Raw genomic sequence first — 70,078 nt, forward strand, 5'->3', positions numbered from 1 at the left:
CACTGCAATCTCCATCTCCGGGTTCAAGCGATTTTCCTGCCTCAGCCTCCCGAGTAGCTGGTACTACAGGTGCATGCCACCATGCCCAGCTAATTTTTTCGTATTTTTGAGACGGAGTCTTGCTCTGTCACCCAGGTTGGAGTGCAGTGGCGAGATCTTGGCTCACTGCAAGCTCCGCCTCCCGGGTTCACGCCATTCTCCTGCCTCAGCCTCCTGAGTAGCTGGGACTACAGGCTCCCACCATCACGCCCGGCTAATTTTTTGTATTTTTAATAGAGATGGGGTTTCATCATGTTAGCCAGGATGGTCTCGATCTCCTGACCTTGTGAACTGCCCGCCTCAGCCTCCCAAAGTGCTGGGATTACAGGCGTGAGCCACTGTACCCCGCCAATTTTTTGTATTTTCAGTAGAGATGGGGTTTCACCATATTGGTCAGGCTGGTCTTGAACTCCTGACTTCTGGGGAGGTGGCCATCCACATGCTGAAAAATGGCTTCTTCTTTTTAATCCTAACCAACTGTCCAAGTCAGATACACACAAATTCACGCTGTAAAGTTTTGGCCTAGCAGGAGAATGGCGTAAACCCGGGAGGCGGAGCTTGCAGTGAGCTGAGATCCGGCCACAGCACTCCAGCCTCCAGCCCGGGCGACAGAGCAAGACTCCGTCTCAAAAAAAAAAAAAAAAAAAAAAAAGTTTTGGCCTAGAAGTTACTTTCCCTGTGGAAGCTGATAGCCCCCCTATCTTGTCAATGCCCTTCCTATCAACCCCTCAATAAGCTCTCCTAAAAGAAAAGACTGTGAGTCCAATTATGTGGACTCACAGTCAATATAACTGTGGGAGAGAAAAACTCTTGGTCCCCTGGGTGGTAGAAATGGAGGACACTTAAAGGCTGGCAGTTGGTGTCTGGGGAACAGTCTGGATCTCCCGTGCTCCACCACCTACAGATTGCAGACAGCTGGTCAGGTGGAGTCAGGCTGTCAGTTCTCCCATCCCCCGTCCCCACCCCCGACATCATGGGACAGAAAAAGCTGGCACCCGTGGGTGGGAAGAATTTCAGAGAGAAAGAGAGAGATTGAGCAGGAGAGGAAGGCTGCTTGCAGCCCTGAATAACATCTTTCTTTGCATATTTTCTTCCTCCAGAACAGTTTGGAGGCACAGCCCGGCTGCTGCCTTGGCTGTTGATCAGCAGGATTACCCACGGGCCCATCCTTTCTTAGCACTGTTGGAGAACACAGAGCCAGCACTGGCTTCCAGAGTGTTCTGGGGGTGTCTTTTCTGCCTTTTTCTATCCTTCCATCCATTCCTGTGGGTTCTAGGGCAGCTGCTCGTTTGAAAGAGAGCAGAGAGACTTTTGTTTGTTTGTTTTGAGACGGAGTCTCGCTCTGTTGCCAGGCTGGAGTGCAGTGACATGATCTCGGCTCACTGTAACCTCCGCCTCCCGGGTTCAAGCGATTCTCCTGCCTCAGCCTCCCGAGTAGCTGGGACTACAGGCACCTGCTACCACCACGCCGGGCTCATTTTTGTATTTTTAGTAGAGACAGGGTTTCACCATGTTGGCCAGGCTGGTCTTGATCTCCTGGCCTTGTGATCTGCCTTCCTTGGCCTCCTAGAGTGCTGCGATTACAGGCATAAGCCACCGCGCCCGGCCGAGAGACATTTTTTAAGAGCAAAATCCATGCATGGCCAGGCCTTGGAATCTTTCTAAGGCTTCCTAGACTCTCAGGAGACCCACCATGGCAGTGGCACTGACATGCAGCCCAGTGTTGTGGTCCGAGGACGGCTTATGAGCTGACTCAGAGGAAGGAAGCTTGTTCTTGGCTGCAGGGCAAGGCTAGCCATGGGGGTGGGCTCTGGCCAGCTGGTGTGATATTCTTGCTGGTCCTGACTTTCATTTCCTCTGGAAATCCCACACACTTGACCGCAGAGGCTTTTGCAATATGTGTGTATCCTAATTCCCCTGGGGTTTTTCTCTTTTTGTTTTCTGAGCAGTGGGTCAACTTAAGTAAGATTACACACAAAGTTGGAGCTTTCTGTTCCAGGAAGGCAAAGGTTACAATCCTAGCAAGCCTAACACCCAAAAACACAAACACTGAAACCAGGAGAATGGGTTAGAAAATATGTACCCTGGTTAGGTGCGGTGGCTCACATCTGTAATCCCAGCACTTTGGGAGGCTGAGGAGGGTGGATCACCTGAGGTCAGGAGTTTGAGACCAGCCTGGCCAACATGGTAAAACCCCGTCTCTACGAAAAATACAAAAATTAGCTGAATATGGTGGCGGGCGCCTGTAATCCTAGCTACTTGGGAGGCTGAGGCAGGAGAATAGCTTGAACCCGGAAGGTGGAGGTTGCAGTGAGCCAAAATTGCCCCATTGCGCTCCAGCCTGGGTGACAAGAGCAAGACTGCATCTTAAAAAAAAAAAAAAAAAAAAGAAGGCTAGGCGCGGTGGCTCACGCCTGTAATCCCAGCACTTTGGGAGGCTGAGGCAGGCGGATCACCTGAGGTCAGGAGTTCAAGACCACCCCGGCCAACATGGTAAAACCCCATCTCTACTAAAAATACAAAAAATTAGCCGGGCATGGTAGTGGGCACCTGTAATCCCAGCTACTTGGGAGGCTGAGGCAGGAGAATTGCTTGATCCCAGGAGGCAGAGGTTGCAGTGGGCCGAGATCACGCCATTGCACTCCAGCCTGTATGACAAGAGTGAGACTCTGTCTCAAAAAAAAAAATAAATAAATAAGAAAGAAACCTAGCTCCTTCCACCTGTTCCCACCTGTGTCACTTACTTTTAAAGTTCTGCAAGCCATGTGGGCCCACCCACTTTTTCCAGCCTGGAGTTCCCTGGGTTCTAGCCCCACGCCCACAGAGAACTTCCGATGGATTTGTTCACAGGGGCTGGGAGTCTTCCGGTTTAAGTAAAGGACAGTGGCAGAGGTGGATCTTCTGCCCCAGAAACATCTCGGCTGAAGGAGACTCCATCTGCCTGGTCCAGTGTATGGGGAGAATGTCAGCCCCTTGTTGGTGAAGGTGCTTCCAGGGACAGGGACAGTGGGCTGCCTTTCTCCAGCGATCTGCCCCTCAGGGGCATATGTGAAGAGGAAAGCTGAAGAAAGAAAAGGCCAACTCGTCCTCTTGACTCGACTTGTCTCTCCAAGTCATCTTCCTCACTCCATCCAAAGCCAAGTACCATCCGCCCATCCAATAGATACTAACTGAACATCTCCCAGGTGCCAGACACCCTTCTAGGCACTGCGACATGGCAGTGATGATGACAGTAAGGCCCAATGACTCTCGGAAAGTTCACGCTGTAGTCAATGGAGGCTGGAAAGGGTCAGTATATTCCACAGAAATAGTGTTAACTACAAGAAAGCAAAAACAGTAATGGCACAGAGAGGGACTGAGTCTTGGGGAGATGCACTCCTTTGCAGAGGGGTCAGGGAAGGCTGCTAGGAGCTGACTCTCCAGCTGAGCCCTCTGTGCTGAGAAGAGGCCAGCCCGGGAGAGATTCAGGGAAGAGCATCCGGGCAGAGAGAACAGCGAATATGGCAGTCCTGAGGGGCATTGAATATGCCGGAATCCGGGGGTCCAGGGAGCGCTGTGGAAAATCTCTTGGATTGTTTTCCCTCTCACCTGATTACTCTCGGAGATGTTCATGGAAGCAGGAAATCTTTCCTGTCTGCATAAAGTGTATACACGTTTACATGGAGCGTTGGCTGGGCGTGGTGGCTCACGCCTGTAATCTCAACACTTTGGGAGGCTGAGGCGGGTGGATCCCTTGAGGTCAGGAGTTCAACACCAGCCTGGCCAATATGGTGAAACCCTGTCTCTACCAAAAATACAGAAATTAGCCGGGAGTGGTGGTGCGTGCCTATAATCTCAGCCTCTTGGGAGGTTGAAGCAGGAGAATTGTTTGAACCCAGGAGGCAGAGGTTGCAATGAGCCGAGATCGTGTCACTGCTCTCCAGCCTGAGCGACAGAGCGAGACCCTGTCTCAGAAAATCAAAATGAAGACATGGAGGGTCATTTTGACTAAGTGGAGCAGTAGATGGCAAGCTACACTGCCAGCAGGGATCCTTAGCTTTCACGAGGAGAGAACACAGCCTTCTGTTTTCCCTTTAGTGCCTCATGGAGTCAGACATTCCCGTCACTCGCTGTACAGACTGCCTGACTCCCATGTGCCAAGGATGAGGGTGATGAAATTTCTTCTCTTGGTGAAAAATGCTTCTGCTGACTTCTCTTTGTACCCACAAATCTACTGAACACTTACAAACGCAGTCTTTTTTGGCAAGGTAGGCTCCAAACTCCTCTTACAGCAGAGGGAACAAGGTTTTGCTCTCTTCTTCCTTCCAGGAGATGTGGAGCCAGACCAGGTACAGATTAACCTTGCAGTGGGCTCCCTGCTAAGGCTCCGTGCAGCGCCAAAGCCAGGCCCTTGAACTGCGGACTAAGAGGCCTGCTCCCACGCTGCCAGGTCACCCACTGAGCTCAGGACAGCTTCTTTTACTTAATTGACCAGAAAGCTGCTGAGGGATCTCAGGGGTAGGCCAGACAAGCTCAGGAACTTTGAGCCTCCACCCCTCCATTCACCCCTCTCATTGTTTCCTCCTCTGACCCTCCCGAGTTAACCCCCCACACCAGGACTGGGAGATCCAATCGACAGGTGTGGTTTTCTCTAGGAAAATAATCATAATGACATGCAGGGGGAGGAAAAATCATTCAAGCCCACTCCCAAATCCCAGGGTGAGGGTCTCCCTGGTTTCATCACTTCCTGGGGTTTCTTGATGGTTTCTCCTTAGGGTCTTTTTAAAGTCCCTGGGGCAGCACTTTGCCACCAGCCACCATGAGTAACAAAGCGTGCCCGAGTCCACCTCGGGGCCTGAATCTTCCCTGCACCAGGCGCCCCTTTGGCAGGCAGGAGAGCAAGGTTGGGGAGGGGAACAGGACGGAGAGGAGGTGGGAAGCATGCCACGTGGCACAAAGGCCCAAGAAGCAGACACTGGATCTGAAGACGATGAGCACAGTGGGAGCAGGCAGCGTCATAGCGGGAGCACTCGGATGCTGTGGATGTGACTCCCCAGGACGGGGAGCAGTGGGTTAAGGAACAGGCAGAAAGAAGGGTTCCATTCTGCTATGGACCAGCAGAGGAAGGGGCCACATCATGGTGAGCCCCCACCCCGCCTGGACTGAGCCTCAGGTTCTCCTGGCCCGGGTGGGCAGTCCAGGAGACCCGCTGAACATAGCCAGCCTGGTCCTGCATGTAGAGGAGGCCTGGGCTGGGGCAGCCCGGACTTGGTCAAACCGCCCAGATAATTCTTCCTTCTGTACACAGCCGAGGGTCAGGACACGCTCCCCTAAAAGCCCCGGCTTCCCATGAAAGTCTCAACAGAGGCAGAGTTGGGGCAGCTCCAGGTGCTGAGAATTGCCAGATACCATGATTTCTAAAGCCACTTTTACTCTTTCACCATGTTTGACTGTGACACTTGGGCTTCAAGGCCACCTCAGAGAGATAAGGAGGTACAAGGTCAGAGCTGCCAAGCAATAAACTGTGGTTTGGCGGTGGGGGCAGGGGTTGCAAAATCTAGGCAAACGATCAATGATATTATTGTAGGGACACTCAACAGGTTATAGGGTCTTCATGTCCGTCCATCCTCACAGCAACGCCAGGAGGTGAGCAGAGCAGGTAACCTCATGCAGATGCACATCCAGACAGGAGGCTATGGTGGGCTTCACTGCCTATGTCCCTACCCTGCTCTGGACCTTTAGGGCCTACCTTTATTTTATTCTATTTAAAAAATTTTTATTATCTATTATTTATTATTTTAATTATTATTATTATTTTTTGAGACAGAATCTTGCTCTGTTACCCAGGCTGGAGTGCAGTGGTGCGATCTCGGCTCACTGCAACCTCTGCCTCCCAGGTTCAAGCCATTCTCCTGCCTCAGCCTCCTGAGTAGCTGGGACTACAGGTGCCTGCCACCATGCCTGGCTAATTTTTTTTTTTTTTTGAGAGAGAATCTCGCTCTGTGGCTCTGGCTGGAGTGCAATGGTGTGATCTCAGTTCACTGCAACCTCTGTCTCCTGGGCTCAAGTGATTCTCCTGCCTCAGCTTCCCGACTAACTGGGATTACAGGTGCCCGCCACCACGCCCAGCTAATTTTTGTATTTTTAATAGAGATGGGGTTTCACCATGTTGGCCAGGCTGGTCTTGAACTCCTAACCTTGTGATCCACCTGCCTCGGCCTCCTAAAGTGCTGGGATTACAGACGTGAGCCACTGCACCCAGCCCATTTTTTTATTCTTTTAGAGACAGGGTCTTACTCTGTCACCCAGGCTGGAGTGCAGTGGTATGATCATGGCAACTTCAAACTCCCTGACTCCAGCAATCCTCCCGCCTCAGCCTCTTTAGTAGCTAACACTACAGGTGCACACCACTGGGCCCAACTAGTTTTTTTTTTTTTTTTTTTTTTTAATTTTTAGTACACAAGACCTCTCCCTATGTTGCCCAGCCTGGTCTCAGAACTGCTGGGCTCAAGCAATCCTCCCGCCTTGGCTTCCCAAAATGTTGGGTTTACAGACATGAGCCACCACATCCAGCTATTTATTTTATTTTATTTTTTAAATGACACATAAAAATTGTACATATTAATGGGGTACACAGTGATATTTCAATATATATAATTTCTAGTGATCGGATCAGGGTAATTAGCTTATCCGTCTTCTCCAACATTTATCCATTGTTAGAAACAAAATGCTTGTTCCTTGGTGCCACAAGGAAAAATCAGCATTCAGACAAAAAGTTTTCACAGCAAGGCAGTTTTACTTTCTGCAGAAAAGGTGCTGCTCGTCAGCAATCTTGCCACGAGAGCACACTGAATAAAGAAAGGCAGGAATATTTATCCGTTATGTATTGGGTCCTTACTGCTGTGTCCTATCTCCATTGGTTGGAGCTGGACCTCACAGTCTAAGTTAAACCCGGTTGGCTAACAACTTAAGACTTTCCTAAATAGGTAAAGGCAATGGAGAACAAAAGGAAAAGAGGAAGTTGCTTGCGAAAGGACTTAGAGAAGTAACAACATTTCCAAAGAAGGAAGAGGCAGAGGCTGCGAGCTGGGACATGCCTGAGCATGTCTAGAACAAATATCTTGGTTTAAGTACAAGGACATAGAATATATATATATATATATTTGTTTGTTTGTTTGAGACAGAGCCTCACTCTGTTGCCCAGGCTGGAGTGCAGTGGCACAATCTCAGTTCACTGCAATCTCCACCTCCTGGGTTCAAGCAGTTCTCCTGCCTCAGCCTTCTAAGTAGCTGGGATTACAGGCGTGTGCCACGATGCCCAGCTAATTTTTGTATTTTTAGTAGAGATGGGGTTTCACCATGTTGATCAGGCTGGTCTCAAACTTCTGACCTCGTGATCCACCCGCCTCAGCCTCCCAGAGTGCTGGAATTACAGGCGTGAGCCACCACGCCCAGCCGGACATAGAATATATTTATTCCCTTTTATCTAACAGTTACATAGGATAGGTCTTAACAAAGAGTTATTAGCAAAAAGCAAGAAGGCTTTGGAGGAAGTTAGTCTTTAAAAGAAACTAGGCTGGGCGCAGTGGCTCAAGCCTGTAATCCCAGCACTTTGGGAGGCCGAGACAGGCGGATCATGAGGTCAGGAGATCGAGACCATCCTGGCGAACACGGTGAAACCCTGTCTCTACTAAAAAATACAAAAAAAACTAGCCTGGCGAGGTGGTGGGCGCCTGTAGTCCCAGCTACTCAGGAGGCTGAGGCAGGAGAATGGCGTGAACCTGGGAGACGGAGCTTGCAGTGAGCTGAGATCCGGCCACTGCACTCCAGCCTGGGCGACAGAGCGAGACTCCATCTCAAAAAAAAAAAAAGAAAGAAACTATTATTTCTAACATTTATTATTTATTCTTTAACAAGAAGGGAAACTTTGAAGAGGAACTTTTTACTTTCCACATCCATTTATCATTTTTTTTTTTTTTTTGAGACAGGGTCTTTGTCATCCAGGCTGGAGTGCAATGGCGCCATCTCAGCTCACTGCAACCTCTGCCTCCTGGGTTCAAGCGATTCTCGTGCCTCAGCCTCCCGAGTAGCTGGGGTTCCAAGCGTGCTCCACCATGCCCGGCTAATTTTTTGTATCTTTAGTAGAGACAAGGTTTCACCATGGTGGCCAGGCTGGTCTCGAACTCCTGATCTCAAGTGATCCACCCACTTTGGCCTCCCAAAATGCTGGATGACAGGCGTGAGCCACCACGCCTGGCTTTCATTCACTATGTCTTTTTTTTTTTTTTGAGACAGAGTCTTGCTCTGTCGCCCAGGCTGGAGTGCAACGGCACGATCTCAGCTCACTGCAACCTCTGCCTCCCAGATTCAAGCGATTCTCCTGCCTCAGCCTCTTGAATAGCTGGGATTATAGGTGTGAGCCACTGTGTCTGGCCCACTGTGTCTTAAAAGTGCTGGAGGGAAGTGGGAGCTGCAACCCTTCCACAGGACACCTTTCATACCTAGAGCCCGTGCTGCAGGCAGACAATTTATTGAAAAGCAATCTGTCCCAAAACAACCCACCAAAAATCAATTTGACAAATTCACCCAAGAGCCCCTAGGCTGGAAATGATGTCTCTCTGTCTCCACTTCAAGCCTGTCTCCCAGAAAGTATTTTTTGTTTCTTTATAACATGACAGCTCAGCAAGTCATTAAAGATTTTTCCTAGTCATTTGATTCCCCTGGCCCTCTCTCCTCCTAGAACTTATATTTCTAGCCAGCAGAGCTGAGACACAGGACCAGTGATTTACTTAAGCAGATGTACTGGCCGGGCACGGCGGCTCACACCTGTAATCCTAGAACTTTGGAAGGCCGAGGCAGGTGGATTGCTTGAGCTCAGGAAGTTTGAGATCAACCTGGGCAACATGGTGAAACCCTGTCTCTACAAAACAAACAAAAAACCAAAAAGACAAAAAAAAATTAGCTGGGTACGGTGGTACGTACCTGTAGTCCCAGCTACTTGCGGGGCTGAGACAGGAGGATCCCTTGAGCCTAGGAAGCAGAGGTTGCAGTGAGCCAAGATCGTGCCACTGCACTTCAGCCTGGGTGACAAAGTGAGCCCCTGTCTCAAAAGAAAAGAACACGTGTTGAACATTGCTCAGAATAGAAGGCCATGCCTCTTTTTATGAATTTTTTTTTTTTTTTTTTTTTGAGACAGAGTCTCGCACTGTCACCCAGGCTGGACAGCAGTGGCACGATCTTGGCTCACAGCAAGCTCCACCTCCCGCCATTCTCCTGCCTCAGCCTCCCGAGTAGCTGGGACTACAGGTGCCCACCACTACACCTGGCTAATTTTTTTGTATTTTTAGTAGAGACGGGGTTTCACCATATTAGCCAGGATGGTCTCGATCTCCTGACCTCCTGATCCGCCTGCCTCGGCCTCCAAAAGTGCTGGGATTACAGGTGTGAGCCACTGCGCCCGGCCTTTTTATGATATTTTTGTTTTGTAGACCTGCAGAGCTTCTGCTCTCATCTCCCCAAACAAGGGGCAGGAACAGGGTGTTCGCTCTCTCTCCCACAGCACAGAACGTTGTGTTTGCTATGGAGTGAATTAAATATTCAGCAAATATTTATAAGCTGAGTGGATGGGTAGGTAGCTGCATAGATGATGGTTCTGTCTTGCTTATGAAGAAGTCATCCCTCAAGGGACATCATTAGCCAGGGTTTGATTCCCTGCAGGCCCCAGCATTGGTTCTAAATGTAGAAGGTTTGGTCCTCTCCATCCTTGCCCCAGGGACAGAATAGGGATCTCCTTCTGCCAGAGGCCCCTCCAACGCCCACTCTTCTTCTCTAAAGGTGATTCTCCAGAAATGCCTCACTACCTGCAAAGTGTGGCTTAGTAGGGATTGGCAGATCTCGCTCTCAAGACCATTTGCCTCCAAAGCTTGATCTCTGAGCCTGGAACAAAGGGCTTTGTTATCAGGTGAAAGCCTTCTGCAGCCCTAGAGCCAGCCCCACAGCGCCTCCTGCTACAGATGCTCTGCCTGACACCCTATTATCCTGGAAAGGCTGGGAGGACATTGGCAGGGAGGGACAAATAAAATGAAGCTATCCTTCTGAGAACACAGCATAAAATCCAGAAATTGCTCCCATGGCCTATGGAAAGCTGATGTCTGATAGAGGCAGCATCCTAAGTCATGGGAAAGAATGGGTGACTTTGGCAGGGCACAATGGCTCACGCCTGTAATCCCAGTACTTTGGAAGTTCGAGACCAGCCTGGCCAACATGGTAAAACCCCACCTCTACTAAAAATACAAAAATTAGCTGGGCCTGGTGGCATGCGCCTGTAACACCAGCTACTTGGGAGGCTGAGGCAGAAGAATCACCTGAACCTGAGAGGTGGAGGTTGCAGTGAGCTGAGATCACGGCATTGCACTGCAGCCTGGGCGACACAGCAAGACTCTGTCTCAAAAAAAAAGAAAACCAGAAAGAATGGGCGACTTCATAGCTGGTGTCAGGATAGCAGGAGAGCCTCGTGGACTCAGAACCAGCTGGAAGCATTCCTCATGCTGTGGACCACAGTGCATTCCAAAGGGGTTGGGGATTGACTATTTATTTATTTATTTATTTATTTATTTATTTATGAAGTCTCACTTTGTCGCCCAGGCTGGAGTGCTGTGGTGCAATCTGAGGTGGGCTCACTGCAACCTCTGCCTCCCAGGTTCAAGCAATTCTCCTACCTCAGCCTCCCAAGTAGCTGGGATTACAGGTGCCTGCCAACACACCCAGCTAATTTTTGTATTTTTAGTAAAGACAAGGTTTCACCAAGTTGCCAGGCTGATCTTGAACTGACCTCAAGTGATCTGCCCACCTTGGCCTCCCAAAGTGCTGGGATTACAAGCGTGAGCCACTGCGCCCAGTGGGGTTGGAGATTCAAATATAAAGATGAAACCATACAAGTCTAACAGAAAACATAGACCAATTCTCCTATAATTTGGGAGTGGGGAAAAATTTCCTAATTTTGACTCAACACCTGGAAACAATAACGGGAAAAGATGAACAAGTCTCAAGGAATTAAAGTTTGTATGGAAAAAAAAATTAAATGAAAATTTTAAACATACGCAAAATTAAAAAGAAAAATGATAGATTGGTTTTTTAAAAAAAACAACCTTGGCCAGGCGTGGTGGCTCAAGCCTGTAATCCCAGCACTTTGGGAGGCCGAGATGGGCGGATCACGAGGTCAGGAGATCAAGACCATCCTGGCTAACATGGTGAAACCCCGTCTCTACTAAAAAATACAAAAAACTAGCCAGGCGAGGTGGCAGGAGCCTGTAGTCCCAGCTACTCGGAAGGCTGAGGCAGGAGAATGGCGTAAACCCGAACCCGGGAGGTGGAGCTTGCAGTGAGCTGAGAGCTGGCCACTGCACTCCAGCCTGGGCGACAGAGCAAGACTCCATCTCAAAAAAAAAAAAAAAAAAAAAAAACAACCTTACAACCTATATCACAGACAAAGGGCTGATATTCTTAGTATATGACAAGCTTCCAATATAGATAAAAAAGGCCAACAACCTGAAAGAAAAATGCACTAAAAATACAAACAGTTTACAGAGAAAGGCAAATATTTCAAAACTATATAGAAAGACACTCAACCTTGCTTACAGTAAAAGAAACACAAATTGCCCCAAATAACTATTTCTTGTTGATCAGATTGGCCAAAATCCAAAAGCTTACTACTGTACACTCACTTTTCCAGGCTGTGAGAAAACCAACATTCTCACATATTCCTGGTGGGAAATGCAAAATGGTACGGTCTCTGTAGAAGAGAATTTGGTAATATCTAGCAAAATTGTGAGTGCATTTGCCCTTTGATCCTGCAATCCCACATCTAGGAATCTATACTAAAGATACATTGAAAACAATACAAAAAGGCACAGAGACATGCTGTTTATTGCAGCTCTGTTTGTAAAAGCCAAAGCATGGGAAAAAGCCAAAAATCCATCAATAAGGACTTTGAGAAATAAACAATAGCACATCTACACAATGGGGTACTTTGCAGCCACAAAAAGAACATGGAAGATCTCTACAAGCGAATACAGTGTGATCCTAAGGACACCTTAGGATCTGTTTCTCTAAGAAGGAAAGATACAAATATAAACAAAAATATGTAAATACAGGGCCAGGCACGGTGGCTCACACCTGTAATCCCTGCATTTTGGGAGGCTGAGGTGGGGAGATCACAAGGTCAGGAGATCGAGACCAGCCTGGCTAACACGGTGAAACCCCGTCTCTACCAAAAATATAAAAAATTAGCCAGGCATGGTGGTGCATATCTGTAGTCCCAGTTATTCGGGAGGCTGAGGCAGGAGAATCGCTTGAAGCTGGGAGGCGGAGGTTGCAGTGAGCCGAGATTACACCACTCACTGCACTACAGACTGGTGACACAGCAAGACTGTCTCAAAAAAAAAAAAAAAGTAAATACTTTCTTATAATTAAATACCAAACATTGATAGTTTAACAGAAAGAAAGAATAGAGTAGGGGGAGAATAGACACTAGATCCATTTATTTATTTATTTATTTATTTATTTATTTTTGAGACAGGGTCTTGCTCTGTCACTCATGCAGTAGCATGATAGCAGCTCACTGCAGCCTTGAAATCCTGGGCTTAAGCGGTCCTTCCACCTCACCCTTCCATGTAGCTAGGACTACAGGCATGCACCACCACACTTAGCTTTTTTAAATAAAAAATTTTAAATTGTTGTACAGATGGGGTCTTGCTACATTGCCCAGGCTGGTCTTGAACTCTTGAGCTCAAGTGATCCTCCCCACTTCAGCCTCCCAAAGTTCTGGGACTACAGGTATGAGCCACCATTCCCAGCCTAGATCCTTTTAAATATATCTTATTTTTATAGATTTGACTTTGACTATGCATATATTTTACATAATTATAAAACTAAAGTACTTTAAAAAGCAATTCTAAAAACTGAAAGCAAAATGAAGTAAATGCTCCTAACTGTATAATGGGTTGAATGGGTTGGCAGCACAAACACAGAGAGGAGCTCTTCCAAAGGAGCTTTAAAGTACATTCATTTGACCATATATTCCTGGTGGGATTTACTATATGAAGAAAACTACAAGATCAAAATATTAAGCTGTTTTCAATAATAATTGTATTCAATTATTCAATAATTGTAATAATAGGGATTATTACTTTAACACTGCTGTGTATGTCGTGGAGAAAAATATAAATAAATAATTCTGTAATTGTACTTGAGAATAGATATTTGGGGCATTAGAAGAAAGGCAATTCAGATGTAAAATCTTTAAGATGAAGCAAAAACCCTAGCATTCTGCATTTGAATTGAAAGTCTCAGAATGAACTCATTTTTCTTCCTAAAAAAATTTTTTTAAATGGTCCTATCTGTGTCCTCTGAAAAGGTCTAGCAATCTTGAACACAGAAACAATGAGTGCTTCTGGTACCCAGATGGTGATTTGTAAATGCTATTAAGATTGGTGCAAAAGTAATTACTTTGGCAAACCTCAATTACTTTGACACTAACCTAATATTTCCACCAAAGAAACCAGGACTCCTGGGAGAAATGGCTGATTGCAAGCCTGGGGAGTAGAAGTAAATGTACAAAGTGAGTTTAGGCCTGGAACAGCTCATCATACCAGAAAGCAAAGAACTCATCAAAGATCTCTATTATAGAGGCCATGTCAAAAGGACTCACGGTCAAGGTGAACAGGCTGCCACTGGACCCAAACTGAGATAATTTGAAAATCAATACAGACAATAATTATAGTTAATTGAATTATAGTTAATCAAATACTTTTAAATCTAGGAGTTCGTAATTTTTTAAATTTAGTGGATACTAGAAAACTAACTTATTATATGTGGGGGAAGGAGGTGGGGAAATCAAGCATTTCTGTAGCCATTTTTTTTTTTTTTTTTTTTTTTTTTGAGATGGAGTCTCGCTCTTTCTCCCAGGCTTGAGTGCAGTGGTGCAATCTCAGCTCACTGCAACCTCCACCTCCCAAGTTCAAGCCATTCTCCTACCTCAGCCTACCAAGTAGCTGAGATTACAGGCGTGCACCACCACGCCGGGCTAATTTTTGTATTTTTAGTAGAAATGGGGTTTTGCCATGTTGGCCAGGCTGGTCTCGAACTCCTGACCTCAGGCGATCTGCCCGCCTCCGCCTCCCAAAGTGCTGGGATTACAAGCGTGAGTCACTGTGCCTGGCCTCTTCAGCCTTTTTAAAAGAACTATTCTTCAGGCTAGCCAAATAGTTCATAAAGGGAAGATTCTACAGAAATATTTCACATAGTAAGGGAAGATGGAATGATAGGTTTGAATATCACCATTTTGCAAATCCTAATAAATTAAGAGAGCAACAACTGCTAACAAGCAGAAAGACGGACATGTACCTCCTGATGGAAGAACAAAACATGACCTGTAAAGTAACTGGGCCAAAAAAAATATGCCCCAAATATCTGATCAAGCCTCTAGATTTAACTACCAACTTATAGGAAATTCAGGGCACAGAGGAGCATGTTAAATACCACAAAGATAGTAAGCTCCAGATCAGGGAGTGGGGGTGGAGAAAGAAGATGGGAGGGAAGTCTGTTTTTTTGTTTTGTTTTGTTTTTTGTTTTCTGAGACGGAGTCTCACACTGTCACCCAGGCTGGAGTGCAGTGGCCCGATCTCAGCTCACTGCAAGCTCTGCCTCCCGGGTTCACACCATTCTCCTGCCTCAGCCTCCCAAGTAACTGGGACTAAAGGCGCCCGCCACCATGCCCAGCTAATTTTTTGTGGTTTTTTTTTTTTTTTTTTTTTTTTTTTTGAGACAGAGTCTCGCTATCACCCAGGCTGGAGTGCAGTGGCCGGATCTCAGCTCACCGCAAGCTCCGCCTCCCAGGTTAACGCCATTCTCCTGCCTCAGCCTCCTGAGTAGCTGGGACTACAGGAGCCCGCCACGTCGCCCGGCTAGTTTTTTATATTTTTTAGTAGGGGTTTCACCGTGTTAGCCAGGATGGTCTCGATCTCCTGACCTCGTGATCCACCCGTCTCGGCCTCCCAAAGTGCTGGGATTACAGGCTTGAGCCACCTCGCCCCGCCATTTTTTGTGTTTTTAGTAGAGATGGGGTTTCACCGTGTTAGCCAAGATGGTCTCGATCTCCTGACCTCGTGATCCGCCTGCCTCAGCCTCCCAAAGTGCTGGGATTACAGGCGTGAGCCACTGTGCCCAGTCAGGAAGTCTGTTAGGAGTCTAAAGAGACATATCAACCAGCCACAGAAATTTTTTTTCTTTTTCTTTTTGGGAGGGAGTCTTACTGTGTCTTCCAGGCTGCAGTGCAATGGCGCGATCTCAGCTCACTGCAACCTCCTCCACCTCCAGGATTCAAATGATTCTCCTGCCTCGGCCTCCTAAGTAGCTGGGATTACAGGCGCCTGCCACCACGCCCAGCTAATTTTTGTATTTTTAGTAGAAACGGGGTTTCACCATGTTGGCCAGGCTGGTCTCGAACTCCTGACCTCATGATCCGCCTGCCTCGGCCTCCCAAAATGCTGGGATTACAGGCGTGAGCTACCATGCCAGATCTACAGAACTTTTTAAATCCTGGTTCAAACAAATTAAATTTTTTAAAAGGCATTTTTTGGTTTGTTTTTGTTTTTTAAAACTATTCTTTAAGTTCAATTTAATTTTAAGTTCTGGGATACGTGTGCAGGACGTGCAGGTGTGTTACATAGGTAAATGTGTACCGTGGTGATTTGCTGCACCTATCAATCCATCACCTAGGTATTAAGCCTCACATGCATTAGCTGTTTATCCTGATGCTCTCGCTCTCCCCTGCACCCCACAGGCCCCAGTGTGTGTTGCTCCCCTCTGTGTGTCCATGTGTTCTCATTGTTTAGCTCCCACTTGTAAGTGAGAACATGCAGTGTTTGGTTTTCTGTTCCTGTGTTAGTTTGCTGAGGATAATGGCTTCGAGCTTCATCCACATATCTATCTACAACGGATATGATCTCGTTCCCTTTTATGGCTCCATAGCATTCCTTGGTGTGTATGTACCACATTTTATTTATCCAGTCTATCATTGATGGGCATTTGGACTGATTCCATGTCTTTGCTATTGTGAATAGTGCTGCAATGAACATACACATTCATGTATCTTTATAATAGAATGATTTATATTCCTTTGTGTATATAACCAGTAATGGTATTTCTGGTTCTAGGTCTTTGAGGAATCGCCACACTGTCTTCCACAATGGTTGAACTAATTTACACTCCTATCATCAGTGTACAAGCGTTCCCTCTTTCTCCACAGCCTCAACAGCATCTGTTGTTTCTTGACTTTTTAATAATCGCCATTCTGACTGGTGTGAGATGGAATCTCACTGTGGTTTTCATTTGCATATCTCTAATGATTAGTGAAGTTGAGCTTTTTTTCATACGTTTGTTGGTCACATAAATGTCTTCTTTGGAGAAGTGTCTGTTCATTCCTTTGCCCACTTTTTAATGGTTTTTTTTTTCTTGTAAATTTGTTTAGATTCTGGATATTAGACCTTTGTCAGATGGATAGATTGCAAAAATTTTCTCCCAATCTGTAGGTTGTCTGTTCACTATGATGATAGTTTCTTTTTCTGTGCAGAAGCTCTTTAGTTTAATTAGATCTCATTTGTCAATTTTTGCTTTTGTTGCAATTACTTTTAACATGTTCATCATGAAACCTTTTCCTGTGCCTATGTCATGAATGGTATTGCCTAGATTTTCTTCTAGGGTTTTTATAGTTTTGGGATTTACACTTAAGTCTTTAATCCATCTTGAGTAAATTTTTCTATAGGTGTAAGGAAGAGGTCATGTTTCAGTTTTCTGTATATGGCTATCCGGTTCTCCCAGCACCGTTTATTAAAAAGGGAATCCTTCTCCCATTGCTTGTTTTTGTTAGGTCTGTCAAAAATCAGATGGCTTTAGGTGTGCAGTCTTATTTCTGAGATCTCTATTCTGTTCCATTGGTCTATGTGTCTGTATTTGTACCAGTACCATGCTGTTTGGTTAATGTAGCCTTGCAGTATAGTTTGAAGTCAGGTAGCATGACTCCTCCAGCTTTGTTCTTTTTGCTTAGGATAATCTTGGCTATACAGGCTCTTTTTTGGTTCCACATTAATTTCAAAGTAGTTTTTTTCTAATTCTGCAAAGGATGTCAGTGGTAGTTTAATGAGAATAGCATTGAATCTATAAATTACTTTGGGCAGTATGGCCATTTTCATGATATTGATTCTTCCTATCCACGAGCATAAAATTATTTTCCATTTGTTTGTGTCCTCTCTGATTTCCTTGAGCAGTGGTTTATAGTTCTCCTTGAAGAAATCCTTCACTTCCCTTGTTAGCTGTATTCCTAGGTATTTTACTCTTTGTAGCAATTGTGAATGGGAGTTCATTTATGACTTGGCTCTCTGTCTGTTCTTGGTGTATAGCAATGCTTGTGATTTTTGCACATTGATTTTGTATCCTGAGACTCTGCTGAAGTTGCTTATCGGCTTAAGACACTTTTAGGCTGAGACGATGGGGTTTTCTAAATATAGGATCATGTCATCTGCAAACAGAGACAGTTTGACTTCTTCTCTTTCCCTATTTGAATACCCTTTATATCTTTCTCTTGCCTGATTGCCCTGGCCAGAACTTCCAATCCTATGCTGAATAAAAGTGGTGAGAGATGGCATCCTTGTCTTATGCCAGTTTTCAAGGGGAATGCTTCCAGTTTTTGCCCATTCAGTACGATATTGGTTGTGGGTTTGTCATAAATGGCTCTTATTGTCTTGAAGTATGTTCCTTCAACACTTAGTTTTACCACAAAATAATAAGAGCCACTTATGATGTTGAATTTTATCAAAGGCCTTTTCTGCATCTATTGAGATAATCATGTGTTTTTTGTCTTCAGTTCTGTTGAATTATGTTTATTGATTTGCACTTGTTGAACCAGGCTTGCATCCCAGGGATGAAGCCAACTTGATCATGGTGGATAAGCTTTTTGATGTGCTGATGGATTTGGTTTGTCAGTATTTTACTGAAGATTTTCGCATCGATGTTCATCAGGGATATTGGCCTCAAGTTTTCTTTTTTTGTTGTATCTCTGCCAGGTTTTGGTATCTGAATGATGCTGGCCTTGTAAAATGGGTTAGGGAGGAGTCCCTCCATTTCAATTGTTTGGAATAGTTTCAGAAGAAATGGTATCAGCTACTCTTGGTACCCCTGGTAGAATTTTCAGCTGTAAAGCCATCTGTCCTGGGCTTTTTTTGTAGACTATTTATTACTGCCTCAATTTCCGAACTTGTTATTAGTCTATTCAGGGATTCAACTTCTTCCTGGTTCAGTCTTTGAGGGTGTATGTGTCCAGGAATTTATCCATTTCTTCTAGATTTTCTAGTTTATTTGCATAGAGGTGGTTATAGTATTCTCTAACGGTTGTTTGTGTTTCTGTGAGGTCAGTTAATATCCCCTTTATTTTTTTTGTATTTATTAGTCTAGCTAGCGATCTATTTTCTTAATTTTTTCAAAAAGCCAGCTCCTGTATTCACTGATTTTTTTTTTGTTTTTTGTTTTTTGTTTTTTTTGAGATGGAGTCTTGCTCTGTCACCAGGCTGGAGGGCAGCGGAGTGATCTCGGCTCACTGCAACCTCCGCCTCCCGGGTTCAAGCAATTCTCCTGCCACAGCGTCCAGAGTAGCTGGGACTTCGGGTGCGCGCCACCACGCCCAGCTAATTCTTGTATTTTTAGTAGAGACAGGGTTTCACCATGTTGGCCAGGATGGTTTTGATCTCTTGACCTCATGATCTGCCCTCCTCGGCCTCCCAAAGTGCTGGGATTAGACATGAGCCACTGTGCCTGGCTGAAAGGTGCCTCTATCTCTTTCAGTTCTGCTCTGATCTTGGTTATTTTTTTTCTTCTGCTTGCTTTGGGGTTTGTTTACCTTGGGCCTCTAGTTCTTTTAGTTGTGATGGTAGGGTGTAGATTTGAGATTTTTCTAGCTTTTAGATGTGGACATTTAGTGCTATAAATTTCCCTCTTAATACTGCTTTAGCTGTGTCCCAGAGATTCTGGTACATTGTCTCTTTGTTCTCATTGGTTTCAAAGAACTTCTTGATTTCTGCCTTAATTTCATTATTTACCCAGGAATCATTCAGGAGCAGGTTGTTCAGTTTCCTTGTAGTTGTGTGGTTTTAAGTGAGTTTCTTAATCACGAGTTCTAATTTGATTACGCTGCAGTCTGAGAGAATGTTTGTTATGATTTCAGTTATTTTCCATTGCTGAGGAGTGTTTTACTTCAAATTCTGTGATCAATTTTAGAGTAAGAGCCATGTGATGCTGAGGAGAATGTATATTCTGTTGTTTTTGGGTAGAGAGTTCTGTAGATCAGGTCCACTTGATCCAGAGCTGGATTTACATTTAAAATTGTGTGAATTTGATCCTGTTGTCATGATGCTAGCTGGTTATTTTGCAGACTTGTTGATGTAGTTGCTTCATAGTTTCATTGGTCTTTGTATTTCAGCGTGTTTTTGTAGTGGTTGGTAAGTTAGTGTTTCCTTCAGGAGCTCTTGCAAGGCAGGCCTGGTGGTGATGAATTACCTCAGCACTTGCTTGTCTAAAAAGGATTTTATTTCTCCTTCGCTTATGAAGCTTAGTTTGTCAGGATATGAAATTCTGGGTTGGAAATTCTTTTCTTTAAAAATGTTGAATATTGGCCCCCAACCTCTTCTGGCTTGTAGGGTTTCCACTGTGAGGTCCACTGTTAGTCTGATGGGCTTCCCTTTGAAGTGACCTGGCCTTTCTCTCTGGCTGCCCTCAACATTTTTACCTTCATTTTGACCTTGGAGAATCCGATGATTATGTGTCTTGGGGTTGATCTTCTCATGGAGTATCTTACTGGGGTTATCTGGATTTCCTGAATTTGAATGTTGGCCTGTCTTGCTAGGGTGGGGAAGTTCTCCTGGATGATATCCTGAAGTATGTTTTCCACTTGGTTCCATTCTCCTGTCTCTTTCGGGTACCCTAATCATTTGTAAATTCAGTCTTTTTACATAATCCCATAGTTTTCAGAGGTTTTGTTTCTTTCTTTTCATTCTTTTGTTCTCTCATCTTTTCTGTCTGTCTTAGTTTAGCAAGATAGTCTTCAAGCTCTGAAATTCTTTCCTCCACTTGGCATATTCAGTTATTGATACCTGTGGTTGCACTGTGAAGTTCTCATGTTGTGGTTTTCAGCTCCATCAGGTCATTTATGTCCCTCTCTAAACTGGTTATTCTGGTTAACAGCTCCTCTAATATTTTATCATGGTTCTTATCTTCTTTGCACTGGGTTAGAACATGCTCCTTCAGTTCGGCGAAGTTGGTTCTTACTCCCCTTCTAAAGCCCACTTCTGTCAGTTCATCCATCTCAGCCTCAGCCTGGTTCTGAGCTCTTGCTGGAGAGGTGTTGCAATCATTTGTGGGAGGACAGGCACTCTGGCTCTTTGAGTTTTCAGCAATTTTTCATTTATTTTTTCTCATCTTCATGAGTTTAGCTTCAATCTTCAAGGCTGCTGACCTTTGGATGGGTTTTGTGTGGGGACTTTTTTGTTGATGCTGTTTTTGTTTTTTCTTTCTGTTTGTTTTTCTTTCAATGGTCAGACCAACAAGCATACGAAAAGATGCTCACTAATCATCAGGGAATTGTAAATCAAAACCACAATCAGCTATCACTTTATGCCCACCGGAATAGCTACTATCAAAAAAACAAAAAGTGGACCAGGTGCAGTGGCTCACGCCTGTAATCCCAGCACTTCGGGAGGCCAAGGCGGGCAGATTACCAGGTCAGCGGATCATGAGGTCAGGAGTTTGAGACCATCCTGGCCAACATAGTGAAACTCTGTCTCTACTAAAACTACAAAAAAAAAAAAAAAAAAAAATCAGGTGGGCGTGGGGGTGGGTGCCTGTAATCCCAGCTACTTGGGAGGCTGAGGCAGGAGAATCGCTTGAACCCGGGAGGGTTCTCTTGCAAACTGTTGGTGGGATTATAAAATGGTGTACTGCTATGAAAAATAATATGGAGGCTCCTCAAAAAATTAAGAATAGAACTACCATATGATACTGCAATCCCACTTCTGAGTACATATCCTAAGGAATGAAAAACAGGATCTCAAAGAGATATCTGCATTCCCATGTTCATTATGACATTATCCACAATAGCCAAGATGTGGAAGCAACCTAAATGTCTGTGGATGGATAAATGGATTAAAAAAAACACAGTAGGCCGGGCGCGGTGGCTCAAGCCTGTAATCCCAGCACTTTGGGAGGCCGAGACGGGCAGATCACGAGGTCAGGAGATCGAGACCATCCTGGCTAACACGGTGAAACCCCGTCTCTACTTAAAAAAAATACAAAAAACTAGCCGGGCGAGGTGGCAGGCGCCTGTAGTCCCAGCTACTCGGGAGACTGAGGCAGGAGAATGGCGTAAACCCGGGAGGCGGAGCTTGCAGTGAGCTGAGATCCGGCCACTGCACTCCAGCCTGGGCGACAGAGCAAGACTCCGTCTCCAAAACAAACAAACAAACAAACAAACAAACAAACAAAAACACAGTATATACACACAATGAAATGTCAGTCTTTTTTAAAAACCGGAAATCCTGTCATATACTATACCAACGATAATCCTGAAGACATCATGCTGAGTGAAATAAGCCAATCATAAAACGGGAAATATTGCATGATTCCACTTACAAGAGGTACTTACAAGACAGGAGTCTCGCTCTGTTGCCCAGGCTGGAGTGCAATGGCACGATCTCAGCTCACCACAACCTCCGCCTCCTGGGTTCAAGCGATTCTCCTGCCTCAGCCTCCCAAGTAGCTGGGATTACAGGCATGCGCTACTACGCCCGGCTAATTTTGTCTTTTTAGTAGAGAAGGGGTTTCTCCATGTTGGTCAGGCTGGTCTTGAACTCCCGACCTCAGGTGATCCACCAGCCTTGGCTTCCCAAAGTGCTGGGATTACAGGCTTGAGCCACCACGCCCAGCCCCAAGGTGGTACTCTTGAGGCAAGAAGCCTGTACCTCTTCCCCTAAGCTAGCTTTGAAATAAAAAGTCACTTTACTTATACCAGGACCTCACTCTTATTATTTGGACTCTACAAGTGGCAAGCAACTGAACCTGTGTTTCGGTTACAATGCTGCATGCGGAATGTGGGCATGTTTTAACATGTTTGCCCTGATGTGCAGTGGGGCCTCCCAAATCTGAGTGCTGGGCTCCTAGAGGTCTTCACACAGATTCACAAACAGCTCTGAACTCTGAATGGTGCAGGCCTGAGGGTCCCAGCTGAGGTCACCGTACTCTGGTAAAATCAGACACCGCAAGCGGCAGGCAAGCAAGAGCAGAAAGCAATTGGTAAAAACTCTTCCTGTCTCCAGTGAGCCCTGGGGCCCAGTGCCATTCAGAAGTGGTCATCAACTCCATTTCCTTAATTTGCTTAAACAACCATTTAGAATCAGACACTCCAAGAGGCAGTACTGGCTCAAGTGAGACCCAGTCAGAAAAAGCTCAAGACCTTTTCACAGTGCTTGTGAGATGGGGCAGGGCAGGGTGTCCTAATTTTACCCCTGGAAGAAGGAAGCCTGCAACTGTGGATGCTGCTGGAAGACAGCCGGAGGACGAAGCCCTGTGGATGGGAGCAGATCTGAGAGAATCACAGAGAAACGGGGCCCAAGCCCTAACGGAACCATGTCTGAAGTCCACCTCCTCTGGGCTTTTCAACTCCACAAGCCAATAAATCCCCCTTGTTGCTTAATCTATTGTGGGTTGAGTTTTGTTGCTTGAAACCAAAATCATCCTGACTGATGTGAGACCTCCCAGTTCTGTCCTCCATCCACCCAGGGCACCATCTCAGAAGCCATGTCTCTCCAGAGTGATTTTCCCTGGAGTATTTTCACAGGGGCTGATATGGAGGCAACTGCGCTCAGCCCTTCCATCCTAACACTGACAGTGATGAGAGCCCATCTGAAATTCAGGACCTTTTCAGAAATATATCCTCCTTCCCTGGGAATGGCAGAGAGTAAGGGCATGCAAGAAGCCTGGCTTGGGTGGGATGTCTGTGCCGAGGCCTGATCCCACAGCAAGACAGAGATGCAGCATCCAGCATTTTAATTTATTTTTTTGAGACAGAGTTTCGCTCTTTTTGCCCAGGGTGGAGTGCAATGGTGCAATCTCAGCTCACCGCAACCTCTGCCTCCTGGGTTCAAGCGATTCTCCTGCCTCAGCCTCCCGTGTAGCTGGGATTATAGGTGCATACCACCACATCTAATTTTGTATTTTTAGTAGAAACAGGGTTTCACCATGTTGGCCAGGCTGGTCTCGAACTCCTGACCTCAGGTGATCCATCCGCCTCAGCCTCCCAAAGCGCTGGGAATACAGGCGTAAGCCACCATGCATCCAGCATTTTTGTTGTTCCCTCTTATTCCCTCCATGCCTTGCTAGGGATAACCTGGTAAACAAACAGAAATCTCAAATTCAATAAGTACCCATTTGATAAGCATTTACTAAACCCCCATATGGGAGCCGCCATACTAGGTCCTGGGCAAACAGTGGAATGACAAGTGGATGACAGGATGGAGCCGAATGATCTGGACAGTGGGTGGGGACGAGGAGCGGTTGAGAGTGTGGGCTCTGGATTGGAACTGCAGGTATGTCCTTGGGCAAGTTACTTTCTAGTTCTGTGCATCAATTTCCTCATCTGTCAAATGACGTTTGGCCTATGTAGTAAGGGGTCAAGAAGTATCTGCTTTTATTAATACGTATTAGTTTTTATTCTTACTTGATTCATTTTAAGAAAAGAGTCTGAGTCTAACGCACCCAGCTGGGTGGAGCTTGGGCCTGAGGACCCCTGCCCTTGGAATACGGGAGTTTTGGGCTAAAGAGCTGACCAAGCTGGTTGGGCTTAAGGCAAACTCCAGAGACCAGTTCTAACTCCCGAGGCTCCCACTCCAGGCTCTTAAGGAGAAACTGCAGGACGGGCCCTCCCTTACCTGGAGTTAAGTGCAAAGAACCGTCTCTCAAGGAATGAAGAGGCAGTACTGGCTCAAGCAAGACCCAGTCAGACAAAGCTCAAGACCTTTTCACAATGCTTGTGAGATGGGGCAGGGCAGGGGGTCCAAACTTTACCCCCTGTTTTGCCCTGCAGCAGGGCAAGGATTCCCCTTTCTCACAATGATTCAATCACATCCAACCAGAGTCTTAGCTGAGGCTCTGCCAGGTGCCAGGGCCTGGTCCCATTCCTGGGAGCAGAGATGAAGACCAACTTCCTATGAGTCTTCTATGATGCCTTCCTATGAGCCTCCCCCGTGGTGATGCAATGGCACAGGGCCTCCTGTCAGTCAGTAAAGGAATAAACATTAGCAGGAATAAGAGTCAAGCTCTGAATCCAGGAAGACTTCTCGGCAGAGGCAGGATCTGGACTGCAGCTTGGAGAAAGGGTGGGCCTTTGATAGATAAAAGTGAACAGCGAGAGGAGGAAAGACTTCAGCAAACGACAGAGGCGGGGGACCGGGGTGCTGTGGGGCACCCCAGGGGCTGGTGTGGATGAAGCAGAGGGCCGATGGGGCCCAGAGGAGGGACACCAGAGGACAAGCCCTCAGGCAGCCCCGCGAGCCTGTTTCACCCCCTCCAGAGAGCTGAGTCTGGCACGCAGGGGTGACTGAAGCTCCTTTGTCCTTCTCCTCTCTCTCTCTCTGCAACCCTGCCCACGAAACCAATGATAGCTGCTTGGCACAGAGCTCCCTGTGTTTTTTCATAATCACATAACCGTATGTGAGCACTGCCAGAAGAATTTAATCTCAGGAAGCAGAGAAGCATGAGGAAAGAAGGCTGGTGTGGGAGTCAGAAGGCCTAGGTTTTGGTCCTTGGCTCAGCCACTGACTTTCCCTGTAACTGTGATCTGGTCCCCCAAGTCCCTGGCCCCAGATATCATTTTCTTCATCTAACCCCAGGGGCTGGCACAGAGCTGGCATTTTAAAATGTTTGAAGCCAGGTGCAGTGGCTCAGGCCTGTAATCACAAGCTTTGGGGAGGCTGAGGCAGGAGGATCTTTGGAGGTCAGGAGTTCGGGACCTGGGCAATATAGTGAGACCCCATCAAAAATTGCTTTAATTAGCCAGGTGTGGTGGCATGCTACTCAGGTGTAATCCTAGCTACTCAGGAGGCTGAGGTGGGAGGACTACTTGAGCCCAGGAGTTGGCGGCTGCAGTGAGCTACAATTGTGCTACTGCACTCCAGCCTGGGTGACAGAGTTGAGATCCTGTCTCTATTTTTAAAATAGTAATAATAAAATAAAAACATTAGTTGAGTGATTGAAGGTATTAGAGAGTCTCAAAGGCTCCTTCCTGTCTTGAAAATTCGGTGACGCATGCAAGAATCAGTTGCCATTTAGATGATGTAAAACAGTGGTCCCAACCTTTTTGGCACCAGGGACCGGTTTTGTGAAGACAATTTTTTCCACAGACAAGGGGTGGGGGAGGGAGATGGTTTCAGGACGAAACTGTTCCACCTCAGATCATCAGGCATTAGTTAGGTTCTCATAAGGAGCGCACAACCTAGATCCCTGTCATGGCAGTTCACCACAGGGTTCACACTCCTACGAGAAGCTAATGCAGCTGCTGATCTGACAGGAGGCAGAGCTCGGGTAGGCAGCAGGCAGAGCTCGGAGGTAATGCTCATTCGACCGCTGCTCACCTCCTGCTGTGCAGCCTGGTTCCTAACAGGCTACGAACCGGTACCAGTCTACGGACCCGGGGTTGGGGACCCCTGATGTAAAAGGTAAGTGGACTGAAAAATTTGTTGCAAGTAAAACAAAACATGTCTATCCCTGAATCTAGGGACGGAGGCAGTTCCCATTATAGCACATCACAGAGGTTGGAAGAAGGAAATAGATCCCCAGAGGAAAATCTGGATCTAGTGTCCAGAAGGGAGGTGGATATTGGGAAGTAGGTATGGATCTGCAGAAATCAATTCCAGTAAAAAGCAAAAAGCAAAACATCTGGATTCCTGCCACTATACATACACACCCCTGTCCACCCACATACACACCCATGATATCAAAAGGGCAGCTGGATAGGTGAGTAAATAGTAGGAAAAAAACGAGAGCCACTTGGTTCCATCTAATGCTTTCAAATTACAAAAGGCAGGGATGTTTGACAGGGGGTTAGAATATCATCCGTGCAGCTGGAAACAGATGAGAAAGGTAAGAGCATGTAAAGCCCCTTCCCATGGGAAGGCTCTCCTGGCTCTGACTCAGGCCGACTGGCTCCTGAGCATCAGAAGCTTTGTCAGAAAGGTGGGTGAGCCCTCCGCACAGAAAACCAAGGATGGGCTAAGGCCCCAGGGGAGGAGCTGGTGTTGCCACAGTTTGGAAGTGGGTCATCCTATGCTTCCCGGCATGTGAACAGCTTCAGCTCCAGAGGCCCCGAGACTCTTTCAGGCAAGTTTATATGGTTCTCAGATCCTACATAGGAATGAGGCACCATGAAACCCTCAGGAAAGCATCTCCCACCGCTCCCTAATATGGTGTGTCTTGTGGCTGAGCAGAGGCCCCCAACCCCTGGGAGGACCAGCCAAGCACAGTGGGAGTACTGAGGGTCTGAGGAGCCAGCTATGGTCCCTGGAAATCATATGCTCCAGAAATACACTTAGCTTTCCGGTGTGGGACTGCCCTGCTTGGAATGCCACTGGACAGCCACCAGTCTCCAGGCTGCCCAGGCATCTCCTGGGCCTGCCAGCCATTAGCACCAAGTCCAGATAACCCAAGACCAAGTCCAGTTCTCTAAGCCCTGCCATGAGATCCCCTGTGCCTTCCAAAGAACCACAAAACTCCCACCAAGCAAACAGGCTTCAGTCACTAATCAAATCAGCCTATTAATTTCAAAGATCACCCATGATAACTTTGCTGCTGGTAGAAACACAGCAACTACTTTGAAAGTGCCCTCCGCCAACTCTGGTGGCTTGAAGCTGGCTGAAGTTGGGTGCTGGCTCGCCTTCAGGATTCAGGACTGCGGGAAGTGCTCTCCAGCTACAGGAATATTTCAGAAGCCTAAGCAAGTAGAATCTTGGAGCTCTTCCTTCTGCATGCCTCGAGATTAAGGGTAATGTATGTGCTGAGTTTCAGAATTGCCGTCATGGCTGTGTCAGGGCATCAGATTTAGAAAACTGACCCACAATCAGAGTCCAGGTTCCGGTCAGAGCCCTGTCTCTTACCAGCTGCGCAATCTTAGGCAAGGCTGTCTCTTAACCTCTCTGACTTCCAGTTTCCTCACTGGATAAAGGGAACCTCTGCTGCCAGCACGGGCTACCTGCCCTACTTACTCAGACGGGCTGTCGGTGTCAGCGCCAAAGGTGTCAACTTACTTTATGTAAAAATCTCCGTTATGTTTATGGAATGACAACTCCAACAATGCACTGGCCCACTGCCAGGAAGGATAGGACATTGTTTTGTAGTAGCAAGCTGGTTTTATACCAACCCTTCTTGCCTTTCTTCCCCATTGGTCCCTAGTGACAGCCCACAGATTCCTGCAGTTGAGGAAACACTCTGTGGTCACAAAAGCAAGCCACGGGATTGGACCTCAGAGCCACTGAGCCTGTGACTGTGACATCGCCATCCCTGTGGCTGCGCCGGTCCCAGCCCCGACTGCCTCACAGTGTCTTCAGGTCTCTGCCTAGGAATAATCCTGAAACCCCAGAAAGACTCACTGATTCCCAGCATTTTCCATACGGGAGGCAGAAACAGCTGGTAGTCTTAATTAAGTAAACATGGAAAAACCAAACCTGGCCGGGCCCAGTGGCTCACGGAAGCATTTTGGGAGGCTGAGGTGGGCAGATTGCTTGAGGCCCGGAGTTCGAGAACAGCACGGGCAACACGGCAAAACCCTGTTCTACTGAAAATACAAAAATGAGCTGGGCATGGTGGTGTGTGCCTGTAGTCCCAGCTACTCAGGGGGCTGAGGTAGGAGAATCACTTGAACCTGGGAGGCAGAGGTTGCAGTGAGCTGAGATGGCGCCACTGCACTCCAGCCTGGGTAACAGAGCAAGACTCTGTCAAAAAAACAAAAAACCTATGAGGCACGGGGTAGTGGTGGCGCAGCCTAACACTCAGTAACAGAAAAGATGAGTAAGAGTTGGGCTAAGAGCTAAGTCCAACTTAAATCCAGCCCGTATTTGTTGGTAGTCTGGGAGCCTACGAAACTCTGAGTGCTTTGCCAGGTGCTGAGGTGGGAAAGGCAAAGGCATGGCCAAGATAAACAGGGCAGAAGTTCCCTTGCAGTGGGGGAGACGGTATGGAGCAGGTCACTGCAGTACTGCGTGGCAGTGGAGACTACGCGCTCGGAGCGCTGGAGGGCATAAAGAATGGAAATTCTCAGCTCTGCAGGGCAGTGCAGGGAGCTTCGGGAGGATATTTGAGCTGGGTCTTGAAGGCTGGGTACTTTTCATGCATAAGAATGAGGGGCAGGCCGTCTGGGCAGGTAGACCAGCTGCACCAAGTCCCAAGGTGGGAGAGGAACCCTGGAGGACTAAAGCCTGGGGGTGAGTGGCCGGGCCACACCTAGGAATTGCAATTCTATCCCAAGGGCAGTGGGGAGCACTGAAGGAGTTTTATTTTATTTTTTATTTTTTTAGAGACAAGGTTTGGCTCTGTCACCCAGGCTGGAGTGCAATGACACAATCATTGCTGACTACAGCTTCAAACTCCTGGGCTCAGGCAATCCTCCTGCCTCAGCCTCCTGAAGAGCTGGGACTATAGGCCTGTGCCATCATACCTGGCTTATTTTTGTATTTTTTTTTTTTTTTTTTTTTGTAGAGAGGGGGACTCACTATGTTACCCAGACTGGTCTCAAACTCCTGGGCAAGCAATCTACCTGCCACGGCCTCCGAAGTGCTGGGATTACAGGTGTGAGCCACTGTACCAGCCTCCTTTAAGAAGTTATAACCACAAAGTGCTTATCTTTGCATTTCATAATGCTGGGACAGATGGAAAAGAGACAAGTTAGAGAGGGTGGGACTGCAGGAGGTGGTTCAGGCAGAAAATAAGGAGCCTGGGACAGTGGGAACAGCCACAGGCTGGAGGGAGGCCTCATCCATGCTGAGGGTGAGATCTTTTGGGTCCTGACCCTCTCACAGGACACTCAGGATTTCCCTCTGCGGACCTAGGCCCCATCTGCTGGCCCAGCAAGACTCACTAGCTCTCCTGGACTGTGCCTCTTCTCTGGGGGCAGGAAAGCCCTAGCTGCTCCTTCTGCTGCCTCCCAGCTGGGTTAGTCCCTGGCTGCTGATCTCTCAGACCCTCTTGATCCCTACTCCCTCCGCCCCGGTGCCCAAGGGACTGTGCTGTGCAGCCTTCGTTCCCCTCCCATAGTGAGTGTCTACAAGGTGAAATCTCCTGAGGCACAGTATCCATTTCCACGAGGAGGCGCTCCCAGCCCCTGGCTGTCAAGGCCTCTGGCTGCTGAGGTCCCTGCCCAGACATGCAAGACATTTTTCTGTTTTTTCACCCTCCTCCCAAGGCTGCTAGCCATGGCTCCCACCTGTCACCTGCGCTGAGCTGGGCCTCCCGATTTGGCCAGGGTGAGCACAGCTGAGCCTGGATGTGGTGATGTGGGGATGCCATGTGGCTGGGTCCCAGCTGACAGGGTGCAATGGGAACTGTGGTGAAGAGGGTGCCCAAAGCGGGTGCTCAAGGTAGCACAGGAGAGGGCTGTCTTCAGATACCGTAAATAATACAGGAATCGAAGTTCAGAGAGGCCACCTGGCCTCTTCACCGTGTGCAGATCCCAGGGGCTCACTGGGAAGGATGCAGCTGGGGACTGTTAAAGGCAAGACCCTTGATCTCCAAGAGCCGCTAGTCCAAAGGTCGAGAGCAGATGTTCTGCTGGGCATGACCATTCCAGAGAAGAGGTACAGAGCTGCAAACCGCTAGAACTGGAAGGACCCCTGGGCTGTACCAGGGTTGGGGACACAGCTTAAAGTTAAGTTCAAAGTCCAGCCAGAAGAGGTAAACACATAGCTGGGGCCCCATGCGATAAAGTCTCTGGCAGAAGTCTGGAGTGCAGTGAGGCCTGAGTTAGCGTTCCAAAATGGGCCTTGCCTTCCATTCACAGTTGTCCTCAAACATCGCAGGCTGTGGCTCTCGTTAACCTTCTGGAAGCGGGGGATTCCGAATACCTAGACTCTGAGTCTGAATGGCTTCAAGGGTTTTCAAGAAATGATTTAAGGACAAGCTCTGCGAGTATGATTGCATCATCCAGAAATGTACCAGAATACTGATTTAGTATTGTTTTTCCCTGTTCGGAATTTCAAAACTTGAATTTCCTGCTTTACTTCACTTCAGGGGGAATCCCAGACATTTAAAACATGAGCTCTTCAGTTAAAATACCACGTAACCGATTCTCTCCCAATCCTCATCTATGTCTCCAGCCCTGAGGTTTTTCTTTGCTGCAATCAGTCTGTGGAATGGTTTGGGGTCTGCCTTTTCACATAGCGTTCCTGCACACACACATTAAACACTTATTAAACACACTTACCGTATTTAATGGCCACGCGGGGTTCCGTCATGTGCCCTGTCCTAGTTTTCAGCTTGTGTTTCAGCCAGTGACTCCATGGCTTTGGGCAAGCCTAACCTTCTTCTGAGGCTACAGATAAGCCTCACCTTATCTGTAAAACACAATGATTTGGAAGCTCTAACGTCCTTCCCAAGCCTTAAAATTTGTGGGGGTCTATGATTTCCTAGCTGTAGATCCTAAATTGTGACCACACAATAACAATTCCTAGAAGGGAAAGAGACTCAATATCTGTTGAAAATTCCCCATACAGCGGGAAGGCACTGAGCAGGAGATAGGTAGGAAAAGTGACACCACGGCTTGCCAGCAAAAACACCATCAGAGGCCCCCTAGGTGATCTCAGACCCCTTTGCTCCCAGTCTGGCCTCTGGTCTTTGTCCCATTAGGAAATGAGGGGAGGGGGACACTCTTCCTCCCTCCCTCCACAGTGAAGCCATAGCCTTCTAGGTCTTATGACTGCTCCTCTCCTCCATGACAAAGCACTTTTTGAGCCCAAGCCCAGCCTAGCAGAATGCTGAGTCACGGTGGGACAGCAACTCTCCACCGCAACCCCCACTGCCGCCCCCTCCAGCTCCAGGATGTGCTGAACCTCCAGAAACCACCGGCTTGGCTCTTCTCTCATCCGAGGTCCCTCCCGCCACTCCTGGCCCTGGGAGGCGGCTGTCCTGGGAGACCAGCCAAACTCTCCAGCGCCTCCAAGTCACGAGGAGCAGGGTTGAACGAGGGTGGGGGAGGTAGAACCCTGGTCAACAAAGGTCCAAAGACCAGGCCACAGCTTTGGAAGAATCGAAAGGCTTGGAGATTGCAGTTCTGACACCTCAAGTTACCAGAAAGTAGGGGAAACAAGCAATCATATAAACACACATACACACTCACACTCCCCCAATAGATGCCCCTTCCATTGTTCCTAGCCAGCCTCCTCCCAGTGACCTTCTACAGCACAAGCTGTCCCTCAGTCTTGCTGCGATGTTCACTGCAGCTACATGCGTGTTTAGCCAAGCATGGAGCCAACACTGACTCAGGAAACCTACTCCCTGCAGTAGACCGACTTCCCTCCGGTGGGTCCAAAACTTCACGCTGGCTTTGTCCCTCTGAACATCCCAGACATCTAGTCCAAAACCAAGCTGGCCTTCCCCCAAACCTGCATTTCCTCCTGCACTCCTTGGCTAAGTGAATGGCAGCAGCAGCCAGGACTACCAAATCAGAAAGGTGGGTGATCTCTTACCCACTGCCCACCCCTGGCCCCCCACTTTCGCCAATCAGTCTGTTCATTTGATCTTCTCCAGATCTGTCAAATCTGTGTTCTGTCGCCTCTGTTCACTAAGAACTAAGGCTGCTGCCTCCCGACTGGTGCCCAGCCCTCTAGCCTCACTCTCATCCATCCTCCACATTCAATCATGAATCCATCTGTTCATGGAACAGATACTGGGCACCAAGTAACAAGCACCTTGCAAAAAGCTGGGAGTGCAGAGACAAGACAAACAATTGCCTGCCTTTCAGGAGCTTACCATCTACAGCACCAGCGCAGGCAATCGAAAGGGTCTCATAAGGCCAGGTGGGGTGGGTCATGCCTGTTATCCTAGCACTTTGGGAGGTCGAGGCAGGTGGATCACTTGAGGTCAGGAGTTCGAGACCAGCCTGGCCAACATGGTGAAACCCTGTCGCTATTAAAAACACAAAAATCAGCCAGGCGTGGTGGCAGGTGCCTGTAGTCCCAGCTACTTGGGATGCTGTGGCAGAAGGATCGCTTGAACCCGGGAGGTGGAGGGTGCAGTGAGCCGAGATCAAGCCACTGCACTCCAGCCTGGGCGACAAGAGCGAAATTCCGTCTCAAAAAAAAAAAAAAAGTGTGATACATATATAGTATTTCAATAAGCATACAAATATATATTACAGTTCCTAATCTTCATCACTTATATGAGTTACGAATATCAACCCAATTTGTCATCTCTGTTTTAACCTTGTTGACATCTTTTGTCTTACAGCTTTTCATTTTTAAGTAGGCAAATCTGCCAACTGTACTTTTATGGCTTCTGACAGCTTCAGAAGAACATTCCCTACCCCAAAACTATTTTAAAAAATCTTCTATACATTCTCCTCAAAACTTTATAGTTTTTTTAAGACTTGGATTTTTAATCTATCTGGAATGTATTTTTAAATACTGAGTGAGTCATTTTTCTCCACATGACTGTCAATTGTTTCAACATAATTTGTGAAACTCATTCTTTCTTCCCTAATTTGACACAACAGTTTAGCATATCCCAACTTCCCATGCATAGGTGGGCAGGACTATTTTGTCACATTAATCTAGTCATCTCTTCCTGTGCCAGTACCATACTGCTTATAGCACTTTACTGTACTTTTATGATAGCACTAAATGCAAATCTATCAACACACGGACTCCTCCAAATGAACTTTAGAGCCATTTTGTGAAGTTTCAAAAAAAAAAAACAAAAATACTGTCCCAGAGACAGTAACAGCTGAGGAAAAACAAAAACAAAAAACTGACTTTTATGGAAATTGCAGTGAATTTACGTTTATTTGGGGAAAACTGACATCTTTACAAAATGAAGACTGACCAACCATTTGGGAATATGGTACCTCTTCATTTCTGCTAGGCTTTTTGGATTTTTTTGGTCCAGCAGTAAGCATTTATAGTTTTCTCTATATATTTCTTGTTAACTTTATTCCAAGGTACTTTAAGCTTTTGTTGTCAATGTAACTGAAAAACATTGTTTTTTTCCATTTTTTCCCCCTATTTTCTAACTGGTGGTTACTGCTATCAAGGAAAGCTTTGGATCCTATATATGGTGACTTTGCTATACTCTTATTCTAAGAGATTTCCAGTGTAAGGTTTCTAAAAACAAAGCTAATGCGGTGTCTCTATGTTGTCTCCAGGATCAAGTTTAACCTCTTTTTATGGAACACAACCCTGCCCGACCTTGCCCCTATTCTCCACCCTATCCAGTATCCCCCAACATGCACTGTACTTTCCAGGCCAACATTCTTTCTTTCTTTCTTTGTTTTTTGACACGGAGTTTTGATTTGTCTTCCAGGCTGGAGTGCAAAGGCGCGATCTCGGCTCACTGCAACCCCCGCCTCCCAGGTTCAAGCGATTCTCTCGCCTCAGCCTCCAGAGTAGCTAGGATTACAGGCGCATGCCCCTACACCTGGCTAATTTTCGTATTTTTAGTAGAGAGGGGTTTCGCCATGTTAGTTAGCCAGGCCTATCTCCAACTCCTGACCTCAAGTGATCCGCCCGCCTTGGCCTCCCAAAGTGTTGGGATTACAGGCGTGAGCCAGTGCCCAGCCCCAGGCAACATACTTCCTTAAGGCAGCTTGAACAGGTCATGCATTTCCACATTGCCACACCTTTGCATATGCTGTTCACTCTGCTCCAAATTCCCTTCCCTGTTTCGCTCCTGCACTTCACCTTCCTTTTAACTTTTTCTGCAAACTTAGCTCAGGGCTCTTGCTTAGGGAGGGCTTTCCTGACCTCCTCCTATCCCAGACTGGGTAAGGTACTCCTGGTCTAGCAGCATCCTTCTGTTTACCTTATTCTTGTAGCTCTAGCAGCACTAAAACGTGTTTCCTGTAGGTAACATAGGTGCATTTTTTAATGAAACCGTGAAAAAGAATCACCCTAATTCCGTTGGCAATTTGTTTTTAATATTTCAGTAGAGTTGCTTTTTTAAAATAAGGTTTGGAAGTCTAGCTTCCAGCTGCAGGTTTGTGAGCATCCTGAAATTAATAGTTCTTCCACCGATGCGTCAAAAGATGCAACAGAACAGTGGACCTCGAAGCCAGGACCTAGGTAGGGGCAGGGCCTAGCTCCAGCTCTGCCACCCATAAATTCACATCTACCCTGTGCCTGGGACTCAACTGCATGCCACACACACTGGCCCCGCCCCTCCGGGGTCTCTTTCACCTGTCACCCGCCATCAACCCCGTCAGCTTCTCTCCAATGACACCCCAGGGTTGTCCTACGGGGCCACCGAAGCCTGAAGCTCCTGTGAGTGCGGCTGATAAGAGGCCATTTTGAAAAGGCCTCAGCATGGGCTTCGCCTTTAGATCCACGTCGCTTCTCCTTTCTAACCCGAGATGTGTCCCTTGGGTGCGAAGCGACTCCAGCGATTCTCTCGGAGGCCCCGGTGGCTCACTCCCAAGACCCTCGGGGGAGGCGGTCCCCATCCCTACGGAAACCCGGCCCACCCAGCCTTTGTTGTAGAAACTGCACTCGGAGCCATATTTGCTTTCAGCCAAAGGCAGACGTGGTCGCCGGATCAGAAGGGCAGGGGCGGACCCGAAACCCGCCGTGAGCCCCACTTCTCCACCGCGCTCCTTCCTGGACTCTAGAGGAAGAGAAAGTGCGCTCGACCACCTAAGGCCTGCGTCTCCACCTTCCACCTTCTCAATCTGCAGCAAGATGTCACAAGGGCTTCCCCGCAGCTATGATTTTTAACACCATGCCCCGGGCCAGGAGCCTCAGGGTGCTCGTTCGGGAAAATGGGAGCCAAATCAGGATCACCCCATGCGCCCCCGCACCCCGCCCCCGCTGGTTCCAACGCCCGGGCACACCTAGAGCGGGGGGGGGGGGCCCTGAGGTGGACTTCCCGCGCCTCCTCGCAGCTTCCCTCCAACTCCACTAAACGGGCCCCAGGGGCACAGAGACGACACCACTGTCCCCGAGGCAGTCCGGTACCGGTCCCCGCTCCCGAGCTCCGCCAGAGCGCGCGAGGGCTTCTAGCGGCCGCCCCTCCCCCACCGCAGGGGCGGGGCCCCGCGCCCACCGGAAGGAGCGGGCGCGGGGCGGGCGGTGCTGATTGGCCGGGGCGGGCCTGACGCCGCCGCCGCTATAAGAGACCGCAAGCTACCCGCTGCGCCAGACGTTCTTCGCCGAGAGTCGTCGGGGTTTCCTGCTTCAACAGTGCTTGGACGGAACCCGGCGCTCGTCCCCAATCCCGGCCGGCCGCCCATAGCCAGCCCTCCGTCACCTCTTCACCGCGTCCTCGGACCGCCCCAAGGCCCCCGCCGCCGCTCCAGCGCCGCGCAGCCACCGCCGCCGCCGCCTGTCCTTAGCCTCCGCCATGACGACCGCGTCCACCTCGCAGGTGCGCCAGAACTACCACCAGGACTCAGAGGCCGCCATCAACCGCCAGATCAACCTGGAGCTCTACGCTTCCTACGTTTACCTGTCCATGGTGAGCGCGGGCGGCTCGGGGCGGTGGGGGGGGCCAGGCGCGGTTCCCGGGGCGCGCGCTGGGGCGGGCCGGGGGTGTGGCCACCCGCGGGATCCCCCGCCTCCCTGCGCCCTTCTGGAAAATGGAGGCTGCTCGAGGTTTCTGAGGACTTTTCTGGCGCAGAAAGTCGGGGCAGCTGGTTCTTCTCGGCTGTACGTTGGGAAGGCTCCCTCCTAGGCCAGGGCCGCTTCTGCACACCCTTCTTTTTTTAAGGAGAGTTGGGTGTCCTGAAATCCTGGGGTTGCAAAACTGTCCGCCCGTGCGATCAATCCTGCGGTTAGGAAGGTGGAGTTTTGCACTCCCATCTTTTCCTCTGCCGCCGGCAGTTGGCTCTGAAGCCCAACGTTTTTTGCTTAGGTATCCAGCTCCAGCCCCCTAGGTATGGCGGGCGTGCTGGGTAACGGTGTCGAACAGCAAACCCTGGGGGCTGGCGCGAAGTGGCTTATCTTGTGGGCAGATCCCTCTGAAGCAGCCCTATCCACCTCTCGGCTCTGCTTATCTCTAAGTTCCACTTGCATTGAAGCATATCTCTAGAAATCGCCCCTTCTGCAGTCACCGAAGTGTCACCTGACCTTGCGTCTGGGGAACTTAATTTTTATATTTTATGTATCTATTGTAAGAGGTATGGCCTACTAAGTAAACCTCCAGTTCTTGGATAAAGTCCACCAACAGTTACTGGGCAATACATTTTTCAGTGATCAGTGGAATCAGTTTTCCCAAATCTTGGTCTTAGGCAGTGTCGCGGGAGTCTTCCTTAGAATTGCCTTGTGATTGTCCAAACTATCCCAAGAATGTGTTCCAAATGGATTTGAAAACAGGCCTGTATTTCTGTGACTGTCACTGCCTTTCAGAAGTACTTGACTACATCAAATGTCTAAAACTGAAAATCAAATTTTTATGATATAAGTATTATAAAAGTATATTTGCATCAACATACTGCCCACATTTGTCACCTTGCATGGGCGTTTTTAATTTTTTTTTTTTTTTTTTTTGAGACAGAGTCTCGCTCTGTCGCCCAGGCTGGAGTGCAGTGGCACTATCTCGGCTCACTGCATCCTCCGCCTCCCGGGTTCAAGCGATTCTCTTACCTCAGCCTCCTGAGTAACTGAAATTACAGGCGCAGGCCACCACGCCCGGCTAATTTTTTGTATTTTTAGTAGAGACTGGGTTTCACCGTGTTGGCCAGGATGGTCTCCTGACCTCGTGATCCAACCGTCTCGGCCTCCCAAACTACTGGGATTACAGGAGTGAGCCACCGCGCCCAGTAGGGGTTTTTAATTTTATAAATAAATTCGCGGTACAGCTGGCAGGCTCCTGAGCTCTTTGTTTTAACCATGCTTTAACATGGTTAATCCAGGAACAGGGAGGAGAAAAAGACTAAGTGCAGGGTCAGTACCCCAGCACCCTCTCATCAGACAATGAAAGAAAGTTTTCTGTGCACTAATACAGATCCTTAAGACATCACCCCAGGCAATGCCCATAATCTAAAGGTTCTTTGAAGTAAACTTTGAAGGATCAAGTTTCAGTTTTCTATTAGAAAGATTACTGTTAGGTTCAATCCAGTAGCTCATCTGCCCCTAGTTTCCTTGGGCACTGACCCCTTCGTGCTGCGCCTTGAGAAAGGAAGCCTAGTCTGACCATCTAGACCATCTTGCTTCAGTGTAGACCGTCATAGCTACCTGTCTTTGGGGATCCCTAATATAACACATTCAGTGTTCTCCTTTCAGTCTTACTACTTTGACCGCGATGATGTGGCTTTGAAGAACTTTGCCAAATACTTTCTTCACCAATCTCATGAGGAAAGGGAACATGCCGAGAAACTGATGAAGCTGCAGAACCAACGAGGTGGCCGAATCTTCCTTCAGGATATTAAGGTGAACAAAAGATCCTAGGGGTGTCATACTTCATCATCTAGCAGTGTTTGGGTATCAGAAATCACTTAAACTAGCAGTTGCCCTGATAAAGTGATGATACACTGGGCTTTTGCCTTTTGTGGTTTTTTTAGGCTTACCATCTAAACTAAATTAGGCAAATAGTAATGTCCCTTTTGCCAAAGCGTGGTGGTTAGAGATGACGGGCTTGCTGACTTGTAGGTTAGTTGGTAGAGATGCATTAACCTATCCTCCTCGTTCAGAAACCAGACTATGACGACTGGGAGAGCGGGCTGAATGCGATGGAGTGTGCTTTACATTTGGAAAAAAATGTGAATCAGTCACTACTGGAACTGCACAAACTGGCCACTGACAAAAATGACCCCCATGTAAGTACTGGAAACCCAGGAAATAAATGGAGGAAATCATTTGCCTTAGGGATTGGGAAAGCTGCCCACTAACTGTCTTCCCCATTGTTTTGTAGTTGTGTGACTTCATTGAGACACATTACCTGAATGAGCAGGTGAAAGCCATCAAAGAATTGGGTGACCACGTGACCAACTTGCGCAAGATGGGAGCACCCGAATCTGGCTTGGCAGAGTATCTCTTTGACAAGCACACCCTGGGAGACAGTGATAATGAAAGCTAAGCCTCAGGCTAATTTCCCCATAGCCATGGGGTGACTTCCCTGGTCACCAAGGCAGTGCATGCATGCTGGGGTTTCCTTTACCTTTTCTATAAGTTGTACCAAAACATCCACTTAAGTTCTTTTGATTTGTACCATTCCTTCAAATAAAGAAATTTGGTACCCAGGTGTTGTCTTTGAGGTCTTGGGATGAATCAGAAATCTATCCAGTCTATCTTCCAGATTCCTTAAGTGCCGTTGTTCATTTCTAATCACACTAATCAAAAAGAAACAGAGTAGTTGTATTTATTAAACGCCTTAGTTTGGGCAGTATACTAAGGTATGCCTGTCTTGGATTTCAGACAGGACTAAGGAAGGGTTCCTGACTCTGAATCCAGTGTCTGAGCTACATGTTTCCGATGGTTCAGTCTAGCTTTCACAATTTTTATGAATGAAAGGCATTAGAGGCTGAAGTAGTCCTGGACTACTGATTTTTATCTATTAAGCTAACCATTTGATTCAGGCTGTTATAGGACATGTTCTTCAGTGTGGACAGCTGTATGGCTCTGACTGGATCAGTGTCCTGCTGGTGTACACACCGGAGAGGACCTGGCTGGCGAAGCATCCCCATTGGGAAGCAGGTTAGGAATGTGCTTCGTCCCTAGTGAGAATGGGAGAGAATTAACAGTGTGAATATGGAAGGAACCTTCATTTCAAATACTAAAATGTTGCAGTAGGAGGGCAAAGGTTGAGAGGATCCTTTTTTTTTTTTTTTTTTTTTTGAGACAGGGTCTCACTCCGTCACCCAGGCTGGAGTGCAGTGGCTCAATCTCACTGCAACCTCCGTCTCCGGGGTTCAAGCAATTCTCCCCTCAACCTCCTGAGTTGGGACCACAGGCACGCACCACAACACCCAGCTGATTTTTGTATTATTTTGGTAGGATTGCGTGTTGGCTAGGTTGGTCTCAAACTCCTGACCTCACATGATCTGCCTGCCTCCACACCCAGCCCAAGACAAGATTCTGAAATAACATCCTTTGCTAAACAAGCCACAGATGTTTGCCAAGTTCCTGTCTAGCCCTAGAAGCAAGACTGAAACTGTTGCCCTTTTAAGTTTTCAATTATAATAGCTGGGTGTTCTGACTGAAAGTAACTGCTTGAGAATCCAGAAAAGGGAAGTTACACACTTCCTCCCTACATGATTGGGGCTGAAGTGGGGTGTTTCCAATTGGGTGAAAGTGCCCAGGAAATCTGGAAAAAAGGGAAACATCTGATTTTGTGACAGCTTTGGGCTGACCCCAAGGAAGCATGAAGTATTTTGGTGAGGTCCCCCAGGCAGTGAGAAAATGACCTAAGGGCCCTGGACACCCTCAATGTCACCATCACCATCGTAGGAGTGAGGCAGTTCCGGCCACCCTTTCCTGTAGTGCTTGGGTACTACCCTAAATAGTTATGGGGAAGTGTTCATCTGTCATCCAGCTGACTGCCACCCCATGGTTTTGGGTCAGCCACCCTTGCTCAAAGTAAGTTGGAGCCAGTGATAACATCTGTTCAGCTAAGCCTGGCCTGTCAGCCCTGGGACAGTTCTCTAGCAGCACTCTGGTCAGCACAACCTCAGCTTCCTTCACCTGCTCCCAAGAAGTCTTCCTGGTGATACCAGGCTCTTGGGTGAAGTGAGAAAAGGTCCCGAACACTTCTCTAGGATCCCTGTGGAGGTGGCCAAGTATATACCCCAAGCCAGTGCTGGGCGTAGGTCCAGCATGCTCTGGCAGTGATGGAACCCTAGGAAATTGTGGAGGAAGGGTAGGTTCAGAGCAAGGGAAGCTGGGGTGGGGCACAGGGCAATACAGTGCCCCTGGTTCGGGTGGAGGACAGACCTGTTTTCTAAGGCCCAATAAGGATCCACGTGATCTTTTAGTGTAGCGTGTATGTTGGTTGTTGATAGTTCCAAAAGTTCTTTGAGATGATTTTCGGGGATCTCTGGCGTATCCGTCAGGTTAAACTCCACAGTTTTCCTCCTCACGTGAGATACTTCTGGGTGCTCCATCAAGGCCCCATCACTCCCTGAGAGCAATTCAGAACTGTTCTTGGCCCCAGAACTCACAGTCTTTAGGCTTTTGTCTTTGGTGTCTATGCCTGTGACACTGTGAAGCTTTGACGGCGCTGATGGTTCTGGGGGGAAGAACATGGGAGTGGGGCTGAGGGGCGTCTGTGGGGCACTGTAGTAGCCTGGCCTCTGATACAGTGGGGCAGACTTGAAGGCGTCCACAGCCTTAAGCTTCCAGGCCTTGTTGTCTTCCTGGCCCCTAACGTTCTGTTTGACTGCCTTGTGGTTTTTGGGCAGGCCCTCGTGGAGAAGGGATTCCCTCTTGGGCCACAGTAGTTTGGTCCTTGAGTTTGCCCTGGGAGGATGGTGATCATGGGACTGCAGCCCTAGGAAGCGGCCAATGATGCCAGTGTGAGCGTCCTCTTCATCCTCCTGATTGGGCTGAAACTCCATCTCCTCTTTGTTCAGGCTGGAAAGAAGCAGGAGATGCAGGGCTGGGCCAGTGGACAAAGGACTAACACCTGGCCTTCTCCCTTACCCCCTCCTCTCTCTCGGTTGGCCCAAGCCAAGGCCACACCATCTTCCTCACAATACCCCAGTTCTCACCTCTCTCCTGATCCGTCCTGTACCTCCCGGTGATCCCTCCAGGCCCAGCTCACCTCACTGTTCGTTGACTCCCTCTTGACCGGAGTTAATACCCAATCCCCTCAACCACCCCTGCCTGGCATGTAAAGCCCTCCTCATCATTCACTTCTCCTTTAAAACCCCCCCACTCCAGGCAGTCAGAAACACTGGTGCCCTGGCATGAGTGGTGCAGATGAGGCCCATGAGTGACTCTGGGCAATGCCAGGGATTTGTGGTTCCAACTGGGAGCGACATCCACAAAGGGAAATTTGGCTTCCTAGCAACAGGCATCCCAGGAGCCCAAGACCTTTACCCTGCAAGGGAAAGCTTATCAACCACAGAGTATGGCCTGCCCTTGCCCAAGTTCAGATTTTTCCCATGTTCCATGGCCCAGCTCCAGACCCTGCTGGAAGCCGCCTCCAGGCAGACAAAAGTGACTGTGTTCCATGCTCTGTCCCTTTCCTAGATGTCCAGTACTTTGTACCTTGTATCCAGAGTTTGAGGCTTGGGTTTGAGCTCCCTCCGTAAATTGTGCATTCCTTGGAGACAAGGTCTGTGCTTTATTGTTCTGTTTTCAGCCTTCCCCCCCACACCTTCAGCTGCTGGGGTACAGACCATGTAGGGCTCAAAGTCATCCTCCAGAAATGTTTATGACCTAAGCAAGCCTCCAGCCTTCATTTGATCACCTTCCCAACTCTTCCTCAAACTATAGACTCTAGTTAAACTCGATTGCAGTCTAGTAGGATACTTGGTTCTTAAAAGAACAAGTGGCCAGGCACGGTGGCTCACACCTGTAATCCCAGCACTTTGGGAGGCCAAGGAGGGTGGATCACCTGAGGTCAGGAGTTTGAGACCATCCTGGCCAACATGGTGAAACTCTGTCTCTACTAAAATTACAAAAATTAGCCAGGCTTGGTGGCAGGCACCCGTAATCCCAGCTACTCAGGAGGCTGAGGCAGGAGAATTGTTTGAACCTGGGAGGCAGAGGTTGCAGTGAGCTGAGACTGTGCCACTGCACTCCAGCCTGGGCAACAAAAGCAAAACTCCGTTAAAAAAAAAAAAAAAAAAAAAACGGAAAGAGAAAAGAACAAGCGAAGAACAGCACTGGTTACTGTGGAAGAAAACCTTGAGTATGAACCCTGACATGTGCCCAATACTCTCCAAGGCACTTTTAACTCTTGTCCTGAGGGGAAAGGAGCAGCTGGGATAGCCCTTCAGCCCACTGCAGCTCAAGAGGGATTCAGATGGAATCAGGGAAGTGGGACCATGTGAAGATAAGTCTGGCTGCTGTGGGTGGCCTGAGCCCTTTACTCGGTAGGACAAAGTCAATTCAGGAGGTACCTGTGATGGCCTGGCTGCCTGCTAGGACATGTTTGCTGCCCCTTCCCCATCCCAGGGAACCCCACTTCCACTTCCCATCCAAGCACCGTAGCTTATCAGAAAACATAGTTCTGACACCTATAATTCCAGCACTTTGGGAGGCCAAAGCGGGCAGATTACTGGTCAGGAGTTCGAGACCAGCCTGGCCAACATGGTGAAACCTCGTCTCTACTAAAAGTACAAAAATTATCTGGTTGTGGTGGTGGGCACCTGTAATCCCAGCTACTGGGGAGGCTGAGGCAGGAGAATCACTTGAACCCAGGAGGCGGAGGTTGCAGTGAGCCGAGATCACGACACTGCGCTCCAACCTGGGCGACAGAGCGGGACTGTGTCTCAAAAAGAAAAGAAAACATAGTTCTGGATGACAGGAGCCAGGTCCTAACGTTCCACCGCATCACTGATCACAGGCTGTCCTTCGAGTAGCAGATGCACCATTTGCTAGCTGTGTGGCCTTGGGCAACTTACTCTTTCTGAACCTGTACTTTAATCATCTGAACACTTGGGATAACAAACCAAAATTATTGGGAGGAAAAATTAGTTACTATTTATAAAGAGCATAGTACAGTGCCTGACACTTACTAAGGCACCCAGTATGTATTATCTAGTGCTATTCTAAGTTCCTAGGCAGACCCCTGCACTAGGAGGGGCTTCCCACCCAGCCCCCTGGCACTGGCCACACCTGATGTTGAAGGTGGAGCCCATAAAGGAGGCTCGACGGAACTGGGCGGAGGCAGCTGTGTAGGGGGGGTGTGGCTCAAGCTCATTCCAGTACATGTCCGGCTCCATCCGAGGCAGGTCCTGGTGCATCTCATCCACCGCCAGCAGGGACACCTGGTCACCAGGGACAGAAGAAGTCCCACAGAAAGGTCATCCCAGGCAGGACCTTGTACGTGCCTGATGACTTGGAGGAATCTTTCCCTCTCTCTGGACCTCAGTTTCCCTGTCTGTGAAATGGGGAGATGGGTGCCTGCCTGCAGCCTCAAAGACTGAGGTGAGAATCCTGTGAGTGAATGGCTGGCTGCAGGAGGGAGGAGGGAAAGGGGTGATCATTCACTGTGAGACCTCCCTACAGAACAGTGGGGTCCTCTCTTTGGGTCCACTTTGGGGAAGGTCCGTGGTATGGCCTCTCTCCCTCTCTCCATACCTGCAAATTCCTGTCGACAATCCAGTTGGTCTCAAAATCATCATCATCCTCTCCAAAGGGGTTGATGAGCTGCTCTGCCACCTTGGGGACAGGTGAGGCTCTGTAAACCCTCAGGCAGAACTCCTCAAAGCCAGCCTCCCCACTTAAACCTCAGCTGCTGCCATTTCCACACCACATGATGCCCTTCCTGCCTGACCACTGTCTTCAAAGCCAGAGTTTAGGGCTGCAGCCCCCCACACCTGTGGGCACCCACATACTTCTGGACACAGCCCCTCTAACTCTCCTGAGTCAGTCCTTCCCTGAACACCCACAGCTGTCCCTGAGTGTATCACTTGGCTGAGTCACCACCTTTATCTCACCTCATGTATCTTACCTGGAGTTGCATAATTTTATTCATTCCTGCAACAGAGATATATACTGAAGCTGGGCTGAACTAAAGGGCGGTCTAGGTGGGCAGATTCCTGGATAGCAATCTCTAAAATGCCCTAACAAAGCCCCAAAGAGGTGGCATGCCTCTGCCTTCGGGGTCCAAGGGACATCTTGCAGGCCACTGGGGCACCTTGGAGAATTTCAAGCATAAAAGTGTGGATTTGTTTTGATCTGTAGAAACCAAAGATAACTGGGGGCAGGGGGAATTTAGAGGAATAGGAATGCATGCATATGTGTGTGTGTGTCAGTCACAGCAACAGGAAAGGCAGAGACGGAGACTTACACCCCCACTACCAAAAAATGAAGGTAGGAAGGGAGAGAGAGTGGATGGGCAACTCAAGGAAGGAAAGATAAAGAGTTGGAGACAAAACTGTGATTCAGAACTCCTGTTTGGCGTACTGGCAGTGGTGGGAGGGAATACCTGGACAAGCTGCTTGAGGTGAGGAACAAGACACTCCAACAGGCATCTTGAATAAGGAGAGGTGGTGCCAATCTGCCTTGTAAAGGGCAGGGGCTAGTGAACCTTAGGGCTTTGTATTTTTTGTGGTGGTTGTTGTTGTTGTTGTTGTTGTTTGAGACGGAGTTTCATTCTTTTGCCCAGGCTGGAGTGCAGTGGTGCAATCTCAGCTCACTGCATCCTCCGACTCCCGGGTTAAAGCATCTCAGCCTCCCGAGTAGCTGGGATTACAGGCGTGCGCCACCACACCTGGCTAATTTTTGTATTTTTAGTAAAGACGGAGTTTCTCCATGTTGGTCAGGCTGGTCTCGAACTCCTGACCTCAGGTGATCCACCCGCCTCAGCCTCCTAAAGTGTTGGGATTACAGGCATGAGCCACGGCACCCGGCCTCAGGGCTTTGTTTTAAGCAGAGACGAGAAGTGTCCTCACCAGCAGGGCCTGCCACTGCCACTCCAATTCCATGAATTCCCCTATTCTCTGGACAAACGTGTGAAGAATATTCTCTTGAGGGAGCAGCAAATGGTTAGACTGACTGAGCTCTCCCTGTCCCTCAAGCTGCTAAGTCTGGGCCTTGGGTGCAGCCTTGGAAGCAGACCCAGGTCTCAAGAAGGCCCCGCTGGAGTCTCAGTTTCCTCACATGTAACAACATGGGAATGTGCAGACCAGAAGGCTGTGGTCAGGGCCCTGCTCGCTGCTTTCTACCCATGAGACCTTCCTTTCCTGACAATGCGTCCTCGTCTCAGGCAGCTGCTGGCCATGACCCCTCTGGCCATGCCTCCAGCCGAGAGGGGCCCTGGAGAGGCTCACCTTCAACCAGCCAACATAGAAGAAGAACTGCAGGAATGTGAAGACAGGCACAACGAGGTCCAGCTCATGGCCAGGGTAGGCCTTGGCCGGGTTCAGAAACTGCCGCCCAACTAGGCAAGTCAGGAAGAAGCTGTACACCGCCACAGTCACCACCTGGAAGGAGGAGGAGGAGGAGGAAGAAGAGGAGGAGGAGGAGGAGGGTGCAGCAGCAAAGGGCTAGGTGGGAACCCTAAAATCAGGATGCTCCCGGGGCTGGGAGTCTGAGACAGGAGACCGAGGCCGTGTTCTGACTTGCACACTCACGTGACTTAGAGTCTCTGTTAACCCCCCCACTTTTTTTGTTTGTTTGAGACAGAGTCTTGCTCTGTCGTCCAGCAGTGCGATCTTCACTCACTGCAACCTCCACCTCCTGGGTTCCAGCGATTCTCCTGCCTCAGCCTCCCAAGTAGCTGGGATTACAGGCATGCGCCACCATGCCCAGCTAATTTTTGTATTTTTAGTAGACATGGGGTTTTGCCATGTTGGCCAGATTGGTCTCAAACTCCTGACCTCAGGTGATCCACCTGCCTCAGCTTCCCAACATGCTGGGATTACAGGCGTGAGCCACTGCGCCTGGCCAACCTCTCTTTAAAATGGGGATAATCACACCACCTCTACTGGACTGGGTCAGGCAGGAGCCTGGTCTCTAAGAACTCGGCACTGCAAAGTCTAGACCCAACTTCAAAGTGCGGACCCAACTCCTGGGGGAGCCACTTACTCAGCCTCTAGGTGAGCCCTTCCCATCCCAGCTGCTTCCTTGGTCCTTCCAGCCTCAGTTTCCCAAAAGGGCAGCCTCGCCAGCCTAGTCCTCACCTGTGTATACACCAGTGGGATACTAATCCAGTCGTAGGCATACAGGTGTCCACACTGAGTGCGCAAGGTGTTCATCTCCTGGGGGGACAGCAGGGAGGGATGGGGTTCTGAACACCACCTGCCCCCACCCTGGGCTCGCCCCCACTCTTCTCCAAGTACCAGGGCCTGGTACTCGTGGTCCATTCCTGGCTGTGTGGTCATGGGCAGCTCACTAAACCTCTTTGTGTCTCAGCTTCCTCATCTATCAAAAAAGAACCAGGACCTCACAGACTCAGAGAGGAAGGAGGGGCATCTGAGGAGGGACCACCTCCGGCTGTGGAATGCTGTTGGAAAAGATTCTGCAACCCCACCTCAGGCTCTGGGAAGACTCTCAGGAGCTCGAGCCTTCTCTTTGCAGGAAACCTTGTTTCCTGTGGACCACAACCCTTCCCACTCTGCGGCAGCCCTGTCTGCACAGTGGGCTCACGTTCAGCAGGCTCTGGAGCAGGATAGGGTCCCGGATTCGACCTCCAAGCCACGCCTTCATTGACAGGTTGGCAAACCACACCCAGGGCACCCAGAACATGTTGTGTGGTAAGCTCAGCTTCTCCAACTGCTTGTGTTCTGCCGGGGTCATAAAGCCTGCAGAGTGGAGTGAAGAAAGCAGTCGGTGGGAGAACCTGTAGAAGGGATGGCTGGCATCCGGTGACCAGGCCAGGACCTGCTGACCTATAGGAACCTCAGCACTCCTTTGCCATCTTCTTTCTTTCAACAACAACAAAATTTCTGAGCACCTACTACGTGCTATTCTGGGCTGAGCATGTGAGCAGGGTATTTATTTATTTCCAGAGACTGGGTCTGGCTCTGTCACCTAGGTTGGAGTGCAGTGATGTTCCTAGCCTGGAACTCCTGGGCTCAAGTGATCCTCCTACCTCAGCCTCCCGATACTCAGCCTCAGACTACAGGCACAAGCCACCATGCCCTGCTAATTTTTAAATTTTTGTAGAGATGGGGGTCTCCCTACGTTGCTCAGGGGCGTCTCAAACTCCTGGGCTCAAGCGATCTTCCCACCTTCGCCTCCGAAAGCGCTGGGGTTACAGGCGAGAGCCACTACGCCTAGCCTGGGTCTGTCTTATTAACCAGGACCAGTTCAGGCAAGGGTGAGGGCGAGTCAGAGACCAATGTCCCATACCTCCAGAGTGGAAACCGGAGATCGGAAGGGGCAAGAGCAGAGGGAGGTAGACCCTAGTACCTCACCAGTTCCCAAGCCATCGCCCTTCCTTCCATTATCCCTCAAGGGTCCTTAGCCCTGCCTCAGACTCCTACTCTCGGAGGGTGGGCTCCTGGCCTCGCCCCACCTTCAGACACCTGACTCTGTCCCGCCCAATTGGACCCCCAAATCTTGACTCCACCCCACTCCTGGCTCCACCCGATCCCCGAGTCCGGGGGACTTTGGCTCCACCCATCTTCCATTGCGGCGGAGCCCATCACGGCCCCTGGCTCCGCCTCATCCGCCCAGTTGCTCCGGAGCAGCCCACCTGCTTGCACCAGGTGCTGGGCGCTGGGGAAGCGCTTGTAGACCGCGGTGCTGACGCTGCGCAAGATGAGCACGTTGCCCAGGTTGGCGTAGCGGATGAGCGTGCGCCGCAGCAGCCGGCCTTGCTCGTCCTTGCCTTCGACGAAGCCCGACACCAAGCTCATGAGGCGGTCGGGCCACGGCAGGTTCTCGTACTGGTTCCACCAGCGGGTCACGACCAGCGTCACGTAGAAGCCTGGGCAGGAGGGGCGAGGGGCGAGGGGCGAGGGGCCAGGCTGCGGCCAGAGCCCAGGGCCCAGCGCCCGGTGATGCCTCGGCTCCTCCAGCTTTCTGCTGCGAGCGGGCCTAGCCCCCAACCCTCCTGGAAGGCGCTCAGGAGCGGGAGGCAGGCAGAGCCTCTCATGGAGGCTCCAGAGCTCCAAGGGTTCTGTCTCGCGGGAGTCCCCCTGCTGGTCCCAGAAATCCGCCAGACACCCTCCCCTCCCGCGCAGGAGCTCCAGGGACCATGATGTCAGCGCTTCCCTCAGAAAACGGGGTTTTCATTGCTAACAGCAGGACGTCTTCCCTAACGTCTAACTTCAGTCTCTCTGGCTGCAGTTCGCACCTTTCCCTGAACTACAGAGAGGCGCCGACCTGCCGCTGGCGTCCCCGCTTCCCCCACGACAGCCCCTTGCCTCAGCTCCTCGTGGTCCTCCCCTGGCCTGTCTGGAGCCTGGGGGGCCACGGGGACCCAGAACAGCCAGAAGGGGGAACTCACCCAGCACGAAGGAAATGGGAATGAGCTGGATGTAGCTGTCGCAATACAGAGTCAGCTTCTCAAACATCAGCTGTTGCTTTTCTGTGAGGGCCAGCCTGGGGGTGGGTGTGGGGGTGGACATGTGTGGAGGCAGCGAGGAGATGGCTGAGACTGTCCCCAGGTCTAGCCCAGCCCTTTTTCAGTTTAAAATGCTGTCATATATTCTGTGATTATATCTGTCCTCTATTTTATTGTTCAGATAAATGTTTTTGGTTTATTGGTTTTTGTTTGTTCGTTTGTTTTCAGATAGGATCTTGCTCTGTTACCCAGGCTCGAGTGCAGTGGCACAATCATGACTTACTGCAGGAGTGGGACTGCCTCGATGCTGTCCCACATTTTCCCCAGCCCAGGTCCCCTCCTGAGGCCTGAGCCAGGTCCATGATGCTCCTCGTGCAGCCCCTAACCCGGACGGGCTAGAGGAGGCCCCCTCCAGTGGTTTCTTGTGGGGAGAATCCTCACACTGGCCACTGGGAGATGTGTAGGAAGGAAGGTCCTGCTGCAGAGGCCAGTTTCAGACACCCTGACCCTTTGAACGCAGCCAGGGGTCAGTTGTTTAAAAGCAGGTCGAAACAGAGTGTTTGGGCCGCGCACGGTGGTTCACGCCTGTAATCCCAGAGCTCTGGGAGGCTGAGGCAGGACCAGGAGTTCAAGACCAGCCTGAGCAACATAGCAAGACCCCATCTCTACAAAAAATTAGTTGGGTGTCCCAGCACTTTGGGAGGCCAAGGCGGGCAGATCACGAGGTCAGGAGATCAAGACCATTCTGGCTAACACGGTGAAATCCCGTCTCTACTAAAAATACAATTAGCTGGGCGTGGTGGTGGGCGCCTGTAGTCCCAGCCAATCGGGAGGCTGAGGCAGGAGAATGGTGTGAACCCGGGAGGCGGAGTTTGCAGTGAGCCGAGATGGCAGCACTGCACTCCAGCCTGGGCGACAGAGCGAGACTCCGTCTCAAAAAAAAAAAAAAAATTAGTTGGATGCGATGGCCATATGCCTGCAGTCCTAGCCACTGGAGGCTGAGGTAGGAGGATCACTTCAGTCCAGGAGTTGGAAGCTGCAATGGGCTGTGATTGCCATTGCACTTCAGCCTGGGTGACAGAGCAAGACCCTGTCTCTAAAAAGAAACAGAGTGTTTGGCTTTAACAAGAGGGATGAATAGGCAGACAGAGGATTTTGTTAGAGCGGTGAAACTGCTCTGCCTGATGCTGCCATGGTGGAGACATCATTACACATTTATTGAAACCCATGGAATGTACAGCCCCAAGAGTGAACCCTGCTGTACGCTATGAACTTTGGGTGATGGGGATGTGTCAACGTGGGTTCAGGGATTGTAATAAATCTGCCACTGTAGTGTGGGGGTGTTGATAGTGGGGAGGCTGGGGGCAGGGGGAGGAGCAGAGACACATGAGAACTCTACCTTCTGCTCAATTTTGCTGTGAACCTAAAACTGCTTTAAAAAATGAAGTCTGATTTTTTTCAGCATGCATTGGTGCCCAAGTAAAAACCAAAGACCAATGTGCTTTCTTATTGGTATCATAAGGAACTCAAGAATTTCGTGTATTTGATGTTTTATAATCCATTGTAGTCATTAGTGCTTTTTCAATTTAAAATGCTGTCATATATTCTGATTATATCTGTCCTCTATTTTATTGTTTAGATAAATGTTTTTGGTCTATTGGTTTTTGTTTGTTTGTTTTGAGATAGGCTCTTGCTCTGTTACCCAGGCTCGAGTACAGTGGCACAATCATGACCTACTGCAGCCTCAACCTCCTAGGCTCAAGCAATCCTCCTGCTTCAGCCTCCTGAGATGCTGGGTGGGACTACAGGCATAAGTTACCACGACCAGATCATTTTTTGATTTTTTTTTTTTTAGACGGAGTCTCACTCTGTCACCTAGGCTGGAGTACGATGGCATGGTCTCGGCTCACTGCAACCTCTGCCTCCCGGGCTCTAGCAATTCTCCTGCCTCATCCTCCCAAGTAGCTGAGACTACAGGTACGTGCCACCACACTCGGCTAATTTTTGTATTTTTAGTAGAGACAGGGTTTCACTATGTTGGCCAGGCTGGTCTTGAACTCCTGACCTCATGATCCTCCCGCCTCGGCCTCCCAAAGTGCTGGGATTACAGGCGTGAGCCACCGCGCCCAGCCAATTTTTAAATTTTTTATAGAGACAGGATCTCTCTACGTTGCTCAGGTCTTAAACTCCTCGACTCAAGTGATCCTTCTGCCTTGGCCTCCCAAAGTGCTGGGATTACAGGTGTGAGCCACTGTGGCTGGCTCTAACTTTTTTTTAAAGTACCTTGGTGCCCTAGTAAAAACCAAATGTGCTTTGTTGCTAGCATTACTAGGAACACAAGAATTTTATGTATTTGATATTTTACAATCCATGTAATCACTAATGCTTTTTCAATTTAAAATGCTATCATATATTCTGTGATTATATTTGTCCTACATTTTATTGTTTAGATAAACATTATTTTGTTTGCCTTTGAGACAGCCTGTGACTCAGGCTGGAGTGCAGTGGTACGATCACAGCTCACTGCAGCCTCACAGGCTTCAGCCATCCTCCCACCTCAGCCTCCCAAGTAGCTGGGACCACAGGCAAATGCCACCACTCCCAGCTAATTTTTTAAATTTTTGGTAGAGATGGGGTCTCACTATATTGCCCATTCTGAACTCCCAGGCTCAAGTGATTCCCCCCACTTTGGCCTCTCACAGTGCTGGGATTACAGACATGAGTCACTGCTACTGGCCTTAGATAAACATTTTAATTAAAAAATAATTTTTAAATAAATTTTAAAAGATGTATCATGTGGACTGGGCACAGTGGCTGACACCTGTAATCCCAGCACTTTGGGAGGCCGAGATCGGTGGATTACTTGAGGTCAGGGGTTCAAGACCAGCCTGGCCAACATGATGAAACCCCGTCTCTACTAAAAATACAGAAAAAAAAAAAAAAAAATTAGCCAGGCGTGGTGGTGTGTGCTTATAATTCCAGCTACTCAGGAGGCTAAGGCAGAAGAATCGCTTGAACCTGGGAGGCAGAGATTGCAGTGAGCCAGGATCACCCCCACTGCACTCCAGCCTGGAGTGCAGGCTGTAAAAATACAAAACAGCCAGAAATCACTTGAACCCAGGAGACAGAAGTTGCAGTGAGGCGACATCGTGCCACTGTACTCCAGCCTGGGCAACAGAGTGAGACTCCATCTCAAAAAAAAAAAAAAAAAAAAATCTCTTCCATGCAGGCCCCATCCCTTGGACCTCCCTTCAACTCCAAGAGAGACCACTGCCCTAGCAGGTAAGACTCTACCTCTCAGAAACTGACCTCTACTGTAGAGCTGAAAGTGAGATCCTGTCTCAAAAAAAAAAAAAAAAAGAAAAAAAAGTACCATGTGGTTGACCAGGCGCAGTAGCTCACACCTGTAATCCCGGTACCTTGGGAGGCTAAGGCAGGGGGATTGCTTGAGCCTAGGAGTTCGAGACCAGCCTGGACAACACAGTGAGAGTCTCTCTCTCTCTCTCTCTCTCAATGTACCATGTGGGCCTATGAGTCTGTGTGGGATTCAATAAAACAGGCCAGTTGAGTGGCACCAGACAAATTCTGGGCTCCAGGGCTCCTCCTGGGGTTGGAGGAAGGGTGGCTAAAACCCTGCTGGTCTGGGTTGAGCAGCCTCTCAGTCTGACTTCTTTTCTCTCCCCAGCCCCCAGCCCCAGCCTCAGCTCCAGTGCCCAGGACCTGGTCAGGAGCTCAGCTTAGTCTTGTAGTGAACTGGTACATTGGCCCCTGAGCAGGCTGGGAGGCCTCCAGAGTTCCCAGCCCCCGCCCCAGCCCTGCCAGCTTTACCTATAAATAAAGCGGATGATGTAGTAGCAGAGCAGGAAGATGAAGAACTCGCCATACAGCAGCTTGTAGATGCTGCCCCGCCAGCACAGCAGCAGGCGGGAGAAGGAGCCTAAGCGGGCATTAGCCACTTGGCTTGTGTAGGTGATGGTCATGGCCAGGCACTTGGCTGCAGCAGGTGGGCTTGGGTCCTAGTAGAGAGGGACACGGATTGGGGGTTGGTAGGGATCAGAGACCCTGGTCAGAGCCTGCCAGGACCCTTCCCTGCTCTGGGCCTCAACTCTCCCATAGGGACCCTGGGAGGTGGATGAAGTGGTCTCCAAGGCCCTGCCAGCTCTGACTGCCTGTTGGAGGTGGAAACCCAAGAAAGTGAGCCCAGAGGCTGCCCATTGCTTTGGCAGGGGAAGATGCAGATAGGCGTGTGCATTGCCATGTGCCTTTAACTTTCTGTAATCACTGGGCGCGGTGGCTCATGCGTATAATCCCAGCACTTTGGGAAGCTGCGGCGGGTGGATCACCTGAGGTCAGGAGTTTGAGACCAGCCTGGGTAACATGGTGAAACCCCGTCTCTACTAAAAATACAAAAAATTATCCAGGTGTGGTGCGGGTGCCTGTAATCCCAGCTACTCAGGGAGGCTGAGGCAGGAGAATCGCTTGAACCAGGAGGTGGAGGTTGCAGTGAGCTGAGATCACGCCATTGCACTCCAGCCTGGGCAACAAGAGCAAAAGCTCTGTCTAAAAATAAATAAATAAATAATTTGTACAATGACAAAGGCAGTAACAGCAGCATTGTCTATACACTAAGCTCAGGTCCTCTGGGCTAGGCAGTGTTCTCAGCCCATCTTGTTCATTAACTCCCAAGCTCTCTCAACCACTCTAGTGTGAGAAGTATGGAAGGCACCAGGCAGCCCTGTCCACCACCATATTCCCATTCCCATAACGGAACCTAGCTGGTAGAGACGCTCAAACGATGTTTACTGAATGGTGACTCCAGGGCCTTTCCACCCGCTGATCTTCCTGCCTGGAGGAAGGTCTCCCTGAGATACCTGCATGGCTCCTTCCCACTCCAGGTTCCCTTTAGAAAGGATGTTCCCAACCATCCTACCTGGAAATAGAGCCCCACTGCCACCGGTGCTCTCTGTCTCCTCACCTTGCTTGATATTTCTAGACAGCACTTCTCACTACTTGAAATTATACAGGATATCTGCCTGTTTACTGCCTGTTTCCTCCTCAGAATGGAAGCTCCTCTTGTGTTCTCATAGAAGGCGCTTGATGAAAATTTACTGAAGCAGTGATTGATGTCCCCTCCATTCTTTCCCTATGTGTTTTGCTGCAGCTGCACTGGCCGGCTGTGCCTGATGCATACCAAGCTCATTCCCACCTCAGGGCCTTTGCACAGACACACAGGTGCCCACACACGCACGCATGTGCTGCCTGTGTGTGCACATCCCACACACACATGCAAGACGGCCATCCAACCCTGAAGGCCTCAACACCCCAGCCCTGTCCACCTGGGGCACCTTGTACTCACAGGTGGGGTTCCAGGTGGATCCGGTGATCCCACAGAAGGTCTGGCCACTAGGCTGGTGGGACTCCCTGGGACTCTGTGGCCAATGCCTCTGCCCACTTTTAGAGGCTGGCACTGCCCACGTGAGTGCTGAGCCGTCACTTGACTCCCTAAGCCAGGGCCTCCACAAAGGCGTCCTTGTCTTGGTCCCTCCTTGTAATCTGCTCAGAAGCAACGGCCAGCACAGCCTGGCCACGGCCCCTCTAATTTCTTCTTGGAGGGCGTTGGACTGAGACCAGGGCTGGAATTTAGGGCAACACCCCCTCTACCATGGCCCTAAAATCCAGAGGCCAAAGCATCTGCTCCACCAGTGTTCTGACCCCTGAGGCCTTGCAGAGAGAGTTGGGGGTTAGGGGGCTGTGCTGAGCCTCAACTCCTGTGCCAGGAACTCTCCAGGAAGGAGGTGCCTCTGACCAGGCCCTGGGGTCTTTGACAGCTCTCTGGGCTGTGGAAAGAATGAATACCAGGCTGCAGTCACCAGTCCTGGTTTCTGGTCCCAGCCTTGCCACCTGTGTGTGGTGACCCTGGGTGGGTTTCAGTTCCTCTCTCGGCCTCAGTGCCCTGATCTGAAAAGGATGGTGTTGCTTGGGAATTTCATCACCCTAGTAAAATGACAGAATTCTGCATGTACTGGTGAGGAGCTCTGATTGGCTGCTGGTGACATCATATGTTATTCTGGCTGTGATTGGCTGGCAGGGCCCATTAGTAGGTTGCTTCAGAGAGATGGAAGGAGAAGCCTGCCCGGGCTGGTGTAGGGGGTGAGAACTTGCCGGGGCTGGTGGGGGTTGACAGAACAGCCCTGAAGTTTATGCTGCTGGCTTCCAGCCAGTGCAAGATGGGAATAAGTGCCCAGATCCCCACGGGCAGCTGGTGAAAATCTCAGCATGTGATTCAATAAATTTTAATACATCAATCCATACTCAAGCGCTCTCCTAAGCTGTTGGAAGTGATGGGTGTCTACCTACACGCTCCTCTTGTATTGTTCAGTGAAGAGAGCAGAGCTCCAGGCAGCAGTGGTTCTTGGTCTTTAGAGGCCATAAGAATCGTCCAAATGTTTATTAAACGTGCAGTTTTCTGGATCTTTCTCCGGAGTCTGAGTCTGTGGCCTTAGAGATGTTGCATTTTAATCAAGCACTGCAGGGGATTATAATGTGTGTGGTCTTGGGACTACACTTCCAGAAGCCCTGATTTATAATATGACCTTGTGCCTTAAAGTAAACCCACTCGCATCCTTCCTTTCCTGTCACCCTCTCTCTGAAATGTACTAAGAGTTAACTCTGCTGAGATTGCAGGTGATTTTTCTACACACCACTTTTTTTTTTCACTTTAAGTTCTGGGATACACGTGCAGAATGTACAGGTTTGTTCCATGGGTATACATGGTGTGCAGGTTTGTTCCATGGGTATACATGGTGTGCGGGTTTGTTCCATGGGTATACATGGTGTGCGGGTTTGTTCCATGGGTATACATGGTGTGCGGGTTTGTTCCATGGGTATACATGGTGTGCAGGTTTGTTCCATGGGTATACGTGGTGTGCACGTTTGTTCCATGGGTATACATGGTGTGCGGGTTTGTTCCATGGGTATACATGGTGTGCGGGTTTGTTCCATGGGTATACATGGTGTGCGGGTTTGTTCCATGGGTATACGTGGTGTGCACGTTTGTTCCATGGGTATACATGGTGTGCGGGTTTGTTCCATGGGTATACATGGTGTGCGGGTTTGTTCCATGGGTATACCTGGTGTGCAGGTTTGTTCCATGGGTATACGTGGTGTGCAGGTTTGTTCCATGGGTATACGTGGTGTGCAGGTTTGTTCCATGGGTATACGTGGTGTGCAGGTTTGTTCCATGGGTATACATGGTGTGCGGGTTTGTTACACAGGTATACATGTGCCATGGTGGTTTCCTGCACCTGTCAACCTGTCATCTAGGTTTTAAGCCCCATGTGCATTAGGTATTTGTCCTAATGCTGTCCCTCCCCTTGTCCCCCACCCCTACACACCACTTTTGCCTTTATATAATTATCTGCCTAGAAAAAAAAAACACTTTTGCAATGACCTTGAATACTTTTCTAATCATGGCAAACAATAAAGCTGTTGTTATTATAAGAATCTCTGTAGGGGCAGCCTTGTAGGAGTATTTACTGCCTCCCCACTGCCCCATCGCTGTCCTCAACTGAAACGGGGAAAGAAACGGGTTCACTTCAGCCTCAGTCTCCTCGTGTGCAAAATAGGACAACGATGCCCACCTTGGCAGCTGAGTGAGAATGATGGATGCGACATGTGTTCGTCAACTCTCCCAACCACTGGTGCCTGTGCCTGACCCCTATGAATTCTGATTTGATTGGTCTGGATGGATCCAAGGTGTTGGGATTGTTCAAGTTCTCCAGGTGATTCTAATTTTACAGCCTGTGCTGAGTCACTGCTTAAGGGCTTATTTCCCTATCCTGTATTCCCTTCCCCACCAACACATCCTGAAACTCAAGAGAGAGATTTCCATTTAGAAGATGATTAATAAATATATATTATATATTTATATATTAACATATACAAATAAGTATTAATATATGTCTATAAAATTACAAATATATTTATTTATATGTATACATCTATTTACACATATAAATATATATTAATAAATATATAAAAATATATGTATCTTTTTTTGAGACAAGGTCACCCAGGCTGGAGTGCAATGGTGTGATTTTGGCTCATTGCAACCTCCACTTCCCAGGCTCAAGCAATCCTCCCATCTCAGCCTCCCAAGTCACTGGGACTATAGGCACATGCCACCACACCCAGCTAATTTTTTTTTTTTTTTTTAATAGAGATAGGGTCTCACTACATTACCCAGGCTGGTCTTGAACTCTAGGTTCAAGCAGTCCTCCCACCTAGGCCTCCCAAAGTGCTGGGATTACGGGAGTGAGCCACCACACTCGGCCAATAAGTATGTTTTAACTAAAGTTAACACACATGCCTGGCACCATGCCTGGAACACTGATGCTCATTCCGTACTCTCTGAAGGGGTAAAGGAAAACCCTGCCTTTGTGGAGACAAGTTCTTGTCCTCCCTGTGATAGCCACTAGAGGGCGTGCTTGACTAGCTGGCTCTGGCTGGGGCAGCCGGGTTCACTGGTCAGGATCAGTGTAGACCACGGAGCTGGCACTCCTTCATCTCCCTGATCCCGACCGGCAGCCATAGAGCCATAAGAGGGAGTTGGAGACACTGGAGTCCTTCCTCCCTGTTCCCTGAACCGCAGGTTCCTTGGCAATATCCCAGAAGTACCACCAGGACCATCACCAGTGCACGCCCAGTCTCCCTTCCCCTCCCAGTGGCCCCAGCATGTCCCCAGAGACATTCCATGAGCAGCTGCTCCTGGCCCTGCCCCAGAGCTGAGACAGGCACACCCTGGCACAAGTCATGGTCTCTCCTACTGGGTCTCAGCTATGAAAATGTCCCCAGCTAGCCAGGCATGGCTCAGGCACACAGCAAAGTCATGAATGCTGATTGACCCAAGCCGTGCCTGGAACAAGAGTCCCAGGATTGACCCCCGCAGAGATGGCACCCAACCCAGTCAAGGTCGCCCTCTTCTGCTTTCTGTTCCGCAAAGAAAATATTCACCAAACCATTTCTCCTTCTAGAACTGAGCCTAATCTGATTCCTGCCTGTACGTATCCATAGCCAAAAATTATGGAAACACTTAAATAACTCTAACACAGAATGGCAAGGCCTAAGATCTGTGCCAAGTGCACAGAGGGCAGGAAAATTGTTACAGACAAGGGGGCATTTGGGTTGGGTCTTGAAGCATGAGTAGGAGTTCACAGAGCTGAGAAGAATGGAAGAGCATTACACATCAGGGGAACAACCCACAGAAAGTCATAGAGGTATTACTGAAGGATGGTTCAGTATGGCATGTTTATCCACATTTTACAGAGGAGGACGCTAAAGCTCAAGGCCTGCCTTGTCCAGGGTCACACAGCTATAAATGGCTTGATTCTAGGAACTAGGTCTTTTGATTTTGGATCCTGAGCCCTTTCCCACTATCAGCTCTACAGTAGAGGTCAGTTTCTGAGAGGTGGAGTCTTACCTGCTAGGGCAGTGGTCTCTCTTGGGGTTGAAGGGAGGTCCAAAGGATGGGGCCTGCGTGGAAGAGACTTTTTTTTTTTTTTGAGACAGTGTCTTGCTCTGTTGCCCAGGCTGGAGTGCAGTGGCACAATCTTGGCTCACTGCAACTTCTGCCTCCTGGGTTCAAGTGATTTCTGGCTAATTTTTGTATTTTTAGGAGAGACCATGTTGGCCAGGTTGGTCTTGAACTCCTGACCTCAAGTGATCCACCCGCCTCAGCCTCCCAAAGTGCTAGGATTGCAGGCGTGAGCCACTGCACCTGGCCGCATGGAAGAGACTTTGACTGTAGCAGATTCCAAGCTCTCGAGCTCCCCAGCAAAGAGCCATCTCTTGGGGCAGCAGAGCAGAGCTGGGGAGATGGGTGGAGGTGCCAGACACAGAATGCTATGGCCTTCTCACCTAGGATTACCATGGCAACAGGAGCATCATAGAGGGCCTGCCACGGTGCCCTTCCAGGCCCTGCCTTAGCTGGGCAGGAAGAAGGGGACCCAGCTTGACTGGGGGCAGTGGGCAGGGGGCCCTGGAGTGAGTCAGCCAGGCCTGGATGCTGCCTCCAGGCTCTATGTGGGACACCTGCCTGCCCACACCCCTCTCTTGGGCCAGTCACAGAACAAACAGGGCAGAGGCCAAGAAAGAAAAGGAGGGGCTTGGCATAGCTGGACAGGGGTGTTGGGGGACGCTGCCAGTCCAGGGCCTGGAAGCCAGACAGACAACAGCACCTCCACCCTGAGCTCAGGCAGCCCTGATCCCTGAAGGGTGGAGTAGACTCAACATTCGAAGAGGTGGACACATAAGCCCTGGGCACCACAGAAAGACGACAGAAACCAGGGAAGGCAGGAGAGGCTGGGATACACCTAGTCCAACTTCATCAAACCCAGTCCTGCCCATGACAACGGAATAGCATGGAATAGACCAGAGCCGGACCAACTAGAGACACAAGGCTGCGAGGTCCCCCATAGACTCTGCCACGCTGAAGCTGGCCAGGTGAGGCACTGACCCTATCCGCCTTCCACCTACCCCCACCCCTCCAGCTCAGAACTGGGGCTCATGGCAGGTGAGTAGCGGAAAGGACGTCATGGGTCAGGCTTCTCCTAGACAACTCTACAGGACCTGGATGCTGTCAAATGTTCACACCCAGGGAGTAGCCTCAGTGTCTTCAGCTCGAATGGGCATGTTGAGTTTGATGTGCTGTGAAAGAATCGTAAGTTTCTCATCCAGCTGCTCATTTTGCAGACAAAGAAACCGAGGGATAGAGAAGGAAAATGACTTGCCTGAAGTCACAGTAGGCCGCCTGTCTAGGTGAGTGCAGCGTCTCTCCACTGCTCCAGGATGCTCCTGCGGTTCGCTTCCATGGTGAGCACTGAATGCCAACCGACCGTGCTTAGCGCTGCCGGTGGCCACTGTGAGAGGGCAAGAATAGTAGAAATAATCATTTCTCCACATCTTGACCACTTACTGGGTGTCAGGCAGTGCACTAAGCTCTCTTTAGAAATGTCATCTAATCATCAAAACAACCCCTGGGGAAGAGGAAGGGTCATCCGTCTGTCACAGTGGGTGGATGTGGGGGAGGACAGCACAAGGGCAGGCTGGATGAGGAGTAAGCCACATTGGCCAGTATCTGTCAGGTCGATGAGTTGACGGCAGGCTGCCTTAGCTGCCTTTCCCTGCCTCAGATGCAGGCTAGCTGGGCTCCCACAGCTACAGCCTTCTCCACCCATGCTAGGGCTACCACACTTAGCAAATAAAACTACAGGCCAGGCCAGGCGTGGTGGCTCATGCCTATAATCCCAGCACTTTGGGAGGCCTAGGTGGGTGACTCACCTGAGGTCAGGAATTCAAGACCAGCCTGGCCAACATGGAGAAATCCCGTCTCTACTAAAAATACAAAAATAATTAGCCAGGCATGGTGGCGCACGCCTGTAATCTCAGCTACTTGGGGAGGCTGAGGAAGGAGAATCACTTGAACCCAGGAGATGGAGGTTGCAGTGAGCCAAGATCACACCATTGTACTCCAGCCTGGGTAACAAGAGCGAAACTCCGTGTCAAAAACAACAAAAACAACTACAGGACAGTTGGGCAAATACGAATTTCAGATACAAAAGTGAGTCATTTTTCGTTTAAATATGTCCTACATTATATAGGCTCCCAGGGGAGGGGCCTGGGAGCATCGTCCTTTTCTCTGTCGGCCCCTCTGCTTTGCTGATTTGCTTAGTCCATCCATTCCTTCCTGCTGCTGACTTCTACAACCTGGCTTCTCAGTCTGAGGTCTGGGGCCCAGTTACATCATTTGGAAGCTTGTTACCAAAGCAGAATCCAGCCTGGTGCAGTGGCTCGCACATATAATCCCTACATTTTGGGAGGCTGAGGTCGAAAGATTGCCTGAGCCCAGGAGTTTGAGGCTACAGTGAGCTATGATCACACCAGCTCAGAACTGCAGTCCCGACTGGGTGACAGAGCAAGACCCTGTCTCAACAAAGGAAGGAAGGGAAGGAAGGAAGGAAAGGAAAGGAAGGGAAGGAAGGGAAGGAGGGAGGGAGGGCCCCATTCTGTACGTCGTCTTTTTTACTTTCTCGAGGAGGTTCCTTGATGCAAAAAAGTTTTAAATTCATTTTGAAGGAGGGAGGGAGGGAGAGGAGGGGAAGAAGATTCATGTATACCTGCTTTATACAATTAATTATAAGAGAGATTTAAGATTATTGTTTACACTTCAAAAGTACTAAATGCTTGTTATAAACAATTAGGAAACTACAGCGCAGTTTAAAACAAAACAAAACAAACCCCCAAACAAGGTTATCATTTTGACATATTTCCTTCCAGTCTTTTTTTATAATTTTAAGGTGCAATCCATGTCCTGTAAAATTCACCTTTTCCACTTACATATGTAGTGTTTACATATTTATTTATGCTAAAGGCATCCTAGTAGGTGTGCAGTAGTATCTCATTGTGGTTTTGATTCGCATTTCCCAGATGGCAAACAGTGTTAAGCATCTTCTCATGTGGTTATTGGCTATTTGTTTATCCTCATTGGAGAAATGTCTACCCAAGTCTTTTGCCCATTCTTTCAGTTGGATTGTTTGTCTTCTTGTTGTTGTTAGAATCATTTATATATTCTGGATACTAGATCATTATCAAATACGTGACTGAGAAATATTTTCTCCCATTCTGTAGGTCATCTTTTTTATGTTCTTGAGGAGGTTCCTTGTTGCATAAAGTTTTTAATTCATTTTGAATTTTAAAAATTAAAATTTTAATTTTAATAAATTTTGACCCTGTCAAATCTAAGGTCATGAAGACTTACCCGTACGTTTTCTTCTAAAACTTTTATCACTTTAGTTCTTACATTTAGGCATTTGACCTATTTTGAGTTACTTTTTATATATCATTTGAGGTAAAGGTCCAACTTTCGTCATTTGCATGTAGCTATCCAGGTGTCTATGTATATTTGTTATAAAGCTTATTCTTTCTTATTGACTTGTCTTGGCATACATGTTGAAAATCAACTGATAGGCCAGGCGCGGTGGCTCAAGCCTGTAATCCCAGCACTTTGGGAGGCCGAGACGGGTGGATCACGAGGTCAGGAGATCGAGACCATCCTGGCTAATATGGTGAAACCCTGTCTCTACTAAAAAGTACAAAAAAAAAAACTAGCCGGGCGAGGTGGCGGGTGCCTGTAGTCCCAACTACTCGGGAGGCTGAGGCAGGAGAATGGCGTAAACCCGGGCGGCGGAGCTTGCAGTGAGCTGAGATCTGGCCACTGCACTCCAGCCTGGGTGACAGAGCGAGACTCCATCTCAAAAAAAATAAAATAAAATAAAGAAAATCAATTGATAATACATATATGAGTTTATTTCTGGACTAGCATTTCTATTGAGCTATGTGTCACTTCAATATTACATTGTTTTAATTATGTAGTTATGTAGAAATTTCAAAACCAGGAAGTGTAAGTTCTGCAACTTTGTTCTTTTTCAAGATGGTTTTAGCTATTTGGGGTCCATGGCAATTCCATATGAATTTTAGGATCGCCTTGCCCATTTCTGCATAAAACGCAGTTGGAATTTTGATGGGGATTAGACTGAGTCTGTAGATCACTTAGTCACCTTTACAACATCAAGTCTTCCAATCCATGAACATCAGATGTCTTTTCATTTATTTAGGTCTTCTTTAGTTTCATTCACCACTTGTAGGGTTTTCAGTGTACAAGTCTTGCATCTTCTTGGTTAAAAATATTCCTAAGTCTCTTATTCTTTTTGATAATAATAAAGTTCCATTGTGTAAATGGAATTATTTTCTTAATTTTATTTTCAGATTGTTTATTGCTAATGTATAGAAATACAGCTCATTTTTATATATTAATCTTGTATCTTGTAACTTTGCTTAATTTATTTACTAGCTGTAATAGTTTTTGTGTGAATTCTTTAGGGTTTACATATAAGATCATGTCATAATTTTCCAGGTGCAGTGGTTCATGCATGTCATCCCAGCATTTGGGGAGGCCAAGGAGGGAGGATTGTTTGAGCTCAGGTGTTTGTTGTTTGTTTGTTTTGAGATGGAGTTGCGCTCTTGTTGCCTAGGCTGGAGTGCTGTGGTACGATCACAGCTCACTGTAACCTCCACCTTCTGGTTTCAAGCGATTCTCCTGCCTCAGCATCCCAAATAGCTGGGATTACAGGTGCACGCCACCATACCTGGCTAATTTTTGTATTTTTAGTAAAGGCGGGGTTTTACCATTTTGGCCAGGCTGGTCTCGAACTTTTGATCTCAAGTGATCTGCCCTCCTAGGCCTCCCAAAGTGCTAAGATTACAGGCGTGAGCCACCGTGCCCAGCCTTTACATTGATTTTCATATGTTGAACTACCTTGCTTGCATTTCCATGATAAATCCCACATGGACATTATGTATAATCTTTTTAACATGTTGCTGGATTGGATTTGCTAGTATTTGATTGAAGATATTTGCATCTATATTCATAAGGGATATTGGCCTGTATATTTCTTTTCTTTTTCTTTTTCTTTTTTGAGATGGGGTCTCACTCTCCTGCCCAGGCTGGAGTGCAGTGGCACAATCTCGGCTCACTGCAAGCTCCATCTCCCAGGTTCACGCCTTCTCCTGCCTCAGCTTCCTGAGTAGCTGGGACTACAGGTGCCCGCCACCACACCCAGCTAATTTTTTTGTATTTTAGTAGAGACGGGGTTTCACCGTGTTAGCCAGGATTGTCTCAATCTCCTGACCTTGTGATCTTCCTGCCTTGGCCTTCCAAAGTGCTGGGATTACAGGCGTGAGCCACTATACCTGGCCTGGTCTGTATATTTCTTTCCTTGTGAGATACTGTCCGGCTTTAGTTTTAGGGTAATACTGGCATGAGAGAATGGGTTATGAAGTATATTCTTCTCTACTTTTTGGAAGAGTTTGAGGATTGGTGTTTATTCTTTATTTGTTCCTAATCATTTCTCTATTGGAAGTTTTTTTTATTACTGATTCAATCTTGTGTTTGAGGTCTATTCAGGTTTTCTGTTTCTTCTTGAGGAAGTTTTGGTTTCTAGGCATTTGTTCATTTACTCTAGGTTATCTAATTTGTTGTCATACAAGTTTTCATAGTGTTCTTCTATAATTCTTTCTGTATCTGTAAGGTCGGTAGTAGTTTTTCTTTTTAAAATGTTTTATTTATTTTATTATGTATTTATTTATTTATAGAAACAGAATGTCACTTTATTACCCAGGCTGGAGTGCAGTTGTGTGATCATAGCTCACTGCCACCTTGAATTCCTAGGCTCAAGGGAGCCTCCTGCCTCTGCCTCCTAAGTAGCTGGGATTACAGGCACGTGCCACAGTGCCTGGCTAATTTTTACAATTTTTTTTTTTTTTTTTTTTTTTTGGGAGATGGTTTTTAGCTCTGTTACCCAGGCTGGAGTGCAGTGGTGCAATCTCGGCTCACTGCAACCTCCACCTCCCAGGTTCGCCATTCTCCCGCCTCAGCCTCCTGAGTAGCTGGGACTACATGCAAGTGCCACCATGCCCCGCTAATTTTTGTATTTTTAGTAGAGACAAGGTTTCACCATGTTGCCCAGGCTGGTCTCAAACCCCTGACAAGTGATCCGCCTGCCTCGTCCTCCAAAAGTGCTGGGATTATAGGCGTGAGCCACTGCGTCCAGCCTAATTTTTAAACTTTTTGTAGAGATAGGGTCTCACCATCTTGCCCAGGCTGGTCTCGAACTCCTGGGCTCAAGCAATCCTCTCACCTTGGCCTCCCAAAGTGTCAGGATTACAGGCATAATTACTATGCCTGGCCACATTTTTATTTTTAATTTTTATTCATTCATTTATGTATTTACTTTAGAGACAGCATCTTGCTCTATCACCCAGGATGGAGAGAAGTGGTACGATCATAGCTCACTACAACCTTGAACTCCTGGGCTCAAGGCAGTCCTCCCGCCTCACCCTCCCCAGTAGCTAGGACTACAGGCATGAGACACCATGTCCAGCTAGTAGTAATTTTTCTACTTTCGTTCCTTACTCAACAAAGTAAGAAACAGGGCCTTACTCTGTTGCCCAGGCTGGAGTGCAGTGGCAAGATCATAGTTCACTGCAGCCTCAATCTCCTGGGCTCAAGTAATTCTGTTGCCTCAGCCTCTCAAATAACTGGGACTACAGACATGTGCCACCACACCTGGCTAATTTTTTAATATTTTAGTTTTAGCAGAGACAAGGTTTCCCTATGTTGTCCAACCTGGTCTTGAACTCCTGAGCTCAAGCAATTCCCCCACCTTGGCCTCCAGAAGTGCTCAGATTACAGGCGTGAGCCATCCCAGCCTTATTCCTAACTTTAGTAATTTGAGTCTTCTTTTTTTTTTTTTTGGTCTTCTTCTTTTTTTCATCAATTTTCTTGATCTTTTTGAAGAATCAACTTTTGTTTTCATTGATTCTTTCTGTTGTTTTTCTCTTTTCTATTTCATTTATCTCCACTCTAATTTTTATTCTTTCCTTCCTTTTGCTTGCTTTGGGTTTAGTTTATTCTACCTTTTCTAGTTCCTTAAATTGGAAGTTTAGGTTATTAATTGGAGATCTTTCTTCTCTTTGATGTAAGTTTTTACAGCTATAAATTTCCCTTTGAGTACTGCTTTTGCTGTATTCGGTAAGTTTCGGTATGCTGTATTTTCATTTTCATTGATCTCATCTAATTTCTCTTGTGATTTTTTTCTTTGATCCATGGGACATTTGAGTGTGTTGCTTAATTCCCACATATCTGTGAATTTTTCACTTTTAATTCTGTTATTTCTAATTTCATTCCATTGTGATTAGAAAGATAATTCATATGAATTCAATCCTTTAAAATTTATTAAGACTTATTTTGTGGTCTAACATATGGTCTGTCCGGGGGAATGTTTTATGTGTAGTTTGAGAAGAATGTATATTCTGCTATGGTTGGGTAGAGTTAGCATTGTTCAAGTCTTCTATTTCCTTATCTAGTGTGTAGTTCTAGCTATTATTGAAAGTGAAGTATTGACGTTTCCAACTATTCTTTTTATTTTATTTATTTATTTATTTTTAAGTTTTTTTTTTTTTTTTTTTTTTTTTTGAGACAGAGTCTTGCTCTGTCATCAGGCTGGAGTGCAGCAGCATGATCTCAGCTCACCGCAACCTCTACCTCCCAGGTTCAAGCCATCCGCCTGCCTCAGCCTCCCAAGTAGCTGGGATTATAGGCACGTGCTGCCATGCCCAGCTAATTTTTGTATTGTTAGCAGAGACAGGGTTTTACTGTGTTGGACAGGCTGCTCTCGAATTCCTGACCTCAGGTGATCTGTCCACCTTGGCCTCCCAAAGTGCTGGGATTAGAAGTGTGAGCCACTGTGCTGGGCCGATATTTCCAGCTATTCTTGCTGGCCTGTTTCTACTTTGAATTCTGTCCCTGTCCGTTTTTCCTTCAAATACTTTGAGGACTCTGCTCTTAGGTGAAATATATAATTGTTATATCTTCTTGATGAATTGAGCCTTTTATCATTACAAAATGTTTCTCTTTGTCCCTTGTAACGATTTTTGCCTTAAGGTCTATTTTTTATAATATTTCTTCATGTGGTTTTGAGTTACTATCTAGTGTCCTTTAGTAGCAACCTGAACAACTCCCTTTAGCATTTCTTTTTTTTTTTTTTTTTGAGACGGAGTCTCGCTCTGCTGCCCAGGCTGGAGTGCTGTGGCCAGATCTCAGCTCACTGCAAGCTCCGCCTCCCTGGTTCACGCCATTCTCCTGCCTCAGCCTCCCGAGTAGCTGGGACTAAAGGCAACCGCCACCTCGCCCGGCTAATTTTTTGTATTTTTTAGTATAGACGGGGTTTCATCATGTTCGCCAGGATGGTCTCAATCTCCTGACCTCGTGATCCGCCCGTCTCGGCCTCCCAAAGCTTTTCTTATAGGGCAGGTCTACTAGTGACAAACTCTCTCAACTTTAGTTTATCTGGGGATGTCTTGAATTCTCCTTTTTTTCCTGAAGGATAGCTTTGCCAGATATAGAAATCTTAGTTATATATAGATAGATATAGAAATCTTAATCTTCTTTTGTTTATTTTAGCATTTTCTGCATATATCATCCCACTATCTGGCCCCCATGGTTTCTGATGAGAAATAAACTGTTGATCTTATTGAGATTAGCTTATATATGATGAGTCACTTTTTCTTGTTGTTTTCAAGATTCTATTTTTGGGCAGGGAGTGGTGGCTCATGGCTCATGCCTGTGATCCCAGCACTTTGGGAGGTCGAGGTGGTGGATCACTTAAGGTGAGGAGTTTGAGACCAGCTTGGTCAACATGGTGAAACCCCGTCTCCACTAAATATACAAAAATTAGCCAGGCAGGGAGGAGGCAGGGGTTACAGTGAGCTGAGATCATGCCACTGCACTCCAGCCTGGGCAACACAGTGAGACTGTCTCAAAACAACAACAACAACAACAACAACAACAAAAATCAAGATTCTCTTTTTATCTTTGTCTTTCAATAGTTTGATTCTAATGTATCTTGGTTTTGATCTCGTTGTGTTTATCCTATTTGGGATTCATTAGGCTTATTGAATGTGAAGACTGAGTCTTCCATTACACTTTGAAAGTTTTGGGCCATTATTTCTTCAAATATTCTGTCTTCTTCCTCTGCCTCTTCTCCATCTGGGACTTTCATTATGCATATGTTGTTATGCTCGATGGTATTCCATGGGTCTCTTAAACTCCATTTGTTTTTCTCCATTCTTGGTCCTCAGATTGTTAATCTCAATTGACTTATCTTCAAGTGTGCTGATTCTTTCTTTTGCCTGCTCTAATCTATATTGAGCTCCTCTAGCGAATTTTTATTTCAGTTATTATACTCTTCAACTCCAGAATTTTTCTTTTTACTTTTTTCTTTTCTTTTCTTTTCTTTTTTTTAATGTTCCTCTTAGTTCATACTTAAAACTCCAGGATTTCTATTTGTTTTCTTTTTACAATTTATCTTTATTATAGAATCCATTTCTTGTCTGTTTCAGCTCCTAGTGGCTGCCAGCACTCCTTGGCTTTTGGCCACATCACTCCTCCATCTTGTGCCTTTTTCTCTTTTGTCTGTGTCAGGTCTCTTTCTGCCTCCATCTTATAAGGATACATGTGATTGCATTTAGGGTCTACTCTAATAATTTGGAATAATCTCCTCATCTCACGGTCCTTAACTTAATTATGTCTTTACAGACTCTGTTTTCATATAAGGTAATATTTGCATTTTCAAAGATTAGGATTCAGTGTCTTTGAGAGGCCGTTTTTATCCTACTACAGTTATGGTCCTATCATGAAATATTATACAGCAATAAAAATGAATGTACAGGCCAGGCACGGTGGCTTACACCTGTAATCCCAGCACTTGGGGAGGCTGAGGCAGGCAGATCACAAGGTCAGGAGTTTGAGAGCAGCCTGGCCAATATGGTGAAACCCTGTCTCAACTAAAAATACAAAAATTATCTGGGCATCGTAGTGCATGCCTGTAATCCTAGCTTCTCAGGAGGCTGAGGCAGGAGAATTGCTTAAACCTGGAGGCGGAGGTTGCAGTGAGCTGAGATTGCGCCACTGCACTCCAGCCTGGGTGATAGAGTGAGACTCCATCTCAAAAAAAAAAAAAAAAAAAATGAATGAACTATAGTTATATAAAATAAGGTAAGTCTTGGATATAATATTGAGTTTAAAAAAAGTGCTAGAAGACTTTATCACTATCTATTTATTTATGTCTTTGATTTCTCTTTTATTTATGTCTTTTATTTTGTTTCTCTTTAATGTCTTTTATTACACAGTAAGCCCTATAAAGCTTAAATGTAAGCTTCATAGGCCAGGGCCTTGTTTTGCTCATTGCTATACACCCAGTGCCTGGAAGAGTGACTGTCAGGCAAAGAAATACCACACAAATAACTGCTGAATGAATGAACTATTAAAATTGATATTTATGAAGACTGATATAAGCAAATAAAAAAATCTTACAGTATAACAATAATTTTTTAAAAACCAGAATCCCAAAGTGCTAGGATTACAGGTATGAGCCACCTTGTCCAGCTAAAGTGGCCTTTTTCAATTTGAAAACTTATATACTTCAGTTTTGGGAAACAATCTTGAATTATTTATTTGATGCTTTACCCCCTTCATTTTCTTCTGTTCCTTCTTTATGCAGACATTGAACCTCCTAAACTGATTCTCTACTTTTCTAATATTTTCCATTTCTTTCTTTTTGGGGGGTACTCCCTCAACTGTGTCTTCCAAACTTACTCATTGTTTTCATTTCTACCATTGTGCTTTTAAAAAATATATCATTTTCCAGTAGTTTTTGTTGCTCTGTGAATGTTTACTTTCATAGAATCAGGTTACTATTTCATGAATGCAATACCTTCTTTTCCCACTCTGAGGTTATTAATGCCTCTCCGTCCTCCTCCTTGCTCTCCTTCTCCTCCTCCTCCTCTTCACCTCCTCTTCTCCTTCTTCTTTTATCTACAGAGTCTCTTTTTCCTGCAAGTTGCTTTTTTTCTGCTTACTGGGTTTGGTCTCTCAAGGTAGAAGTTCTCCTTAGTTGTCTAATAATCCTTGATTGTTCATTATGAAGAGCGAGATCTGAAAAACTGATGGCAAGCATGCTGACTTTGAGCTGGATGGATATTTTGTTGGGTAACATTCATCTTAGATCTCTCTTCCTGGGTCGGCAGAGTCCCATAGAGGGGCTGTCTGGAGGGTAAAGGTCTGGCTTTACCCTCCTAGTGACTGAGTTGCCATTTTGGCTGACAAGTGAGAGAAGAGGGTAGGAGGTCTCAGATTTCAGTGTGTATACAATCACTTAACCCCCTTATTCAGCTGCTGGCCCAAAGACCTTCTGTTTTGCCATCTCCAGAGAATAAATCTCCAGTGTTATGCTAGACTCAGAAAGGGGCAGTTGGCCAGTGGCATGGAGTAGAGGAGGGGACCTAGGGATCAAATTGCTTATCCATTTGCTTTGATCTATGCTCTGTACTTCAGCTTTTACTACCAGTGCCAGTGGTCTCCGCTGCCGCCGGCTCCTGATGTTTTGCTGCCTTGATGTAGCCATAATTCAGAAAGATTTGGGCCGGGCACGGTGGCTCAAGCCTGTAATCCCAGCACTTTGGGAGGCTGAGACGGGTGGATCACGAGGTCAGGAGATCGAGACCATCCTGGCCTACACGGTGAAACCCCGTCTCTACTAAAAAATACAAAAAACTAGCCGGGCGAGATGGTGGGCGCCTGTAGTCCCAGCTACTCGGGAGGATGAGGCAGGAGAATGGCGTAAACCCGGGAGGCGGAGCTTGCAGTGAGCCGAGATTGCGCCACTGCACTCCAGCCTGGGTGACAGAGTGAGACTCCGTCTCAAAAAAAAAAAAAAAAAAAAAAGAAAGATTTGTTGATATCTCACACCGTAATGATGGAAGTGTCTATATTCCCCTGTAGCTTTAATTATTTTTGCTTTAAATATTTTAGGCTATTTTATTAGGCACATATGAATTTAGACGGTTATATCTATCTGGTGAATTTTTTTAAACGTCATCATTTTATTATTACTGCATAGTGACCACCTCTACCCTTATAATGTTTTTCATCTTAAAGTTTGCTATTAATTTGGTCTTTTTGAGACAGGGTCTTGCTGTGTTG

The 70,078-nt window shown here is 47.8% G+C and overlaps 2 protein-coding genes and 1 pseudogene across 6 annotated transcripts; 1 reads left to right on the forward strand and 2 right to left on the reverse strand.

The window, feature by feature from the left end:
• Positions 1-33,765: 33,765 nt before the first annotated feature.
• Positions 33,766-35,705, reverse strand: LOC111524348 (annotated as a pseudogene).
• Positions 34,797-38,540, forward strand: FTH1 (ferritin heavy chain 1). 2 transcript variants are annotated; one of them, XM_023189507.1, is made up of 5 exons: positions 35,623-35,644; positions 35,679-35,817; positions 37,584-37,730; positions 37,991-38,116; positions 38,212-38,540. In XM_023189507.1, exons 2-5 carry the CDS (start codon positions 35,704-35,706, stop codon positions 38,374-38,376), a joined length of 552 nt encoding a protein of 183 aa, XP_023045275.1. In that variant the 5' UTR covers positions 35,623-35,644; positions 35,679-35,703; the 3' UTR covers positions 38,377-38,540. The 2 variants fall into 2 exon arrangements, with proteins under 2 accessions (XP_023045274.1, XP_023045275.1); XM_023189506.2 differs by having other exon boundaries at positions 34,797-35,817.
• A 100-nt stretch (positions 38,541-38,640) lies between these two features.
• On the reverse strand, positions 38,641-54,320 carry BEST1 (bestrophin 1). 4 transcript variants are annotated; one of them, XM_023189502.2, is made up of 11 exons: positions 53,780-53,850; positions 52,252-52,439; positions 48,367-48,461; positions 47,611-47,844; positions 46,560-46,714; positions 46,094-46,171; positions 45,242-45,394; positions 43,548-43,628; positions 43,083-43,234; positions 40,230-40,868; positions 38,647-39,013 (listed from the first exon to the last, which is right to left on the reverse strand). In XM_023189502.2, the coding sequence occupies exons 2-11, from the start codon at positions 52,401-52,403 to the stop codon at positions 38,995-38,997; spliced, it is 1,758 nt and encodes a 585-aa protein (XP_023045270.1). In that variant the 5' UTR covers positions 52,404-52,439; positions 53,780-53,850; the 3' UTR covers positions 38,647-38,994. The 4 variants fall into 4 exon arrangements, with proteins under 4 accessions (XP_023045273.1, XP_023045270.1, XP_023045272.1 ...); XM_023189504.2 differs by lacking the exon at positions 52,252-52,439 and having other exon boundaries at positions 53,780-53,994; XM_023189505.1 differs by lacking the exons at positions 43,548-43,628; positions 52,252-52,439 and having other exon boundaries at positions 38,641-39,013; positions 53,780-54,320.
• Between the last annotated feature and the right edge of the window lie 15,758 nt (positions 54,321-70,078).

This window comes from Piliocolobus tephrosceles, chromosome 13, assembly GCF_002776525.5.
Source record: "Piliocolobus tephrosceles isolate RC106 chromosome 13, ASM277652v3, whole genome shotgun sequence".
In the NCBI taxonomy this organism is placed as follows: domain Eukaryota; kingdom Metazoa; phylum Chordata; class Mammalia; order Primates; family Cercopithecidae; genus Piliocolobus; species Piliocolobus tephrosceles.

Coding starts and splice junctions, on each gene's coding strand:
- FTH1 (XM_023189506.2), top strand. CDS start 35,704: ATGACGACCGCGTCCACCTCGCAGGTGCGCCAGAACTACCACCAGGAC. Junction 37,731..37,990: donor TCTTCCTTCAGGATATTAAG/GTGAACAAAAGA, acceptor CTCCTCGTTCAG/AAACCAGACTATGACGACTG. Junction 38,117..38,211: donor CTGACAAAAATGACCCCCAT/GTAAGTACTGGA, acceptor ATTGTTTTGTAG/TTGTGTGACTTCATTGAGAC.
- BEST1 (XM_023189501.2), bottom strand. CDS start 48,433: ATGTTTGAGAAGCTGACTCTGTATTGCGACAGCTACATCCAGCTCATT. Junction 46,172..46,559: donor TGCTCCAGAGCCTGCTGAAC/GTGAGCCCACTG, acceptor CTGTCCCCCCAG/GAGATGAACACCTTGCGCAC. Junction 43,629..45,241: donor TCTATGTTGGCTGGTTGAAG/GTGAGCCTCTCC, acceptor CCTGTCCCCAAG/GTGGCAGAGCAGCTCATCAA.